Genomic DNA, 70,061 nt, shown 5'->3' on the forward strand with positions numbered 1-70,061 from the left:
TTCTGAATATCTATGCAAGTTGTGAACCCCTACACCTAATCAGAGCATCATGATAATCTATAAAAGTGAAGGAAAGTATAAATACTAAATCATAAAATATAAGTATTTAAAATTCCTGTAAAAGCAATTTAAATAATAAAGGCATACCAATAAACCAAATGCATTTGTATGTTTGAGATGTCTGTTATCCAGAATTATGAAATAATTATGCCCCTCAATCCAGTGTGCCGCTTAAGGGCCCGTTTGGGGCGACTTATTCGGTGCGGTGGTGTTTTGAAAATACATCGGGTCTGTTTGGGTAAACTGTGTTTTGGCAGCTTATTCGTTTTCAAAACGCAAAAAACAATATTTTCACACCTCACCTATTTAGGTGCGGTGGGAGCTTATTGACAACGATATGGTTTTTCCAAAAAAAATAAAAATTTGTAATGGTCACCGTACCTAACTTATCAGCAGATTATTCAATAAGCTACAGCTGCCCCAAACACACCTTTAATCTTGCTCCTGTGAGTCAAGAAGATGATGGTTGTGTGTAGAAGATGATTCCAATGAAATACTATTCTCTCTCTATCGAGATCTTCTCTAGATACAAATTCTTCAGCACGTTTCCACAAACTAATTTTTTTTCATATCTATAAGAATCATTAATACAAGATACATGTAAGAAAACATAATTAGTGTATTGTCAATGTTCAACTAACACGGAAAAACTATAATTCTAATTCTTAATACATGCTATGATAATTAAAAATTTATAAAACAAATAAAATGTGCTAGAAATATTCAAAATCATAAACCGAGTATTAATAATTCATCAATTTTTCTTGTTTGAAGCAAAGAGAGAAAATGCAAATAATATTTTCAAGATAAAAATTACATAAAGCTTTATTGGAAGTAAAAAATATGAGAGCAATATTTCAAAATACAAATCTTCGTAATTAAGATTTGGAATTATTATGTTTTGAACTTTATTATATAATATAATGAATACCTACATAAAATCACACAATTAAACATGACATAAAGTTTAAAAGTTTACTAAAGTTCAAATTGATCTCTCTTCGTCCGGGTAGTGTTTGTGTTCACACAAACTCATTCGAGCAAGACAACCTTAAATAAGCTGGAGCAATTAATGTCAATAATATCATTCACTCATCCGTAGTAATTGAAGTCACCGACTTTTTTGATATTCACAACATCGTAATTTTGATTTCTCTCATTGTCATTATAAGATTTGATATAAAACTTAATATCATATACGTAAATGTCAATATAACTTTTTAAGGATCACTTACAAATGTCATAGTTTCATCAGTTAACAAAGAATCATTTGACCTTTTATTATCTTTAAATAATCACCACAGAAAAATGCCCACTTAACATTCGACATTTTCAACGCTAGTTGGGAATTTTTTCAATGCTAAGCCCAATTAGTTTCAAAATAATTTTGACGCTAAAATGGGTGTTGCTAATTGCTTTTGAGTCGACATTTGCATCAAATTTTTATTTGTGTTTGCATTTACATCAAAAACTTTCATCACTAAAAATTTACGGCGAAAAAACGGTCGACGTCAGCTCAATGACACCTTTGTGTCGAACCTAGCCGATGCTAATTAGGGTCGACATAGGTGAACGTTAATTAGCGTAGGCTAGGTTCGACGCTAATGCATCGAATTAGTGTTACCATGTATTGTATATATCTATAGCAGTCATTAGCATTGGAATATTCCGATGCAAACCTATAAACAATATATATATATATATATTATATATATATATATATATATATATATACATACAACAATACGTTTATATTTGCACACTTTTGCACAAAACAAACACACGTAACATAATATGACATTTATATATCATCATAGCTGATAGAAAATCTCCAACATATCTAAATAATGATAAACTGGTCAAAATTGAAAGTTTGATCACACATAAATGAAAAAAAATATATAATCGACCCCTCTGTCGGGAGAACATCATCAAACACATAATTAAAATCATAATCTTCCTCCTCTTTATCATCTTGCCCTAAATTAACACTAATATATCGCTTGTTCCGATGATTAAAATTCTCTGTTTGACATGCTAAACTTTTTGCAATTATTAACAAACGTTCACGCACCTGTCGGAGCTCTTCATTAAGCATCATGACCCACTTGACAAACTGCTCATGCTGAGCCGATAATGATCTAGAGCCACCGACAACTGCACACGAACGCTCGGCCTCAAATGCTATCCCATTTGCTCCGAGGTCGTATACGCTCCCCTTTTTCTTCCCTGTCGCATGTGTCCACAACACAAAATCGAGCTGAGAAGTGGGAAACTGGCCACCACTGTTGCTAGCAGACTGCGAGGTCTAGCTAGTCATCTCTCTTTGTCTCTCCCAGAGTTGCTCATACTTCTTTTGCACAAAAAAAATTCAAATATTAATTGACATTTTAAATATTAATTTACATTTTAAATATTAATTGACATTTTAACAGCCCCTTGCCCCAAAAATAGGAAATTAATTTTTTAACTTACATTGACAGGTCGAGAGTGGTCTGATACCCACTGCTGTGTGCCCGAGTGTCGATGTGTGAGGACAATAAACTATGCAATGGATGACTCTCTGTCAAAATTCTAGGTACGGGTGTAAACGAACCGAACACGAACGAACAGAGCTCGTGTTCGTGTTTGGTTCGTTTGAAATTATGTGTGTTTGAAATAAGTTCGTGTTTGAAATTGTTCATGAAGTATTGTTCGTGTTCGGTTTGATTTGTTTGAAATGTGTTTGAAATGTTCAAATTGTTCGAATTGTTCTAAATCTTACGGATTTGTTTGTATTGATCGAATTGTTTAAAATCTTTCTAAAGCTTAAAGCTGTATGAAATTAATGCAAAAACATATATGAATCACAACACATGCATAATAGCTAGGGCTGTCAAAACAGCTCGTGTTCAGCTCGTTAAGAAGCTCGTGTTTGGCTCATTCGCTAAGTTAATGAGTCGAACACAAACAACACAAATAACACAAACAAATATTTGTTTGTTAGTGTTCGGCTCGTGTTGGCTCGAAATACTACTAATCAATTTTATATATATCTTTGATGAGTAGTATTTTTAAGAAAATTTAATTGACTACAAGATAACAAAGATTTATAATCAATTAAAAGTATTAATGAAGAAAATGGAATAAAAATTATTAAATTAGATTCAAATAATGTTTTAAAACTTGTCCAATCCCTAACATCTTATGGCTACGTGATTAGTTGTTAAAACGACTCTTTGTTTGTGAATAACTCATGTTCGGGTCGCTAAGCAAACGAGCCGAACTAGAACACACTTTTTGAGCTCGAAATATAAACGAGCCGAACACGAGCTGAGCCAAGAGCTAAGCCTAGGCTCGCTCATGTTCGACTCATTTACACCCCTAATAATAGCCAAAGCACGGCTCACAATAAAACTATAATATCACATCTCATCAATAAAAAATTCAGATATAGAGGCAATATGCGTGATTTCACACCCCAAAACTTTAAAAACTAGGTTTCACTCAAAGAAACTAAATAAATCTAAAAGAAATATAAAAAAATTTAAGCTAAGAGACGAATCTGAAGATGAATATGAAATTACAAGATTTAATATAAGCTAAAAGGCGAATCTGAAGATCAAATTATAATTTATAGGATTTATTTTTTAAAAATATGATAAATTTTTAGAGTATATAATTATTTTTAAAATATGATAATTTTTTATTTATAATTATTTAAACTATTTTATATTTCGAACAATAACGATTCGAACAATATCAAACAGATGAATGTCCATTTTTGGTTTGTTTATAAACTGAACGAAAATAAATTGTTTTTGTTCGTTTCATTTGCATATTAAACGAATCGAACACGAACTATCTGATGAGTCGAACACGAACTATTCGCGAACAACGAGCTTTTTTAACAGCCGTAGTCCTTGGCATGTATACATAATCAGCTAAATATAAAAATCACATAATTACATAAATATGTAAGCTTCTGAATTTTGAAATATATTTACCAGTCTCCGATAGTGCTTAGTGTGGAGGATCGAACCTCCAATGTGGAGTGCAGTCCCTCTGGCTCCCTCCATCGTCCAGTTCTACTGAGTTGACCATCTCTTCCTCTGTCATTTTGGAGAGGCCCATGCTTGGTTTAACGTAGCCCAAACTTCCTCACCAACCCATGAGGGCCTCTACCCCATCTTACGAGCTTTAGTGAACATATTCCCTAGCCTATGCCCGACACGAACCTTAAAAAGTTGTCGTATCTGTTGATGATTTTCCGACAACCGATAGAATAACCTCTACATATTAAAAACTATGTAAGCTTGCGAAGCATAAAAAGGTAGAAAATAGCTATCTATTTCAAATTAAAATATAATACCTCGAACTCCCTAAAATACATATTCCGAGTCGCAATCGGGATCTGTTTCCATGAGAAATATGGCTGATCACTCCTGCTTCAGATGATCTTTGTGACATGCATCACAGACAGTCTAAAGGGGTATAACCATCAATTGAAATAATAGTTAAATTATAAAATTGAATGAAAATTGAAATTATTTTATTGTAAAAAAGTTTTACTTAAGAGTCATTCTCTTGCACAATATAGACTTTGTCGGTGTTGTCAACCATCTCAAGTGTTAGAGTCGAGAGGTCTCACTCATCGAATAAGGAATCTATGTGAAAGTATTGTGCAGGATGAAGGGCAACATAATGGGTGATCATAATGTTTGCGAGAGTGTCGTACTTGTCAGCATTGCTGACGACCTTCTTCAACCTTCAATATGTATTCCCCAAACCTACGACTTATAATTACTGACTATTGAATCCGAACCTGTCTTTTTGTGAGCACACTTTGAGAGTCGAGATCGAAAGAGGCAAGAGAAAGAGAAAAAGAAAAAGAGAGGGTGTGCACGATAACTTCCTTAGGAGAAGGCCAGAGAGCGTCCCTCTATTCTTCTTGAGACAGCCTAGTTAAAGAAGTATAATCAACACAATTAAAGAATGTGAATACTGTTATGGTAACTATCCTTAATTGAATTATTTCGTATAATTTGAATTCATGACCATCATAGAATTGATAAAGAATAACGGTTTACAATAACTTATGAGTTTAAGTAAGTGATGTTGGCCGGCGAGTGACCAATCGTATTGATCGGTTGTTTAGATTCTGCTTATGTCAAGAGTGTGTAATTTGTTGATTTGAATACGGTCATCCATTTTGTCAAGAGGTTCGGTCGATAGGCTCTGCGAGACCTATTGTTTCGATCAGTCGGTCGACCGATTGTTCAATTTGTTTGGTCAAGTGAGTCGTGGCTCACATGTTGTTTGACTCAAATCTTACAAGACCCCTGTCTTTTCTCCCTGGTTAATTCGTCGCCTCGGCTGGATATCCCCATTTGCAAGGTCTGGAGTGGCCTTGTTGCTGCCTATGTAGATATCCGATGAGACTCACTTTCAGGATGATTTGTGCCTCACCATCGGCAAACCTTGATGCTACCGAGTGTGGAACCATCTCCTGAGCTTTGGCCTATCCGAGGTTTAGAGATGTGGCTTCTCATGCTTAATGTTGAATTGTCTGTCGATCGCTTACCTCGGAGGGCAGCTTTGTATGATTGGTCATTCGTTCTCTCTGAGATTCATGCGGGAAGTTTTGGTGTATACACTGACACTTTGCTGACAAACCTAAACAGTTGAAATAAACTTTAATGAGATATTTATGGTACTCGGTTAGTTATTTCTGACGGTCTTGGCTATTGGAAAAGTGTTGCAAAAAAGTTTAGCAGAGCCATCAGTATTCATTGGTAAAAATTAACAGTCTGTTTTGTCGAAAAACTAGAGCATACAACACAAATGTATTGTGGAGTCGGTTTGTAATTGTAAGTCATCGAAAATGACGATCGTAAATTACAATATGTCATCAATTTACCGCTGCTAAGATGACTGACGTGTAATACTTGTCGAAAATAACGATAGTGTGTTGACTAATATCAGTAAACCGTCAAAAATCTGTACCATAAGAAAATAATAATATGCTTCTTCAGCACTACAATTTTTATACTTACAATCCTAACACTATAATTTCTACACATTGCAATATACTAATCAAAGTAGTTATTAATCTAATATCACAATATTAGTTAACATAGAAACCATAAATAGAAATCAAATAAAACTACTGCATTAAACAAACTAAACTGTACATTTGTACATAAAAATAATATTTGTTTCCATAAATTATTCTAAATAACCAAAAAAAATAAAAAGAAAACAAAAGCCCCTACAACTCATTTGTCCTCTCATCATCGTTCTCATCTGACTCATCCTCATTTGGACTCTTTACTCTTTGTCGTGCATGAAGCAGCACGCTTCAAAATCAACGGTCATCTTCAATTCATCTCCGATCTTATTTGTGCTAGCTGGGTGGAGATCTGGGTAACAACCTAGGCAAGAAATCTGACCTCAACTTCAGTAGTAAGTGTGAAAACCTACTTACGAAGCTCCTCCTTCTGAGCAGTAAAGGTCAATGTACCAGATGAACTAGAGAGATTAGCGTCGTAGGTCGATGCCTAAAAACCTAAACTGTAGACCCCACCTTTTTTCCCTCCAGCAGTCTTCCTCCACACTTCGAAGTCTGGCTATCAAGATCTGTGATTGTAATACCACTAAAAGTCTAGGATCAGATCTCCTTCATCCTCTAAAAGGTCTCCTACCAAAAAAAAAAAAAAAAAGATTAATGAATGTTAGAGGCTAGGAAAACACTAATAGTTATTTGAATTGTAAATTTTTTATCTTTTGGATTACATGGATCGATTGAGATCAGTTGTCCATGTAACTCTAGCTCGACTGCTGCTTATGAGTGCACACAAGTAACTTGACAATGGATAGGCCCCATCCCAACACTATAGGCTGTTAGAGTAACGTAAAGTTAGCATACAATTAATATAAAATAAAATTTAATGCTTAAATTAATTCTTACCAGTAACATCTTATGCTCTGTTTGTAGCACAACCCCACTAGTGTGCTTGGAGGCCCCCATGACTCTGCAATCAGAGCACTAACTCAGTTTCATCTACTCCTAGTATTCAAGAGGCAAACACATTCTCGCCAAGGCAGAACAGAGGCTGACACATCTTCCGTATGTCCCCAAATATCACGAAGGGGGTCGTTCCCCTAGCACTCAAATTTGCTCCGATTGTGGGCCTCCTCCTCGAGTGACCAGGACCACTGTTTCTACAATACGAAATAAAAAAAAAAAAAGTTAGGTTGACAAATAAAATTATATAACTGAAGATAAATGCTTTCGGTACATACCTTGAACTTTTCAAACCACATATCCTGAACTAGGATCGGAGCCTCATTCCATGATAAGTATGGATCATCAAGCTTGCTTCGAATAATGTCTTGGATAAAATGGATGGCATGTGCTGGGGGAGAAAAACTAAACGCAGCATATCATTAATAATCTATTAAATAAAAAAATAAAGGACTACTTTAAATATCTAGAAAAAACTCATGTATGCCCCACTGCTCGCAGCCTGCAGCTGAAAAGTGATGTATGTGGTTTTTGTACCCAACGGTGCATCAAGAGAAACTGGTGGCAGTGCAGGTGTGGTCTCATTCAGCTCTCGACTCGGGGTGGGTCTGACTCTAGCTCATATAATATACAAGCTCAGATTTAAGTTGTTTGAGCTAGAACTCATGGTTAATAAGTTTAACTTGTGAGCACATTTAACGACATAAAACAAATAAAAAAGAAATAAGCTTTTATGAGCACATTAACAAAGCATTATGATGAAAATTGAACTTCAAAGTTATTTGATTTTTCATTTTGGAAGTATACTCATGATCTTTTTGTATTTGCATATCCAACACATAAACTTCAATATTTACATACATGCCTTTACCTATGTAAGAAAATGTGTCTTTCACTTTTAAAAGTTATATTAATGATTTTTTTTTTTATTTGATATGTTAGATTTGGGTGTCAAGAATATAAAAATTAAGTTTTGGGTAAATACATAGAAAATGGGAGGCATATATGTAAATGTTCTGTTTTTTATTCTTTGCCCCCATCCAATTATATACTACTAATGTATCCTCCAAAGTATCCGAGACATTGCTATTTACAAATTTAGCACTCATCGTTGTTCGCGAACAGCCCGTGTTCGGCTCGTTAAGAAGCTCGTGTTTGGCTCATTCGCTAAGTTAACGAGCCGAACACGAACAACACGAACAAATATTTGTTCGTTCGTGTTCGGCTCCTTTTGCCTCGAAATACTACTAATCAATTTTATATATATCTTTGATGAGTAGTATTTTTTAAAAAAATTTAATTGACTACAAGGCTACAAAGATTTATAATCAATTAAAAGTATTAATGAAGAAGATAGAATAAAATTATTAAATTAGATTCAAATGATGTTTTAAATATTGTCACAATCCTTAACATCTTATGACTACATGATTAGAGTTGTTAAAACGACTCTTTGTTTGTGAATGACTCGTGTTCGGCTCGCTAAGCAAACGCGCCGAACTTGAACACACTTTTTGAGGTCGAAATATAAATGAGTCGAACCCGAGCTGAGCCCAGGCTCGCTCATGTTTGACTCGTTTACACCCCTAATAATAGCCAAAGCACGGCTCATAATAAAATCATAATATCACATCTCATCAATAAAAAAATCAGATATAGAGGTAATATGCTTGATTTCACACCCCAAAAACCTTAAAAACTAGGTTTCACTCAAAGAAATTAAATAAATCTAAAACAAATATAAAAAAATTTAAGCTAAGAGACGAACCTGAAGATGAATATGAAATTACAAGATTTAATATACGTTAAGAGGCAAATCTAAAGATCATATTATAATTTATAAGATTTATTTTTAAAAAACATGATAAATTTTTAGAGTATATAATTATTTTTAAAATATGATAAATTTTTATATATAATTATTTAAATTAGTTTATATTTCGAACAATAATGATTCGAACAAGATCAAACAAATGAATGTTTGTTTTTGGTTCGTTTATAAACCGAACGAAAAAAAAATTGTTTGTGTTCGTTTCATTTGCTTATTAAACGAATCAAACACGAACTATATGACGAGTCGAACACGAACTGTTCGCGAACAATGAGCTTTTTTAACAGCCCTAGTCCTTGGCATATATACATAATCAGCTAAATATAAAAATCACATAATTACATAAATTTGTAAGCTTCTAAATTTTGATATATATTTACCAGTCTCCGGTAGTGCTTAGTGTGGAGGATCGAACCTCCAATATGGAGTGCAATCCCTCTGGCTCCCTCCATCGTCCAGTTTTACTGAGTTGACTATCTCTTCCTCTGTCATTTTGGAGAGGCCCATGCTTGGTTTAACGTAGCCCAAGCTTCCTCACCAACACATGAGGGCCTCTGCCCCTTCTTACGAGCTTTAGTGAACATATTCCCTAGCCTATGCCCAACACGAACCTTCAAAATTTGTCGTATATGTTGATGATTTTCCGACAACCAATAGAATAACCTCTACAAATTAAAAATTATGTAAGTTCGAGAAGCATAAAAAGGTAGAAATAGCTATCTATTTCAAATTAAAATATAATACATCGAACTCCCTAAAATACATATTCTGAGTCGCAATCGGGATCTGCTTCCATGAGAAATATGGCTGATCACACCTGCTTCAGATGATCTTTGTGACATGCATCACAGGAAGTCTAAAGGGGTATAACCATCAATTGAAATAATAGTTAAATTATAAAATTGAATGAAAATTGAAATTACTTTATTGTAAAAAAGTTTTACTTAAGAGTCACTCTCTGGCACAATATAGACTTTGTCGGTGTTGTCAACCATCTCAAATGTTAGAGTCGAGGGGTCTGACTCATCGAATTAGGAATCTATGTGAAAGTATTGTGCAGGATGAAGGGCAACATAATGGGTGATCGGAGTGTCTACGAGAGTGTCGTACTTGTCAACACTGCCGACGACTTTCTTCAACCTTAAATATGTATTCCCCAAACCTACGACTTATAATTACTGACTGTTGAATCTGATGACTATTGAATCCGAACCTGTCTTTTTGTGAGCACACTTTGAGAGTCGAGATCGAAAGAGGCAAGAGAAAGAGAAAAAGAAAAGGAGAGGGTGTGCACGATAACTTCCTCAGGAGAAGGCCAGAGAGTGTCCCTCTATTCTTCTTGAGACAGCCTATTTAAAGAAGTATAATCAACACAATTAAAGAATGTGGAAACTGTTATGTTAACTATCCTTAAAAGAATTATTGTGTATAATTTGAATTCATGACCATCATAGAATTGATTAAGAATAACGGTTTATAATGACTTATGAGTTTAAGTAAGTGATATGACCGACGGGTGACCAATCATATCAATCGGTTTTGTAGATTCTGCCAATGTCGAAAGGGCGTAATTTGTTGGTCTAAATACGGTCATCCGTTTTGTCAAGACGTTGGTCGACAGGCTTTGTTAGACCTATTGTTTCGATCGGTCGGTCGATCGATTGTTCAATTTGTTTGGTCAAGTGAGTCGTGGCTCACATGTTGTTTGGATCAAATCTTACAGGACCCCTTTCTTTTCTCCGTTGTCAGTTCGTCACCTCGGTTGGATATCCCCATTTGCAAGGTCTGGAGCGGCCTTGTTGCTGCCTATGCTAGATATCCGATGAGACTCACTATCAGGATGATTTGTGCCTCACCATCGGCAAATCTTGATGCTACCAAGTGGGGAACCATCTCCGGAGCTTTGGTCTATCCGAGGTTTAGATACGTGGCTTCTCATGCTTAGTGTTGAATTGTCTGTCGATCGCTTACGTCGGGGGGCAGCTTTGTATGCTTCGTCATTCGTTCTCTCTGAGATTCATGCGGGAAGTTCTTGTGTATACACTGACACTTAGTTGGCAAACCTAAACAGTCGAAATAAACTTTAGTGAGATATCGATGGTACCCCGCTAGTTATTTCTGACGGTCTTGGCTATTGGAAAAGTGTTGCAAAAAAGTTTAGCAGAGCCATCAGTATTCATTGGTAAAAATTAACAGTCTGTTTTGTCGAAAAACTAGAGCATACAACACAAATGTATTGTGGAGTCGGTTTGTAATTGTAAGTCATCGAAAATGACGATCGTAAATTACAATATGTCATCAATTTACCGCTGCTAAGATGACTGACGTGAGATGACTGACGTGTAATGCTTGTTGAAAATTACGATAGTGCGTTGACTACTATCAGTAAATCGTAAAAAATTTGTAGCATAAAAAAAAAATAATATGCTTTTTCAGCACTACAATTTTTATACTTACAATCCTAACACTATAATTTCTACACATTGCAATATACTAATCAAAGTAGTTATTAATCTAATATCACAATATTAGTTAACATAGAAACCATAAATAGAAATCAAATAAAACTACTGCATTAAACAAACTAAACTGTACATTTGTACATAAAAATAATATTTGTTTCCATAAATTATTCTAAATAACCAAAAAAAAAAGAAAAAGAAAACAAAAGCCCCTACACCTCATTTGTCCTCTCATCATCGTTCTCGTCCAACTCATCCTCATTTGGACTCTTTACTCTTTCTCGTGCATGAAGCAGTATCGCTTCAAAATCAACCGTCATCTTCAACTCATCTCCGATCATATTTGTGCTAGTTGGGTGGAGACCAGGGTAGCAACCTAGGCAAGAAATCTGACTTCAACTTCATTAGTAAGCGTTAAAACCTACTTACGAAGCTCCTCCTTCTGAGCAGTAAAGGTCAATGTACCAGATGAACTGGAGAGATTAGCGTCGTAGGTCGATGCCTAAAAACCTAAACTGTAGACCCGATTCTTTTTCTTCCCTCCAACAGCCTCCCTCCACACTTTGAAGTCGGGCTATCACGATCTGTGATTCTAATACCACTAGAACTCTATGATCAGATCTCCTTCATCCTCTAAAAGGTCTCCTACAAAAAAAATAAGATTAATGGATGTTAGAGGCTAGGAAAACACTAATAGTTATTTGAATTGTAAACTTTTTATCTTTTGAATTACATGGATCGCTTCAGATCCGTTGTCCATGTAACTCTAGCTCGACTGCTGCTTATGAGTGCGCGCAAGTAACTTGACAACGGATAGGTCCCGTCCCAACACTATAGGTTGTTAGAGTAACGTAAAGTTAGCATACAATTAATGTAAAATAAAATTTAATGCATAAATTAATTCTTACCAGTAACATCTTATACTCTGTATGTAGCACAACCCCACTAGTGTGCTTGGAGGCCCCCATTACTCTGCAATCAGAGCAGTAACTCAGTTTCATCTACTCCTTCTAGTATTCAAGAGGCAAACACATTCTCACCAAGGCAGAAGAGAGGCCGACACATCTTCCGTATGTCCCCAAATATCACGAAGGGGGTCGTTCCCCTAGCACTCGAATTTGCACCGATTGTGGGCCTCCTCCTCAAGTGACCAAAACCACTGTTTCTGCAATACAAAATAAAAAAAAAAGTTAGATTGACAAATAAAATTATATAACTGAAGATAAATGCTTTCGGTACATACCTTGAACTCCTCAAACCACATATCCTGAACTAGGATCGGAGCCTTATTCAATGATAAGTATGGATCATCAAGCTTGCTTCGAATAATGTCTTGGATAAAATGGATGGCATGTGCTGGGGGAGAAAAACTAAACACAACATATTATTAATAAACTATTAAATAAAAAAATAAAGGACTACTTTAAATATCTAGAAAAAACTTATGTATGCCCCACTGCTCGCAGCCTGCAGCTGAAAAGTGATGTATGTGGTTTTTGTACCCAACGGTGCATCAAGAGAAACTGGTGGCAGTGCAGGTGTGGTCTCATTCAGCTCTCGACTCGGGGTGGGTCTGACTCTAGCTCATATAATATACAAGCTCAGATTTAAGTTGTTTGAGCTAGAACTCATGGTTAATAAGTTTAACTTGTGAGCACATTTAACGACATAAAACAAATAAAAAAGAAATAAGCTTTTATGAGCACATTAACAAAGCATTATAATGAAAATTGAACTTCAAAGTTATTTGATTTTTCTTTTTGGAAGTATACACATACTCTTTTTGTATTTACATATCCAACACATAAACTTCAATATTTACATACATGCCTTTACCTATGTAAGAAAATGTGTGTTTCACTTTTAAAAGTTACATTAATGATTTTTTTTTTATTTGATATGTTAGATTTGGGTGTTAAGAATATAAAAATTAAGTTTTGGGTAAATACATAGAAAATGGGAGGCATATATGTAAATGTTCTGTTTTTTATTCTTTGCCCCCATCCAATTATATAATACTTAATGTATCCTCCAAAGTATCCGAGACATTGCTATTTACAAATTTAGCACTCTCGTTCTTAAAATTCTCACTTAGATATCAAAATTCATAATAAAACACCAACATAAAAAATTCATTTTTATTAGTTTCTAAATGATTTGATCGTGACAATTATCTATACATCAGCTCAGTAGTTCAAAAATAGCACATGATTGCTCGATTTTTCAAACCCTAAAATTTAAATTTCATATTTTTTAAATCACATAAATTGAAATTGCGGAAAAAAACTAATGATTCAATTTACATAAAAACTTAGATGAAGGATTGAATCGAAATTAACTTTGATTTGATGCACCGTAGCGAAAATTCCAAGAATCAATGTTTGCGATCGGAGATGTGATGAGAAGAAATGAACGAATCTTCACCTCGGTTTGCTATTTAAAGACTTTCCGATGAATTAACTACGCTGCATAAGCCGTTGGTTACCATGATAAGTCCATCAGTTTTTAACACAAAAAATTGACGATGTGTTTTAGCTATAATTTGCAATAAACCGACAGATCTAAACTGTCGGTTTGTCTTCATAAACCATAAGAAAATATTGTTTACTAAATAACTATGACATTAGGAGTCAGAAAATCGTTAGAAATTGTGCGTCACGAATACCATAGAAATTTAGCTCGATATTTCGTACTAAGAAAAAGTGATTGGTCATTCCACCGGTATTAGTTGTTTTCCTGGCAATGTCGAGTGGTAAATAATCTTCCAACCATTTACATGAGAAAAGTCTAGAATCAACATCAAATTAGTCCCTAGGTTGAAATGGTTATCCTTTTAAAAATTATGAAATTAAATTGATACTTTTATAGCTCTAGGACAAAAATGACATTTGACAATTATTTCTATGAAGTTATCAAATAAAAAAATTGTGTTAGAGTACTTCTTTAAAGTAAATTTTAAAATGATTTAATTTTATTTTAAGATAAATTAAATACGAAAAAATATTACATAATGCTTTCTTTTCTTGTAGGGGCCAAGAAGGGAAAAATATTACATCAGGACTCTTAACGTAGAGCTATGTTAGGAGTCCGCTGATATGCGGATACGTGGCTTCAAGGAAATGCTCGCGGTTTCCTTTGTTATTCCGCAATATTCAGATGTTATTGCTGTGGTTTTGATATATTATTGTGTTATTATAATACCGAAAATATTCTCAGAACACAATAAAACATGAACACCACCACAATAACACCTGAATAATGTGAAATAACACGGAAGGAATACTCCTCTGAGCTAAAGCGATTTTTTTAAAAATTTTTCTGTCACATCCACGTGACGTCATTTCATTGGACTCCAAACGTAGTTTTATGTTATAAGTCCTGATGTAATGTTTTTCTGGCCAGGAAGTCGTTCATTGTAATACTGGTATCACCCAATAACACTTATTCTAATTTTGAAAAAAAAAAAATACAAGATTATCGTTATTAAGATCTTATTAAATACTAATCTAATTGTATACCAAATCAATTTTGAAAAAGAATAGTGTTATTTTTATATTCAAACGTGACTGCAAGTTACTTTTCTTTGAAAATAATGAGCAATAAATTCCAAAATAACGCAATTTTATGACTCCCGAGAAAATTTTTCTGCTTTGAAAGGGTTGTTCGGTAAGAGATCTAATAAATTTGAATTAATCACTCTAATTTCTGTAAATATTACTTTAAAATAACAATACTGAATAATTTATTTATTTAAATTAGATTATATTCCTTTTCGGCAAATCGAACCGCTTAAAGTTTCAGAACCAAACAAATTCATTCATAAATTGCTTTCAAAATAAATAAATAAGTAAATATTTTGATATTTTTATTATAATTTAAACTAAATAAACCGGGTCCACGAACAAACTAATCCATTCGTAAATTGCCGTCAAAATAAATGAATAAGTAAATATAAAATTATAAGTTTATTCTATTAAAGTTTAATTGATTGGACTAAAAAAAAGATTTTTTTTAAACAGTTTACCAATTTCATTTAATTAATGACTTTTAATATTCATCTTTTTTATAGTTTACTCCCTGCTTTACATGCTTTCGCTAAACACCTCCACCATCTCTGTTCATTGTGAGTGAAAGAGAGGCTCGGGTTCTTCTTTCTCAAACCTACAGAAGCGGATGCTTAACATGATTGAGGGAGAAGAGGAGGGGTTTGGGACCACAGAGAGAGAAAGAAGAGAAGGCGTAAAGATGGCTCCTTTAATCTCAAAGAAATCTCCACGAAACTGTTTCTGGATAACTCCGAGAAGACAATCAAAAACGCTCTCAAGATCTGATCTTTCATCACACACAACATCTCTCTCTCTATCTTCTCCTTAGTTGTTGATATTGGATCGATGATGAGTGGGCTGACAGAAGAGAGTGAGCACACAGCGTTGAAGACTGCATCGACGAATGGAGTTCTTGTTGCGTGCTCACGTCTCTATCTGTCAGCCAGCCTAATTACAGGCCACTTTAATCGAATCTCTATATGGCTTTCTTTCCTCGCTTCTTTCCTCTTTAGGTTCGCTTTTCTCCTTTCGCTCTTTATCCGTCGCTGCAACGGAAGGCAAAACTGGGAAGAGAGAGAGAGAGGAGAGCTTCCGTGCAGAGCATTTGGTTACAAAATGTCAAGTTCCTCATCCAGGTGGCAGATCAGATCTCTCACGCTTCAGACACGTCTACTCCGGCTCGGATTTTCACAAAGGTTCCTCTTTTTTGAAATTTTGTTTGAATTAGTGTGAAAATTAATGATAAAGTTTGAATTTTTATATGAAAGATTGAAAATTTTGTTGGCGTGGGGAAGTAAGAGATCAGCCGGCGTGGTTTTTGAGGTGGTGGTGAAAGGACGTATGGTTTATTCTGCTAAAAAAAATGAAATTTTAGGGCTCGGAGAGCGAGAAGATGAGATTGGGAAGCGTACGCCTCCTCTGCTCATCCGTGCTATCTGGCTTAACGGACCCTACTGTTGACCGGTCCTTGTTCCCTCCTCCTTTTCTGAGTTTTCTCTTCCTTTTCATCTCCTCCTGCTGTTCTTCTTCGGTGTATGTATTTATTTATAAGATCTGAATTGTTAGTACAGACTCTTGAAAGGCAGGATCTTTGTCTTCCTCAATGAGGTTTCATGACAAAAACCCTAATTTTCTCTCTCTCTTTCTCCTTGCTCTTACTCTTGATCTTTTTTTCATTGCTTTTTATTTGCAGCAATGGCTTTCTGATGAGGAGAGGAAGAGTAAATGGCATCTCAGAAGAGATCCGCAGGTTCGATCTTCAATCAAATTTACATTTTTTTACTGTTTTCATGGTTTGGAGCTACAGTACAATATTCCATGAAGCTTTCCTCTTGTTACCTTATTGAAAATGAGTTCTTTTTTTCTCCATTCTTCTTCTTCTTCTTCTTCTTCTTCTTCTTCTTCTTCTTCATTATCATCATCTTCGCCAACTTATCATGCCTAAGGGGAAGTCTTGAAAGCTTTCGTATCAATGTTCGACAGTATAATGCAATGGGATTTAACGAATGGCCATGTGTGTGTTTTATTTATTTTATTAGAATTTTCATTGATTCTTATGGAGTGAGTTTTTGAGCTGGCAAAGCCCCTTTTTTTCAGTAATTACTGATTTTAATCTTATTAATGAGATTATTATTGTGCTTATAACACTCTCATTTATGCGCTGAATACATTTGATGCATCCTTAAGTTTTCTAATATAATTTTCTTATTTGGGTTTAATTTATTTAAACACAAATGCCAACCATATGAATGAGGCTGAACTCACACTTTCCTAATACTAAGGCGCATTATTGAGCCTATCTGTGTTTGACTTCCATGTAATCAGTAATATTATTTAGGTGCAATTATGTTGTTCTTGTCATGATCAGTAGTGCAATTAATTATATGTTTTATTCTCATAATTATTGGAAAAGGTTTGCATAAATATTGCTTTAGTTTTTATATCATGTTAACTTTTATTTTATTTTATTTTGTTTTAATAATTGTCCATTGTGAGATAACATTTTGGGCAGCATTAGCCAGCTTTGTAATGATATTTATTTAGGATATACATTATTAAGAGTGGCAACACCACTGACACACTTCTGATTCATGGCTGCAACATTTGTTGTTGTTGTTTTGGTATTTTTGTTATAATGAGCTTTTGACAAGGAGACTTGTTAAGTGTAAAAAGTAAAAAAATAAAATAAAATCTGATTTTTTTCTGCCTAAAATATCTTTTGTAAAAGCACAAAAGTTGTAGAATTGCACATGTAATTTGGTTAATTACATTATTGAAAAATCAATCTTCTTGTGTTTTTTGAACATCAACTCTAGAAGAAATTCCTATTTTGCTCTCTTGAAGGAGTTGGAGAATGAGAGGGGAGAGCATGTTCCAATGATAAACTTAGCTATTACAAACCAGTAATACAATAGTTTTTACTTCAAAAATAGTTGTATTTGACAGCAACATTGATTTGGTTTAGATAGTGATTTACCTTAAGAGAGGCTTTGAATATAATTAAAGGATAAAAACATATATAGCATATTATGTTTTCTCTAACAAATCCATAGAAATGTTTATGTGCTATTTCAATGAGTTCTTAAGAGTCCAATTTGGCCACAATTTTAGGATGTTGAGGAACATGCTATAGCATATATGGTTGTTCTAGGACAAGAAACATGTTAAGGAAATCATTAGTAGAATTCTTTTAGGCTTTGCTTGGATTTTAAGGTAGTGAAGAAAAATGATATTCAATTAGTTTGTATTTTAATTATTTTACCTCAAGCCATGACTTTGAGTTCTTCAACCTTGTTTTTCACTCCATTGATCACCCAAATTGGAAAAGCCTCAAAACAAATTAAAAATATGTAGGTTATGTTACAAATCTTTATTAATGATGATCAATTGTATTTAATTGCAATTTTTTGGGCATGCGATTTGAATCTATTGCTTCAACTTGAGATAGTGCTAATTCCAGCTGACTATTTTAAAATAAGAAAGAGTTGTGCTAATGACAAAAAAACACTTTGTTGGGATATGATTTGAACTTCTTGTGTCAACTAATCATAAATATATTCATGTTGTATAAAAACAACTCAAATTAGATAATAGTATAGATGGAGATGCTCCTTGAAGGATTTATTAGGATTTACTTTTAGTGTTTCTATTTGTTAATAAATTCTTAGGTTTTACTTTTAGTTAACCATCAAAAGAAAGATAACAAATGAATAAAATTATATTAAAATTATTCTTAATGAGGGATTTTTTTTCTATTGAATCAAATAAAAAATGGGGATTTTACATATATTCTTCACAACTCTTTTTTATTTATATAGCTAATAACCAAACTTTCATTATTTCATGCATAGTAGTCAAATCTTTAACATCACATCAAGAATATCATGATTGCTAACTTTTAAAAGTGAAATACACATTTTCCATGCATGCATATATGACACAAAATTTTTACTAATATAAATTCTTCATGTGTGTATACATGACACCAAATTGTTATAAATGTATATTTGAAAGTTTAGACGTTAGATATGTAAATACATACACAAGAATTTTTTATTAAGCATTTAAATTTCTATAATAATTTTTTAAGTTTTGCTTGTTCAAAATATCTCTCATAAATAGGGTTACTAAATGGGTCTGTCCAAATTGATTCCCATGCAACTTAGTTATGAATTTTATATTGCATTATACATTTTCTCTATTTGTCTTTCTTCACTAGAAGAAAATGCCCTATTATCAATAAAAATATTTACTTAATATAGTTAATTCTCATTGAAAATAATATTAGTGAGCGAGTTTATAATAGATTTATGACTATCCCATGTTGCAAAATTTATTTTTTAAAATATTTAACAAATTTTTCTTTTTTACTTACACAATTGCTATAAAAATACAATTTGCTACATTACTTACATAAGCTTTTTTTTTTTAATAATAGTGATCAGTAAAGTGATAGTTTTCCTAAATATTGTTCTCTATGGAATTTTTGTCGGTAGTTATGATTTTTAATGAAATTTTTGTAATGAATTTTGTGCAACAGCTAAATTTGATATTGTGTGATAAGAAATTTATTGATGGTTTGTTAGTAACCTATAATAAAAAATTATGTGTGGCATATGATACTACTATTTCTATCAAATTCTATGCAGAGAGTAATTTTGTATTTGTCACCACATATGACATGATACTTTTATGCTTTTGGAAATAAAATTTTTATTAAATATCAAAAAAATATAAAAGAGGCCGCAAACCCGAACTAAACCCAAAATACAATAAATTCCAAAGAAAACCTAAGGGATCACACCACCACAAAAAAAGAGGCAACTACAATCCTAGATTACCATTAAGTAATCCCAAAGCAGTAAGACACCTACTATTAAGAGAAAAAGATTTCAGAAAGTTAGAACAGAGTCATATAGTATCCAAAATAGAGAATGTGAGATAGGGCTCCAAACAATAAAAAAAATTAGAATTTGAACATGTGTTGTGCACAAAGAATGACATCCAAACTTCAGAAGATTCGGACATATCAACTTCAGAGAGTGTTTCACACTGTTTGGGATATATTTCTATATAATAAACGAAAAATAAATTAATAAATAAAAAAAATAAATTCTAACTTGTTGTGTTTGTTCAAACGACGTGTTTCGACGGTTTCTTTAAGTATCAGATGATCTCATTTGAACTAAAGGGAGGAAATTGAAAGCATGAATGCAAGACGAGGTGAAGAAGAAGAAGAAGAAGAAGAAGGAGGAGGAGAATCGACATCTCCAACAGGTTACTCTTACTTGAGCAAACCTTCTTTGAATGATTGTGAACTCAAAACAGTGTGTCTTGATCGACACAAAAAAAAGCTCTCGAGCCCTAGCGTGCTCGTCGAAGGATGGAGATTAAGCACGAGATCATTGAATGAATCTATCAAAGCTCAAGAAGGTTGAAGTCTATGAATGTAAAGAAGATGGGAATTAGGGCATAAACAAGTACGACGTCGACTAACCGCATACCCCTTTTTATAGGCGAATGATTTTGACTTTCTGAGAAGATGGATGCGAACAAGACGTAGGGCTTAATGTTGATCTCACACAAGAGTTTTGCAACTACGGTGTTGAACACGAGAGGTGTTTGACTGGGTAAGCAGGGAAGCAATGACCCCACACTAGCTTGAGAAGCAAGCTTCGAGCTTTAACCCGTGAATGCATACGACTTGGGGATGAGATGAGTATTTCATGCCAGATCGGAACAAAACACGAGCAGAAGTTGAACAAGCATTTAGCAATGACAAGCTGAAACAATTTTCAGGAGCTAGTAAAGGTATATCCTTTAATTTAGAATGAATAAGATATTGAATAAAGTTTGTTAGAAATCATAGATATTGATTAAAGATGTAGCATTGATAATCAAATTGAAATGAAATGAATACTTACAATAAAAAATTCTAACTAACAATTAAAATAACATAGTTAATTAATAGATTAATTTAACCTAATTAAATAATATGTTCAATTTTTTTTTATATTATAGGCAATTAACTATTGGACACTAATTAAGGTTGTTTGGACGATAAAAGTAAGCCAACTGAATGAGGTGAGTACTTTTACTTCTAAATTATGATAATAATATTATTTTTCTTCTAAATCGTTTGCACTAGAATGACATTGGTCAAGATATTACAAGGAGAATTTGACTATTCTATCATATTATTCAAATTGATTATATAGAAATGAATGTGAATGATTTCAATAGTTATATTTATTTATTACATAAGTATATTATGAAAGAATGATATTAGATGATATTTAAAATACAAATAAAATGATTTATATTATTTTTGCATGTGCATGTTTGACTATGATGGAGTTTACCCCTTTACGATCTTAGCAACAGAATGTACTCGTGCACGTAAATATAAATATATATTGATATTGATGTGTCTTAGTTAGTACAATTTTATATGGTGCTCATGTGACATTTGTATATAGACTAAAAAATATTGATTTGTAAATGATATACTAAGACAGTTAATATTCAAAATCACCTTGAATGATCATATTTGATAGCACAAACTATCAAATGCTCTTATTTTTTTCACAAAGTTTAATTGACATGTACCTTTTTCTTTTTCATTGAATTACTTTAATTTAAGAGTATTAATATTCATTTACTTTTGGTTAGTTCACTAGTATTTTAAATAAACTTTTTGGGTATAAATGTTTGATTAAAAAGTTAACAATAGAAGATGAAAGTTTATAGAATACGTAGATAATCTGACCTGAGGTAAATTTATAATTGTTTTAATTTATTTTTTTATCCATAATGATTCTTTCATTTATTAAATATTAGTTATAGAAAATGAATATATAAAATTTAATTTCCACCGTCTTACCGTCTATATCTGCCTTGGTAAATTCCAATCCCCAGACTAGGTCTCAACAAAAGTAGTATTGTAGAAATGTTTAGGATGAAATAATGGAATTTTGAAAGAGTCAATAAGATAATTAACGTAAAACCCTATTGTGATTTAAGAAATTTCTAATAAATTATATAATCATAATTAATGTAATGTTATTTAAATTTTGAAAATTATAAGGTGGACATATTGTAATTATAAAATAATAATAATAAATAAAGAAGGATATTCAGTCTAGCTGCGTTGGCTCGATCAGAGTATTTGGAGAGTTTCTTTACGCATAAGATATATCATTTGAATTAGAGGGAGGAAATAGAAAGCATTGTGAGAGATGAGACGAGGCGAAGAAGAAGAGGAAGATGGAAAAACGGTATCTCCAACATGGGGTTCGTGCAAACCTTCGAGCTTCTGTGAACTCTGGAAATAACGAGCAGCTTATTTAACATAATATTTAAAATAAAATAATTTAACTAACAATTAAAATAACTTAATTAATTTAAATATTAATTAAACATAATTAACTAATATTCTTTTTTTTTGTATTATATATAGCTAACTCTTGGAGAAATCAAAGTTGTTTGAAGAATTAAGCCAAGTTAGGTGAATGAGGTGAGTACTTTATTATGATAATTATATTGTATTTCTTTTTAATCGTTTGCATTAGAGTGACATTAGTTAAAATGTTTTGGTACTGCAAGTATTATTTTGTTTTGTTATATGAATGGATCATCTAGAGATGAATGTGAGTGATTTACATAGTTGTACTTATTACATGTGCATATTATAAAAGAAAGATATTAGATGATTTTTAGAATATAAATGAAATGATTTATAATATGCTACCTGCATGTGCATGTTTTGTTACGATGGAGTTCACTTTTTTTTTTATTAGAGAGGGACGTTAAGGTACCTGGTAACATAATTGAAAAATGATATTGTTATTAATGTGTCTTAATTTGTTTTATTTTAGACAGTACTTCTGCGCGGATGTTTACATATTAAAAAAAATGATATGCAAATGATACAATAAGACGGTTAATGTTTAGTCATGTTGAATGATCATATTAGATAGCACAAATTATTAAAGGCTCTCATATTTTTTTATATAGTTTAACTGACATATATATTGTCTTTTTTTCATTTAACTACTGGAGTTAAGCAATAACATTATTAACTGGTTTTGATTAGCTCACTATTATTTTAAATTAATATTTCAAGTTTAACTATTTGATTAATAGATGAACAATATAAGAGACAATATTTATAGAAAACGCTGACTACCTAATGACATGAGATAAATTTAGAACTACTTTAATTTATTTTTTCTTATCTATATTGTCTCTTTCAGTTGTTAAACATTAGTTATAGAAAATGAATGTAAAAGAGCTTAATTTTCACCATCTGTACCCACCTTGGATAATTCCTATTCTCGAGCTGAGCCGGGATATTTTACACTAAACTAAAGAAGGCGATTAACATATTGAACAAACCATTATGATAGAAATACTCTTTGTGAGAAAGCAAACTTGTGGATGATATTAAGAACTTATCTGTCAACTGGAAAGAAGCAGTGGAAAGATTGAAAATTAAGTCCATCCAAGCACCCTAATTACCAAGCATTTGTGAGGAAAAGTAAATCAAGTGATCGTAGTTGGAATTTTAAATGCATAATTCCATTTGGAATCAAAATAAATCTCTGAATGGACTTTATACACTCGAATTTTCACTGGTCATCATAAAACAAGGTAAACGAAAGAACATGTCCTTGAGATTATGGATGTTTCCCATGGTTAGCACTAGAACTCGGGCATAAAAATAGAATTATTTCCATATACTTATATTTAAAACATAAACATGATCATCGCGATTAATAGAAAGGATAAGGACATTGAAATGTGAATTCCTCCATATAAAGTAGGGAATTAAGTAGCACATATAAAAATGGGTGCCACAATTCATCTTTAATCAAATCATATCGATCTGATGGTTGGTCCAGAGAAGTCCCAGCCATACCCAATTAAAAAAAGACACACTTGCTCTAGTAAGTCATGAGACTTGACTAATTCACATGTTCCAAGTAGCAAAAGTATAGACAAGAAGATCAAAGGATGACCCACATAGCGATAAGATAAGAAAGCGACATCACTCAAGACAAAGAAATTAAAAAAAAATGAAGATAACAACAAGTAAATGCAAATAGCACAAAATATTATCTTTAATATCCATTAAAAAGACACAAAGAAGTCCGTATTGCTTGCAATAAAAAAGATTAAAAAAACTTAAGAAGTCAAAAATATAGAGAGGGATTATAACACATGAAGAATTAAATAACCTATTACAGAAATATAGAGAGAAACATAACACTTTACACTTAAACAAATGTAGCAGATGAAACAAAGAAGATGAGTAAACTTGGATTGCTTCCACTCTCAAATAAACACCTTGAGATGAGCTAACCATGAAGGGAAATAAGGGTTTCATCATAGTCTTTCATGCCACGTTCCTAAAGACAGCCACCACATATTGAAACAACAAGTTATGCAAACTACATTTAGAATGCCATAAAAAAGAGATGAAACTACATCCTGATGAAGCAACCCAAAGCTCACAGAAAATTAAATTTGTCCAGCATAGGTAAATTGAGATTATCCAAATAAACCATACCTTTTAAATTTTTTAGGGATATTAGAAGTACAAAACTTCATGAAATTTGGCAAAGTATCTTTCATTTTAGGCAAAAAATTCTGACAAGCATTACCTTTCCATAAATGCGAGACACGCAACATGATTATGAAAAAAAATTTATTTCAAATGTAAGACAGTGTTTTTGCGATGGTTGTATACATATTAAAAAAATTTCATTTTTAAATGATACAGTAAGACACATTTAATGTTTAGATAGTACAAACCATCAAATGTTCTTATATTATTTTATATAAAATTTAAGTGATATGCATATTATCTTTTTAATTGATTTACTATAATTTAGGAGTATGTGTATTCTTTGATTTTGATTAGCTCATTGTTATTTAAATTAACATTTTTTATTTAACTTTTTGATTAAAAGATATATTATAGAATATGAAATGTCTAAAGAAAACTTAGACAACCTGACCTGAGATAAATTTATTACTGCTTTAGTTTAATTTTTTTTATCTATAGTGACTAATTTCTTTATTAAATGTTAGTTATAAAAAATGAATATAGAAAAATTAATTTTCATAGTCTGATCATCTGTACCCATCTTGATTAATTTCAAGCAACAGGCCAAGTCATGACAAAAGTGATAACAAAGAAAGACTTGTGATTAAATAATGGAACCTATTGATATAGCTAATAGGATAACTAATGTAAAACCCTAATATGAAATTTAAGAAATTTCTAATAAATTATATAATCATAATCACAATAATCATAATCACATTTTGAGGAAAATTTTTTATAAGGTAGATATATAATATTAATTGTAAAAGAAATTAAGAAAGAAAAGAATTCTAATTGGTTTTGTTGGTTCAAATAAAACATTTCAACGGTTTCTTTAAGTGTCAAATATCTCATCTGAACAGGAGGGAGGAAATAGAATGCGTGAACAAGAAATGAAGCGAAGAAGATGAAGAAGAAGATGAGAAGAAGGAGAAAACGACATCTACAATAGGTGGCTCACACAAGTCTTTCTCGAGCATCTTTGAACCTTAGAAATAACAAGCGGCTCAATCAACACAAACAAAAACTCTCAAGCCCTAGTGTGTGAACCTAAGGAGGGAGATTGAGTATGGGATCATGCCAATAATTGCAAGTTAAAGCATCAAATGAACTAATTGAAGCCGAAGACGAGCAAAGTCTACAGAGGTATAGATGACAAGGACTTTGTTGGGCAAAATGATAATGAAGACTTATCGAAAACCCTTTTCATAGCTGAGTGACCTTGATTTTATGAGGAAATGGAGGTGGAGAAGACATAGGGCTTAGCACTAATCACACAAAAGGGATTTGCAGCACCATCATTGAATTGACAGAGCAGAGCGAATGAGCCTTGTGCTTGAACTGAACATGCAAGGTATTTGATTAGGCAAACAGGAGATCAGCCATCCCACACTTGAGTAGTAGACTTTGACCTTTAACTCCAGAAAACATACGACTCGATGATGTGATGAGTATGTTATTCTAGAATCAGAGTATAGCATCAGTAGGAGTCGAATATGTGTTTATTAATGGAAAGCTAAAACAATTTTAGGAGCTAGAGAAGGCATTTAGTTTAACTTAGATAACATATTAATTGGATAATGAATAAAAGTTTATTGCAAATCATAGATATTGATTAAAGTTGTAGCATAGTCAAATTGAAACGACATAAATGCTTAAATTAAGTTTGGTTCTAGTAATATAGGGCTCTAATAGAGTCCTAATTATCAATCACACGAGAAAAATTGTTAACTAGAAAGCCTTAAAGAAAACTTCTTGTCTACTGTAATTAGACTTAGGCCGAAATTAAGTTTGGTTTAAAGTGAACTAATGATGTCACTAAACTACTACTTAGAATTGAACCGTACGCATGTTTGTCGGCCATTTTTAACTTCGTGATTTGAAAAAGTGATGATTTTGTGATGTTTAAAATAATTTAAATATGAATACAACCCTTTATTTTATTTTTAAAAGTAAAATTTTAATTTTTAAAATAGTTGAGACCAAACGAGTCTCACATTTTAAATAGTTTAGATGATTAAATACAATATTGCAAGTAATACACTTATCCCAAAGAAATAAATATATCACTTGTAATAAGGATTCAATCACCTAGACTAAAGAGTTTGTGACATTCATTTTGGTCTGCGAAATATTTTATAAAAAGGTCAACAAGTTCCCTTACCTAACATAAATATCTGGGTTTCAGGTTCCCTACAGAGATTACATGGCTGGGGGTCACTTAAGAAAACTCTTGATTAAGATCAGGTGGTTTTGCCTTCAAGATTTTAAAGTTTAGGTTTTCACGATTGGACATGGGAAAATCAAATGGGAATGACTCAAAATAGGAACAATTATTTTAGGAATCCAAAGGGAAAAAAACAAGGGATATCACAAATCCGGGGAAAACCGCGGTGAACTCTCAACTATCCTATTGTTTGGCTTTATGCCTTTGAAATGATGTAATTTAACATTTCAATCCTGCAAATTATTTATGATTTAGGACTTATGTTGACACAATATCAGATTGTGCAAATAGCCTAAAAAGATTGGAGGATTACACCGTAACGCATAGTAACCTCGGAATCCTAAAGTGTTTGGACTTATAATTGCACAACAGAGTTGTGTAAAAAGCCTAAAGGGTGATCCTATGGGTTGTTATTTAAACTAAATGAAGTGATAGGTGATGTGAAGATGTTTATGGGATGTGTTTTGATATTTTGTTGTTGCAGATCCACCTTGAAGTTGTTCCTCGTCGTGCTGCCCATGATGTTCGCTCCAAGCCCTTCATAGTAGCACCTCCTGGTTTAGTTTTAGTTTTAAAGATGCACCTAACCACTAGGTTTTCCCAAACTAAGACATAGTGTGTATCAAAATAACTAAACATGTAATATAAAAGAAAATAACAGTATAGTGTACAGTAGAAAGAAAATACAGTATAACATGCTAGGAAAATGCTTACAGTATAACATGCTAGGAAAATAGTATAACAGGCTATGAGAACAATATAACCTGTTGTGAAGTAAAATATTATAATATAAATTAAACCTGTACACTTGGGAGGTTCGTTGCTTTTTTAAGTTTAGCTATTATGCGTTGTGTAAAAAGAGAAAGTATAACCTAAAAAAAGCTTAAGAAAAACAGGTAAATCGTAGGAAAAAGACAAACAAATAAAATAAAATGCAATATCACAAAACAAACAAATAAAATAAAATGCAATATCACATATAAAAGACCAAGAATAGAAGATTTATATGTGATATTGGGAATGCTCTCAATTGCCAGAAAGATCTGAGTGTAAGACTCAAGCTCAAATCCCGGAACATTGGGTTTCAGTTTTGGTCATGTTAAGGCAAGAATTTCATTATTTGATTTAGTTAAATCAGTCATGAATCACAATTTAGTGCACCCTCGTGTCTAGTGTCCTAATTATCTCATGAATTGGGGTCAGATGTCTGGCTTCTTAGGATTATTTGAACATTAGAAGGATGAACTCTTTCAAGGTGTGCTCCTAAGATCTAGGAAGCCTACATTTTAATTTGGGTCTGAAGTGTTCTAAAGTTTCTAATTTCAATTAAGTGTCCTTCAACTAACCCCCGAATATCTTTAGATCAAGCTTAGCTCGCTATCAGACTCCTAAAACTTAAGGGGCAAACCTATAGTTTTGGCAAAAGGTTTGTGAAGTGTGCTTCAATTCTAATTAGAGCAATTGGATTTAAATTTATTCAAAGCTTAAGGGACTTAAGTGCAGGTCTACTAATCTTTCAATCCATGTCTCTAATTGTTATCTAAACTCTCACTTTCTTCTAACCCCCAAATATTCTTCCAATTTACGATTTTATCTTTCTTATGTAAACGGAATGGTGAATAATTTGTTATCATATCTTCTCCTTAGATTTTATCATCTCAAAGAACCGAATTTCATTTTTAATCTTCTCTCCCTTTCTCTTTCCCTCTTTCCCTCATATATTCTTAAGACCATGAATCATTTCTTAAATCGAAAATTCTCATTTTTAACTTGATTGTTAAAAAAAGAAAATAAAACAAAAAAAAGGGAGACCAATCCATTTTTAAAACCAAGTCAAATCAGTAAAGCTTAAAACAGAATTGGGAATGCACTCGTCTAAAAACGTTTAAAACTAGTTAAAAAAATGAATCAATCTCAAACAGGGATTTAAAAGCCTCAAAAGGTAACTTAAATCTTAAAATCTTATTAAATAAGGTCTCTAGATCCCTGAATCAATCCAAGAAGGATTTCATGTTCTCACGTTTCATAAATGGATTATTCTGAGAAGGGTAACCTTTTCAAATAGCAATCTTATGAATTCACAAACCCCATATGAATTCAATTTATATCAAATTCATAATTTATTAAAATAATCTTTCAAGAAAACTTCATATGTCATAAAACAAGAAAGACTAATCCATAAAGAATAGCCCTTCTCTTTATTTTTTATCTCCAAAAAGCTATGTCAATACCAATTCCAACTTTAATCACAAGCTCTTTTCCCTTTTCTTTTACATCTCCCTAGAATGAAATTATTTTTGTAAATATCCATGACCAAGGCAATAGAAATCACAACCAAGCTCCAATTCCAGCTGACGGGTATAAGCCAAAAGAGAGGAGGACTCACAGATAAAGCAACAAGAAGAGGAGAGACCCAAAAGCAGCATAAACCCACGGGTAAGGGCCAAAAAGAGAGACCCAAAGGCGGCATAGACTCACGGGTAAGGACCAAAAAGAGAGACCCAAAGGCAGCATAGACTCACGGATAAGGGCCAAAAAGAGAGGCCCAAAGGCAGCATAGAATCACGGGTAAGGGCCAAAAAGAGAGATCCAAAGGCAGCAGCACCAAGAAATGCGCAAGGCCAGAGACAACAGCCAACCTTACCAAATTAGCCTCAAAGAAAAAGAGGAGAACCCCATGGGTATTACCATTATATTATTATACATAAAAGAATGAATGGACAAGCGTCCACAAATTATCCAAATCAAGCCCAAAAAAAGTGTCAAACCGAGCTCAAAGGATAGACCAATTAGTAAGCCAACATAAATCAACAGAGAAGAACCCAAACCGAGCCTAGCAAAAGGGCAACCTGAACCCAGCACAAAGGGGCAAACCAAATCTAAGAAATGATCCAAACAGTAAAGGATTCCAGCTAACATAAATCATCAAAAGGAGCCCAAACCGAGCCCAAGAAAAGGGGACAGCCGAGCCCAGCACAAGGGGCAAACCGATCCAGCCAGAGGGAGCAAAACAGAGAAGTATTCCAAGCATAAATTTGATTTCAAAAAGAGCTCAAACCAAGCCCACCAAATGGGCTAAAAATTAACATAAAACTTTCAACTTAATTCAGCCTAGAAGAAAGCTAAAACTGAGCCCAGCAAAAAGGGCAAAATCAAGCAGCATAGAGGCTAACCCGAGCTCAGTAAAGAGGCAAAACAAGTGAAAGCATTTCAAGTCAACATTTAATCCAAAAAGAAGCTAAATTCGACCTCAATAAATGAGCTAAAACAGGGTCATAAAAATCAGATTCCATAAAGTCACAACCGAGCCCAAGAAAAGGGCAAACTGAGTCCAATACATGGGGCTAAACTGGAAGATGTTTCCAATTCAATCCCGAAGAGAAAAAATCAAGGCCAAGACCACCAAATGGGCCAAAGGAGAACATATTTTTCAGCATTTATTGTAAGCATGAATATTAATAATAAAAGTTTCGATAATTTCATCCCAACAAGTATTCGAACAAGGGGGGTAGCAAGGGGAACATAAAATGAGCCCCAAACATATTTTTTTTAACTCATGAAATGATTTCCAACATGTATTCCAGCAAGGGGCAGCAAGAGAAGCAAGAGTGAGCCCCCAAATACATTTTTCCATCTCATAAAACAATTTCCAACATGTCCAACATGCATTCTAGCCAATAGAAGCTAGAGTGAGCCTCCGAATATATTTTTCCATCTCATAAAACAATTTCCAGCATGCATTCTAGCAAGGGGCAGCAATAGAAGCAGACTACTCAAAATGTAGTTCTAGACTACTCTAACCATGCCTTCAAATGTTTCAAGTAGAGGTAAAGTAGAGGTGATCCATATATACATGCTTCATTTCTCACCACCCTAAGCAAATATTCATGCTTAAACTTCAAAATAAGCTTCCATACTTTATGTCATCCGAAATAATGCAAAATAGAGGAGGATAAAAATACCTCTTTTTTTATGCAAACTTAAAGCAAAGAGAAAATAAGGTAGATTCGAGAAAACCACTCCAACAATATCCTACAAATACTTCCACGATTTCCAGCTCACGGTTTGACAAATCCAAGCCTTGAGACCCTCGAACAACAGAGGGGAAGATCTCCTCTCGAACAGGAACACAGAAAGAGCCAACTTTCTTAACAACGAAGAATAGAGACCGAAAACACCAAGTTCTTCCAAAATCTCCCCCCTCTCAAAAGAAACTCTCTTTTTCTTCCTTTTTTTTAGTCAAGGAGAAAGACAGAAGAAGCACACCCTTCCAATCTCTCTTAAAAATTTCAACAACCCAACACAGTAGACTAGGAAAACGTTTTATAGGCAGAGAAGAGAAGAGGAGAAGCCACCAACCACTATTCCATGGCCTAATAGAACAAGAGGGACGGAATCGACACAATAAAGAGGAGAGCGTACAGCCTCGAGGAGGAGAAGCGTCAACCAGCTCATCTCCTTGCGATTGGAGAGCCGAAAAGCCAAAGGGAAGCTCGAGGAGCTGAGCCGCGAGCAAGAACGGCAAGGAGAGCCACGTGGATCCATCGTGGATCTAGGGCACACAGAGGAGAGGGAGTCGAGTCAGAGGGTTTAAGCAAGGGTAGAGGTGTAAATAGGATTTAGGTTTAATATAATTATAATTTAAGGATATTTATATAAAACAAAATATTTAATATTTTGAAAAATAAAAACTTAATTTGTGTTTTATCCATGCATCAAAACATAACAAAATTGGTAGCATTTTTTAAGTAATTCTGACGTTCCGGGCGCGCTGGCGTGGTCCGTTTCACCGTCCGAGGTTATTTTGATGAATTCATTGATTTGCATGCCAATTTTCTCGTGTCGAAAATATAGCAATATGGATGTCTTTTCCTACCAAAATTGGTATCCCGGACACGTTGGCGCAGTCCATTTTTGTCGTCGGAGCTCATCCGGAGTAATTTGTATTTTCACCCGTCCTTTAGGTTCAATTGAAGACCGTCTTCGTGCAATTTAGTGGATTTTGTGCATTTGATGTAAGTATATGATGATAAAGTAATGAGGAGGTTTCCCTAAGGCTTGAAGTCCTACTGGAAACTTTTTCATGAGTCTTCACATAATAGTTATTAACATGCTCGTACATAAGACGATGTTTTTGGGCCATAAATGTTAGACATCACTGGAAAAATAGGAAGTGTTTTGGAATTTCTAAAATGGTTGGTCTCAATTCTAGTTTTCTAAGATGGCAATAGGAATTTCTAAAGCTAGGTCCTAGGAAAATGTAATGACCTCAAAAATGAGGTCAACAAATTAGACTTAAGGCCGAAATTAAGTTCTAGTCTACTGTAACTTAGACTTAGGCCGAAATTAAGTTTGGTTTTAAGTGAACTAATGATGTCACTAAACTACTACTTAGAATTAAACCGTACACATGTTGCTAATCCATTACAAAAGAAATGATGTATGAAAACTACTCAAATTTCATGGAGAAAACTACTACTCAACATATTATATTAAAAACACAACAAATTTCCAAATAAAACTTTAATACAAAGAAATAAAGTACAAGAACTTATCTCCTTTCATGAGAAATGAAGAAAATATCCTCCAAACAGTGTTCTCCTTGCAATATCACAATAATTCCTTACACCTCTCACACAATTCTAAGTAAAATAGGAAAATCAAAGGAAAATCTCTCACTTCTTGCACTCTAACACTTAGATGAATTTCCCAAAGGCCTCACTTATTGTTTGCAATACCTCACCCTTAAAAATCCATCTTGTCGTGCTTAAAATCGGGATAACTACACTTGGCAGTTCTGGCGCCTAGGCGTCAATGACTCTATTTGCTCCGCAGAATGAAGTAGTGTCTGGGCGTCAGGATACAACGCTTAGGTGTCGGTCTCTATGTATGTTGGCGCTTAGGCGCCAGGATTTGACGTTTAGTTGTCATATCAGGAATCTTCTCCTTAGCCCAATTTGTTTTATTCCGCTTAGTTTGCGATCCGATTTGATCTGGTTTTCTCCTGTTATACTTGCATCCAAAAATATGAAAATACATTCCATTAAAGTGTAATATCATAAAATATGTGTATTAAACATGAAAGTAAATTTAGCATATTTAGAACATATCTAAAGTCCCCAAACTTCATTGTTACTTATCCTAAAGTAAGTTTTCTATTTTGTAAACCAAATGCTTTAACTTATGATAGTGGTTTTCATTAAAGATACCTATAGTTTTACCCTATAATTGTGATAGTGTAACTTTAGAAAAATTTTCAGTAACTCAGGCTATAACTAGGGTATAAAAATATTTAGTAATTAAGCTAAGAATTCTGATTTTAAATTCATTTCAAAAAAATTTGTAATTTCTTAGACTTAGATTTCCTAGAAGAATTAAAAGATAAAATTATATGAGTACTCTATTAATAAAGATTTGACTAATACATTTAAAATTGATAATAAGATTATAAGTGTAATTAGGTTTCTTTCATCAAGATAATTCAAGTGAAGTCAATTTTCAATTAGTCATCTTCTCCCCACATTTAATATATATTTTCTCTTTTTTTTTTCTTTCAGGATCTTTTTATCCCTTACTCTTTTATGTGAGGATTATTATATTTAGATAATCTTTAATGATTTTGAATTTCACTATCATTTTCTTAAAATTAAAAATTTTGTATGTTTCTTTACTTGATAATGTGTATTAGTTTTAAAAATGATTTTTTATAAAGTCTCAATACTTTTTTAAGAGTAAATCTAAGGTTCATAGTATTTCAAAATTATAATTTTTTCTACTATAAATAGTAAAAACATATCCCTATTCGCTTATACCAAATATCTTAACTCTAGAACTACCCCTTATTAAAAAAAAAAAAATTACTTAAGTTTACTATAATAACATCACACATCATAAGTCATTTCAAAATATTATTTAAAAGCAGTCTACCGAGGACAAATGAAGTCTAGTTTTTAAAAGTTTTTCTACCTCCCCGAAACTTAAATTTTTAGTAATTTAAAACATATAATATAGAAATGCAGGCAGGAAGAAAATTTTTCTAAATTAGTTTCTATCAAAACTTTTAAACATGAAAGTATACATGTATAAACATCAAAGGCAAGTATGTAGCAGTAAGTAAATCTTAATTAAACATGTTATACCATGAAAAATTGCTAAGTAAAAGACCACTCTATCACACTAGCAGACATATATATGAACTACAACATAAAGGAAACAATAATGCAGTAAAAACAAAAAGTAGATCTTACCCAGAGAAGAAAAAATCCAACGTTTTTAGGTAAAAAATCCTTATGAATCGCAATGTAAGAAGATAAGAAGGTACTATAATTAGTACTAACCTAGTTTTTCCAAATTCCTACAGGGTTAGCTTGATTGTTTCCCCATTGGTAGTTTCCGCCACTATAATTACTATTCCAGTTGAAGTTAGGGTGGATCTTCCAACCTGAGTTATATAGTTAGAATACGGGTTATTTGGTCTATTGTTAAAAGCATTTAAAGTCTCCAATGATGATGAATGTGAATCAATCATTTGTCCTAATGAATTTTTCTCAATCACGGGAGGTGTTTGAGACAAGTTGATTATGAATTAGTCTAGCTTCCTAGATATTGCTGCAACTTGAAAAGCCAGATTTTAAATCACACTGTGTCGTGAACATTGACCACTTTTCTAAGGTTTATTCTTTCAGAGGTCATTGAAAGTTGTTAGTATCTATCTCTTCGATTAAAGAATATCTTTCATCACATAGTTTTGACATCAATGAACCACTATTAGCAACGTCAATGACAGATCTCAAGGATACTACTAATCCATTATAATATGTTTGATTAATTAACCAGTCATGCAAAACATGATATGGATACTTCCTCAGAGGTTCTTTAAATCATTCTCATGCTTCGTAGATTGATTCATCTTAATACTGGAAAATGAGATAATATCGACTCTAATTTTTGCAGTTTTTGAAGTCGGAAATTACTTTTTAGTTAGAAATTTCTGAGCTAAGTCACCCCAAGTTCTGATAGATTCAGGTGTTAAAAAGTACAACCACATCTTAGCTTTATTTCTCTAGAAAAAGGGAAAAACTTAAGTTTAACAGCGTCGTTTGAGATATGATTATACTTAATTGTGGCGCACAGTTCTAGAAAACTTGCTAAATGTAAATTAGGATCTTCAGATGAATTCCCGCAAACTAGTTATTCTATATCATTTGAATGATAGCAGATATCAATTCAAATGTGTTAGCTTCTACGATTGGGATTTGTATACTAAGATAAATTCTATTTGTCGTAGGATTAGCATAATCCCTTAATGGTTTTTGTACGTGATGAGGTTCATTTTCAACAGTTTGATTATCTAAGTTCTTATGTGAAGTGTTTGTCATTTCTTCTGTTTGTTGTTAAGATCCTTTTTATTTTCTTATTTCTCTAATTATTTTTTCGAATTCGAAATCGTAAGGCATTAGTTGTAATATTCTTGCACTACACATACACACTTAAAATGTTCAATAAGTAAATAATGTTTAATAGGTTCCACTAAAGACACTATATTAATAATTTTAATTATACTAAAATGTTTAACACATAAAACACTCAAAAATATATATTTAATTTTTAGTATTTTTAAATTATTTTTTAACACAAGCATAAAAAAAATACAATAAGATTTTCCAAATCTAAGTTGAATAGGTTCAACTAAACTTTTTTTAAGTCAAAATTAACTGTAAAGTTCTCCACAAGTAAGCACTATACGCACTAGGTTTTTGTTTACAAAAGTGTACATATCGTTCAAGCAATATAAGGCTCTAATGGAGTCCCGATTATCGATCCTACGAGGAAAAATGTTAACTAGCAAGCCTTAGGAAAAGTTCTAATCTACTGTAATTAGACTTAGCCCGGAATTAAATTTGATTTAAAGTGAACTAATGATGTCACTAAACTTATACTAAATTTCTAAGTTAACTATGTAACTAAGTAAACTAAGGTAAGTTCAAATTAAACACTAGGTTAAAGTAAGGTGAAACTTCAAGATAATTAGAGGTTCCCTTCTTTGTAATGAAACTAGTAGCCAGTGTAGGTTCAATCAAACTAGAATCCCTATTTAGAAATTTGTGACAAATAGGAGCAGCATCTACAATCTTTACCATTTCCAAGTGTATAAAGATATTTGGATAACCCAGTGTTAAAACCTCAAATCCGTGGTTATGCTGGGCATGTTCTAATTTGTCATCTTGGATTACCCACTAGTGCCTTCAATTTGGCTAACCTAGCCTTAAGTTCTTAAACTCTGGATCAAATTGATTAAGATGTTAGTCTGTCACCATAAAATCATCAATTTTTACCCAATAAAATCCTCTCTTTATCTATTTGCACTCACCCCAGGACTACTTTTCTTTTATCCTAAAGATAAGTGTGGTAATCGCTAGCATAGCTCTCCTGGGTCATTATGTTTGCACAATGTATTTTAACCTTTAAATTGGCCAAATTTCATAAGTAAATGAAGCATGAAGTAATTTACCATCACAATGAATAAAGTTACATGATTCTACTTTGAATTGAACCCTACAAAGGAAAGGAAATAAGAAAAAAACTTAGATTTCATTGAGAAAGCTACAATACTCAACATATTATGTTAAAGCACAACAAATTTCTAAGTAATACTTTAATACAAAAGAATTAAGTACAAGAACTCGTCTCCTTTCCTGAGAAATGAAGAAAAGATCCTCCAAACAGTGTTTTCCATGCAATTTGACAATAATTTCTTACTCCTATCACGCAATTCTAAGTAAAAATAGGAAAATTGAAGTAAAATCTCTCACTTCTTCCCTCAATTCTCTGCACTCTAACTCTTGGACGAATTCCCCAAAAGCCTCATTTTTTGTCTGCAATGCCTCTCCCTTGAAAAATCCATCTTTTCATGTTTAAAGCCGTAGGATAACTACTCTTGGCAGTTCTCATGCCTAGGTGCCCAACTGTGGCGCCTAGGCGCTAATGGCTCTATTTGTTCCTCAGAATGAGCTGGTGCCTGGGCGCTCGGATACAACGCTTAGGCGCCGGCTTTTTTGTATATTGTCGCTTAGGCGCCATATCAAGAATCTTCTCCTTAGCCCAATCTGCTCCGTTTCGCTCACATTTCGATCCAATTCGATCTAGTTTCTTCTCCTATCATACCACCATCCAAAGGCATGAAAATAATTTTCATTAAAGTGCAATATCAGAAAAATGAGTATTAAACATGAAATTAAATTTAGCATATGTAAAACATGTCACAATTTTCGATCATCATAAGAAGCTGGAGAAGAGGGGTGTAGTGTGGGGATTTTCGTCCTACTTTTGCGTCGTCGTCTAGTCATATCGATCTATCTTTGTATTCTATTCTGAAATAACTCTGACCTTGTATTGGGTGAGTTATTTTGTTGGTTTATTTCTAGAGCTTAATCAATTACCAATTCAAGAGTTTCTTAGTCTGGTCGGTTCAAAGATAGCCTAACTATACCCAATTTAAAAAAAGAGGGGATTTACATATATATATAGCACTCTAAACGCTCATAATTACATATTTCACACATAAACCGTTATATTTACATGAAAAGCACTCCGAACCTTTGTAACAACCAGCACCCGATTTCTCCGTCTTCTTTCCACATATAAACACTCAAAAATGTTTGGATCTCACAATTACTTCTGTTCCCCGAATCAAAACTCATGCTCATTCCTTCAGTACTGATAACTGCGGGGAACAATTCAGAGCAGTTAATTACTTTTGTTGAGGAATTGCAGGCTTTCATTGAATCTTTCATTTGTTTTATCTGCAAGAAATTGTTGAGTTGCGACATGTGCGAAGAAGTTGGCTGTCGCAATTCAGAGAAGTTCTTCTACGATGTTTTCCTTGCAGCCACAGTTACTTTGCACTTCACTCTCTCCTTTATATTTCCATTAATAGTGATAGCATATTGGTTGATGTATAAGAGAATGGGATTATTATTTTCATACATGTCAGTAATATAAGACAACATGCACTGCAGCTCTGTGAGCAAACTCTTTACACCATGGTCTTGAGAAAGTGCATGAAGTCAAATAGTGTGCGATATTTGCTCTAGAAATTCCATTTGAAACTCTTTTGATTACATAGATTCATATATATTTTATAAAAATATATCTTATATAAATAATATTAAAACTAACAGACTTATGCCTTCTAAAACATACAACCAGGTATGATGCATTTCCTTATTAGAAGGTTCTTTTCATGCAAATTTCAAAGGGTGCAACTTTACTGGGGTTGATAGTATTAATTTAATTGAGAGGCCATGGTAAATCAACTGAATTGATAACAAGTAATTGGTGTTAAAATTTGAATTATATCAAAACACTTGTTGATATGGTTAATTTTTTAATGTTTTTTTATAGAACTTTTAAATGCAAGAATTCTCCAATATCATCAAATTTTCCTATTATGTGTATGGTCATATTTTGTTACATTTTAAATGGGTTCAATATTCATTCAACCAAATCATGTCAATCTCAAAATACAATTAAAATCAAATTTAAAATTAGAGTGATACTCAAAGTATTTGAAAAGTTGAACTATAGTTAATAAATAGATGCAATCATAATCATAAGTGTAGATTGTAAAGAAAAATGAACACCGATATTTTATATGGATCGACACTTAAATGAACCAGTCACATGCCTTATTTTCCACCTTATTAGGATTTCATACCAATTCCCTCCTCCTCGTGTACCAACAAATAAACTATCACAAGCATATTCTCTTTTCCCAAAAAGTTCAACCCAACTTGTTAACAAGTAACCTAAAATGCCTTCCAAGATTAAGGAAATCTAATTCGAATTGATAAGCGTAGAAAAAAAATCAAAATTGGTTTTTTTACAATGTTTTGGTGATGAAAGATAAAACACAAAAATGAAAATTTTGCAGTACATCCATCTTTAAGGCTCTCACCAAATGTTTGCTCTTAAGTTTTTTTTGAAGCATTTTAGACATGAAAGTGTTTTGTCCAAAAACCTCATTATTTATAGATAATCTCAGTCAAATATTAAAAATTTTATTTCACAAATTTAATAATTTTATAAAAAATTATTGGTTGTTTGCCATAAACATCATATGTATGATCGTTGCATTAAACGTTATAATTTATATTGTCATCATGAACCTTATTTGCCCCTATCTATTCATTTATCAACTTATATAACTTATAAATTGTTTTCAATGATCTCCTATAATAATCTGATTTAATGTGCAATGAAGAATGTTGATGATTTTGATTAAGTTTTACTTGGATGAATATTAATTTCATAGTAACTTCCCAAGTGAAACTTCATCAATTGGAGACCAATTTGTGTGCTTTACTCATCAAATGATAAATGTGAGGATGTCAACTTCTAATAAATCCTATCATGATGTTCATCTTAGTCAACAAATATATTATATAAGAGTTGTGGTTTGTGCTTCGCTTGAACATCTAGTGTTCTATTAAGAGAATAGTTGAAATTGATCTATATTTATGGCTATTAAATGCTTGCTCTTAAATTTTACAAAGAAAAGTTAAAAATAATGAGTTAAGAATGTTGTTTTTAAATGTGTGCTTCGCACGCGACTCGACGTATAGGCATGCGTTCAGTTTCGCATTGCTGTAGCGTGGCTATTGCGCGCGAACAGTGTGTTTCAAGCAAGAAAACGAGGCATTCCATGCAAATGCAAAAGCATTCGACATCGTAGTATGAATTTGATGCAGTGCACGCATTTGACACGCTCTAAGAAGCCAAGATCAAGTTCAATTTTGCAAGTATCACACTATCATTGCTGAGCTTTAGTTTGGATTCACATTTACTCAAAATTTTACTTTATTTTTTATCTATATCTTTTTTTTTAAACGATACAGGATGGTTTCCTAATATTTTAATTATATTTTCTTTTTTTTATTTTACAATATCTAATATTTTAACTTTATATATTAATAATAAAATTATTCAGACATTAGAAATTACTATACTGCAACCACATTTTTTACTCTTTATACCCAATATATTAGTTATATGTATTTTAGCTAATTAAAGCATCGATTCACTTTGCCCATTATGCTTTTAAAGCCAAACTAATCTTTATTGGGGTTTGAAAACAGTGGTTAAGAATTGACTGCTTGAAAGAAATTTGCAATAGGATTCTCAAATTTCAAAGACACTTGAAATGCTTTATCTAAAAGCCAAGAATTAGGTTTAAATTTCTCTCTATTCACTATAAACAAGCCCCAAAATTTCAATTACAAGATCTTAATAAGTTTATTAAAAGAAACTTTGGTGAATCATATAAATAATTTGGATTCTATGTATAATTAGTTTATTCTAAAGAAAGTTTTAGTTCATTTTATTGATTGAATGTATGAATGTTTATGGCTAGTCGTTTAAGAAATAGTCAAATAGTTTACTTTCTATGCTATAACAAGCTTAAACATGGAAGGTCTCTGTACGATGTCCGGACAAAATAGTTAGATATTTCAATTATTTTGGGAGAACATATTTATGGCTAATCGTATAAGAAATAGTCAAATAATTTACTTTCTATGCTATAAAAGGCTTAAACATGGAAGATCTTTGAAGGATATTTGGACTATATAGTTAGATGTTTAAGAAATAGTCAAATTATTTACTTTTTTTTCCATAAAAGGCTTAAACATGAAAGGTCTTTGAAGGGTGCTCGGACAAAATAGTTAGATATTTCATTTATTTTGGGTGAGTATTTTCTCAATGTAATGGGTGGGCAAGTTTTCTTTTGGTGGTGGTTCATTGACTATTATGGATGAGCAAGTTTCCATACTTAGGGGTGTATGAATTGCCACTCTACTTATCTATTTGTGGATATCCTTTAATTTCAAATAATCAGAGTGAATCAGAACATAGTAAAAAAATTGTAGAAGTCAAAAATCTATACGATACAAAAAATATTACGTCTGGATGTTGTGTGTCCGTTTGTCCAATTATGATGGTGTGACCACCTGTAATTAGACGTCCGGACATAATATTTTATCTTATAACAAACCAATCATACTACCAAATCATTAAGTTCAGCTATTACACCTATTTGCTTTACTTCTCAATATTTAATTATTACCAAATGAATAAAATGTTTTCTTAGTTAATTATATTTAAAATTGGCTTTTTTTTTAATTGATAATACAAACACTTCTATTCTGTATGTCTTATTCTTGTTTTGCAGCACAGCAATTAAAAAAGAGTTGCATGTGCTTATGAAAAGCTAGGGGTATTTACATACATACCACATGATTCCCATGTATGTACATACGTAGCACTTTTATCTTTACTGTTACATAAAAAATATTACTATTTTTGAAAGAGAAATATACATTTTCATGCATAATTTTATACCACCAAAGAGCTATAAATGTAAAAAACCAAACTTTAGGTGTTATATATATGAAAATACATAAGAATTGCATGGTGTTTATGTACATTTCCCTATAAATTAAGACAATTTTTAAAATTTATTGGTTTTTTTTTTTATATGACAGCAGTTACAGGTTTGCCTCTACAGCTGCAGACAAGGCGAATATGTTCTACTAAATTATATTAAAGTGTGTTGTGAGGAGCTCATTTTCAAATCAAAAACTTGAATATATAAATCATGGACAATCATTTGATATCTCCATGTAATATTTTCTTAAACCCTAGTTGGAAATTGAAGATATGTTTGGGATAGCTGATGGCTTTTAAAAAGTGGCTATAAAAATGTCGAAGGATGTTATAAATTTTCTCTTTTTTAAAAAATGTAGGATAACAGGTTCCTTACAAGTTTGCAAAATGCCACCACATCAAATAAGCTGCCCCAAACAGACCCTATAATGGTGGTCTTAAAAGCAAAACAGAAAGAAAGTGTTGAACAAATCCAAAACCAATATTCTCCCATCCTTTAATAATCTATTTTTTGTGTAAAATGTATAACTTTTATGTGCTTTTTGATTAGTTAAATCCTATGAAATAAGCATTATTTTTTCTCAATTCCCAAGTAAAATCTTAACTCCCACTTTCTTCTCTTGCAGGACAGCTGAGTCGAGAAGATAATAGGCACAATTCAAAACCGTCATCTCATGATGGGAAACTACACCCTCGACCACTATGTCACTGGAGCACACAAATCTTAACTCACACTACGACACTGTTCGCACACATATGACTAACTATGTCATCGTAACTCGCAAGGCACCGACTCCACCCTCTTCGACTGCTTCGACGGCACTTTTACATACGAAAGTCTTCCTCATTAACCTTCACAGCCATACCTGTTGTTTCATGTATGTTAGAAATTTAGGAATGCAATTTACCTCAGCAATGAGCACACATATGCTTTGCTTTGTTTCTTCCAGAAGAAGTTGAGGAGATTGTTAAGCCTCTCATGAAGGAATTGCTCACCTTCCTGCTTTGGAAAACAGCTATGGCATTGTAGAGGAATTATGTTATTTTCTTGTAAAGGACAATATTCATTCAAATGGGATGAATGAGAGCAAGGAAGTATAAAGTTACCGTTGATGATAGGAATCTGTACTTTTATGGATTTGAAAAATTAGAAGCGGGAAATAGCTTGTAGTGCTGATGCATGGATTCTGTACTAATTAATATTTTTTTAATTACTAATTAATGTACAAGAAAAGAAATTAATATGATATTGCATGAGCGAATGAAACATTATTTTGTGACTTTATTTCTGGAACTTGTTCAGAGTAGAGTTTGAATAGATTATAGAAGGAATAGACCAAAAAAGATGTAAATTGAATAGTATTCATTTATGTATATGTGGAATAGTTATAGATTTGTTTTGAATATATCATTTGGTATATGAGTACATATTGTGTATGTGGTTGTGATTTATTAAGGTAATTATTGCTAAGGACAATAAGGGACAACCACTTCTCGTATTGTTTGTTATGTGTATATATGTTGTTAGGGTCGCCCTACTTAATGTACTCAAAAAAAGAAATAAATATGATGTTGCATGAGAGATATAATATTATTTTGCTGGAACCCGTACAGAATAGATGTTTAAATAGATTATAGAAAAAATAGACTAGAAAGATAACGATGTAAATTGAATAGTATTCATTTATGTATATGTGGAATAGTTATAGATATGTTGTATATGTATCATTTGTTATATGGGAATATATTGTGATGTGTGGTTGTGATGTATTGAGGTAATTATTGCTAAAAGCACAAGGAGAGTGAGGGACCACTTCTCTTATTATTTGTTATGTGTGTTTATGTTGTTAGGGGCCCTACATAATACACCAAAAAAGAATTAAATAGGATATTGCATGAGCGAATGAGGCATTTGTTTATTTCTGGGAACTTGTTCAGAATAGAAGTTTGAATGCATTAAAGAAGGAATAGACCATAAAAGATAAAGATGTAGATTGAATAGTGTTCATTTATGTATATGTAGAATAGTTATTGATTTGTAGTATATATATCATTTGGTATATGGGAATATATTGTAATGTATGGTTATACTTTATTGAGGTAGTTATTGCTAAGGACAGAAGGACAGTAGGGGATGATTGCTTCTCGTATTGTTTGTTATGTGTATAAATGTTGTTTGCACACCCCCTTACCCCTCCCCCTCCGTTCAAACTTAGGATTCAAGAAGATAAATCTTAAGTTTATCCCTTAACTTGCAAAATATGGATGTAGATAGGCGTTGTAGTGAGTGTATCTATTATTTGATCTTGTGTGGTCAAATGACAGGGTAGAAGGGTTTTCAGCACAATGTGGTCCTGCATGAAATGGAAGATAGTATTGTAGGCTATAGTGATTGTGGAGGTGTTGTGGGAGCCAAGGGTAGTTTGAGATTTTGTATGAGACAATGAAGCAACACGATCTCTGTGGTTGTGGTTGGCTAGTTGCTAGCATGCGTGCGGTATTCAACTTATGTTGAGGGCCAAACATCAGTCTTTTGTGTCAAAACTCTCTAGAGAATGGGTATGTGCCTAATGAGAAAGCAGTAATCAATGATGGACCTCCAATCAATGTCGTTGATCGCCACACAAATTCATTGATGGCCAAGGAAGGTGGAGATAGGACCCACTTCTAGACTAAAATGATAATGAAATTTTTGGATGAATTGTTGGATGAAACTAGTATTATCTCCTTAAGGATAGATGTGTTGATAGGTAGAGGTGTATATGAGTAATAAGAGGTCGTTGAGCAGAGAATAAAGCTTGTTCTATGATATATCCAAAGAAAGTGGGGAATCACAGCCTTGGAGCATGCTTAAGTTCATAGATGATTTTCATTCGACATATGTAATTGAGGTGGTGTGTCTAGAAATTCTAGAGATTATGTCATGTAAAATATATTGTCTAGGCTTGTGCCATGAAGAACGACAATGGAAACATCGATCTGTTTTACTTGCCAGTCAAATTGGAGAGTCACCATGAGAAAATCATGAATTATAGGCATCGTGGAAACTAGACCGAATGTTTCCTCATAATTTGTCATTCGTGTGGATACCCCTAAGTGACCAAACAAGATTTGTGATGAGCTTTGGATCCATTGGGGTGAATTTAGTTTTGAATGTCCATTTGCACCCCAAGATGGATTGATTTGGTGGGGGTTTAACAAGATCTCAGATTCCTTATTGTTAAGTTCCGTAAACACATTGGACATAGCCTATCTCCGTCGAATGTCTTTAAAAGATTGAGTGAAGTTTGTTGGGTAGGTGATTAGATGATAAGTGAGATTTAAGTTGTTTCTACATTTAGGTTTCTGTCTAAGAATAGTCGGTCATAAGGTGAAATGTATGAGAGGGTGGTGCATGTTGTGTGGGTAATAGGAGAGAGAAGAGTTTTGTGAGGTTGGTAAGAGATTAGACGTGGAGGTATTTGTGTTAGGTTGGATTGGGGATGGCAATTGGTGAGATGGTTAAGTTGACGAATGTGCAAGTTGAAGGGTGGTATCAGAAGTTGGAACCAAAATTAAGGGAGGGATGGGTGATGTTTGTTTCTTGTGGTGATTTTTTGTAATGAGAAATATGGATATTGATTTTTGTGAAATACAGCATGTCTAAAAATGATTAATTTGTTTGCAGAAAGATCAAGGAAGTAGTATCCTTTAACCATTGCAGAATAATGGAGAAACACATGGTGGGTTGACGCAGTGCTAGTTTGTATAGCGAGGTTGGTTCTTGCTAGAGAAAACAAGAGTATCCAAATATACATAAATGAGTGTTGTTAGCTAGTTTTAGATTTTTGTAACAAGTAGGAAGTTTTAATTTCAATAGTTTTAAAGGGTGGTCGGTTGATGATGTAGACTATGGTGGATATAAGGCATAGAGCCCTAGGGATAATGGGAGATATGCATCACACTATAGTGTGCAAGTGGTATCTACGAGGTGGTGGTGCATGCGTCGCTAACACTATTTTGTTCAGGCTTATATCGGCAGGCAAAGTTATGTATTATACCATGAGAGTGAAGGTATATGTTGAATTAATTTGAGGTGTATTCTCATCCTTCATCAGATCATAGAGATTTGATGCTGCTAAGGAATTGATTGATAATTAATTTATGATTTGAAATGAACTTATGTAGTTTTTGATTTAGTAACCACTACAAAACCAACTGTATCTAGAATGGACATCAATGAAAATGACAAACTATTTATAGCCATTAGATGAGGGAATCAGGCCAAGGCCCCATAGATCTAAGTGTACTAAAGCAAACAATTGCTTGGACAAATTAGATGAAATAGGAAAAAAGTAATTTATGGCTTTTAGAAACCCTACATGCATTGAAGAAGAAGCATAAGGTGAAATATGAAGGGTTGGGTTTTGTTGAGATATGGTTGTGACTACTAAACTGTGTCAATATTCCAGTCTTTGGTGTCATAAGTTAATTGAAACTATAGTGAATTGTAATAATTAAATTTGTGGCTTTGGATAAAGACTACTCTGACTGAATTGTGGTATTTTTTTTGATGTTTGATCCTTGATTTTAAAACAATTAGAAATAAAGTGAATTGAGCAAGTTATCATTAGTTAAGTATTGGACAAAAAGAAGGTTGTGTGATAAGGAGGGTACATGAAGTAGTCTAAATAAAAGAAGCTTACAAGATGGGATAGGTATGCCACGACCACTTTGGGATAGGAAGTGAATTTCAATCACCAATGATAAGTTATTCAGGACCATGATATTTTGTTGGCTACTAAAGTTGAGAGTAATCATAAATGAGGGGGGAGGTTGCACTTGTATGAAAAAGCCAATATTTTGTTGTGGGGGAGGAGTTGGCAGTGAGTGCTAAGGTGTTGTTTGACGTTGTTGAAGTGTATGAGTTGATAAGTTATTCAGGACCATGATATTTTGTTGGCTACTAAAGTTGAGAGTAATCATAAATGAGAGGGGAGGTTGCACTTGTATGAAAAAGCCAATATTTTGTTGTGGGGGAGGAGTTGGCAGTGAGTGCTGAGGTGTTGTTTGACGTTGTTGAAGTGTATGAGTTGATATGATGCCAACAAACTAGTTCAGACTCACATTGTTTGCCACCGATTTGGAAAATATGTGAGGATTTGGAATTTTTGTCGTTGTTGTTATGCTTTGAATGGCGTTGAGATTGACAGTGTGTTTCACAGTCATAATTGATTTAGTTTTGCAACCAAAGTCGGATAATAAGGCAAAGAAGGCGGTTGTTTGAATTTTTTTTTTTTTTTTGTAGGTTTATTTCTTCATTATAAAGAAAAGAGTATAAATCATCAAGATAAATTGGCTCTAGTCTAGTCGTGGTAGCAGTTTTGAATGATTGGTAACTAGAGAAAAGGTCATTGAGAATGTAGAGAATAATATCTTTAGTATCCAACTTGTATCATGTTCCTACCAACTGATCTATAAGGGATTTGAGTGGGTAATGTATTAGGTTATTGTGTAATTCTTTATTGTGATGGTGTAGTTCACTTTTGAGTTATATCACCTTGGAGCTGTGGGTTTATTGAAATCTTTTGATGAGGGTATTTCAGATGGCAACATTTGATTCTATAGATAAAACATGAGGTGGTATGGTTGGAAAAATGGTGGAATAGAGGCAGTTGACAAATTTTGGTCTATGAGTTTCTGTAGGATGTGATCTTAGTTGGGGGAAGGTGAGGCAGTGGCTCTTCGGATAAATTGGATAGGATAGAACCTTGAAATTCATTGATTGTAAATAGCTTGGGAGCTCCATATATGGTAGTTGTATGTTGTGAGGGCTTGTGTTTGCCTAGATTTTGATGTGGGCATGAAAAATTTTAGGGAGGGAGAACGATGATTCACCTTGGCAAGATTGAGACAAGTTGTCTACTGAGTAAGAATAAGGAGAAGTATGTAAGATTGTAGAGCATAAAAGCAATTACTATTGTAGGATCTCTAATAAGATGGGAGGGGTAATTAATCCTATTGGCTTGTGCATATGTGAAATCTCAAGCCCTAGATCAAAATGTCCTCACACAATTAGCATGAAATCTCAAGGCAGTTTCTTATATACAATCCAATCTACCTCTTGAAAGTTTGACCCTCAAAGCTATCTCAACTCAACAAAAATAGTTTGCAGGGCCTTGAAATTTTTCAGAGTCCACGGAGACAATAAATAAAAATAAAATAAAAGCATTACCATCACAACTTATATAACTATCAAAAAAACTCATCATTCATGAAAAGCTCACATTTGGCTTGATAAAAAAAACATGTGTCTTAATCATTCATCAAACGAATCGATCATTATAAGATAGATATTTTGAACTCAATATTTTAACAAGGCAAGCATGAATAGACTCGTTCGATTTGGTTCAGCTTATGTGACTCCAAATAAATAAATAAGAAAAAAATAAATTATTCATCGTAAAATTTAAGTTAGATATTTCTAATTTAATCCTAAATTTTCAGATATAATAAATATTTATGATTTTTTATATTATTTAGTCTTGTTGAGAACTTCAACTTTGAGATCCTGAATTCAAGATTTTGCATCTTACACTATTTGTGTGTTTGCAATTAAATTTGCTTAAATTTTCTCCAAAAATATGAAAATGTTGTTATTCAAACACACATTAACTTTTTAAATTATTTTTTTATAAAAAAAAAAAATAGTCTGAAAGCAATATCAAGCAAACCTGAACCCTCTGAACATCAAATTTATACCTCAACACTTCATTTTAGATTCTAGTACTTCGAAGTCATTCGAATTCTAATAATTCAAAAAAGAAAAGAGTTAGAAATTCCATAGCGAACGAAGTCGATCCAAAATGAAGTAGTAAAATTACTAGTACTAAAAGGAATACTACTTTATTTTTCTTTCTTTTTAACTTGACTTAATTGAACTTCCTTTAAATTACTTCAATATGAATAGAATTTCATTATTGAAACATTGAAATTTTCAATGGAAATTCACATTGAACGGTCAATCATTAAAAATTTCATTGGTCAATGTTAAATATTCATACAAAGAGAAATGTGGGAGAGATGAAGAAGATGCAAGATCTCGCGCATTGGAACCCATGGTTGTGGACCCGAATCCGGGCCCATTCCTCGAAAGACGTTTTTATAGGATTCCTGTCTACAACAATTTTCACTTCGGGTTCCAGCGAACGAATATTCATCAAGTCCTCCTCTTTTTCTAATAATTTTTGAGAATCTACAATAATTAAAAAAAAAGAATTCAATGCAAAAAAAAACAAAAAAAGAAGCATGTTGACTCTATCAATAGAGTTAGAAAAGATCAAATCTTTGATGATTCCATCATACATGATGGAATTTCGAAAACTTCTGGATAAGTATCCTACATCTGAACTGAATCCTTTCTGGTTAAAGAATCTCTTTCTAGTTGTTCTGGAACAATTAAGAGATTCTCTGGAAGAAATACGAGATTCTGCTTCTGGTGGCACCTCAGGGCGTTAGACAGCCCAAAGGGCACATACGCCGTTCTGACCATATTGCACTATGTATCCATTTCATAACACAAGAAAAGCCTCTCTTTTTTGGTTAAAGTAAAACTTTCCCATAATTTAAAAATAAAACAACAAAACAAACTAAGACATTAATTCAAGTGTTCGGCTGACATTTACAGAATTTACAGTGCAAAATTCAGCAGATTCTTCTCACTTCAGCAAGTGCAGGAAACAATTTCTTAAAATGAATAATACTTTTGATTTGCTGTCAAACCAGAATGCTCTCAACTTAGCAGAAAACCACTTCAATCTCTCCAGTTTACACTTAATAACAAAATTGTGTTGGCCTGGTTTAAAATCTAAAAAAAAAATTTAACATTTCAGAGGATTCACCATCACTTCATGCATAACAGGACCACATTTTTTTTAATGTCGAGAAAGGGTTAGTATTCCAGAAACAACAACAGCTCTCGCATTCTACCTATTTGCTCTCTAAATTCATTGCTATGATGTCTAAAACAATATCTTCTTTCCGTTCTTCTCCGCAACTCGAGCTCTCACTGCAACCTCGAGGTTTTAGGTTGGCAGCTTCGCCGCATTCGTCGAACCTGAAGCAGCCGACGACGTGATCATTGGTCAACCCTGCCGTCTGCATGAACGAATATATGACTGTGGGCCCCACTCCACGAAAACCCCTCCTCACAAGGTCCTTGCTGATTGAATCTGCCTTGGGGGTCTTCACGGGGATCTGACGAGGGTAACGGAATCGGCTCACTATTGGTCTGTGGCTCACAAAGCTCCAACAGTACTCATTGAATGATCCAAACTCCTCTATAATCTTCACCAATCCAACAAAGCAATGGTGATGAGAGGTGAGATAAAAGAATAGGCTGATAAAGATATGGACCAGACATGATAAAGGAGCTGTTGAAAATGAGGATTCGCGCAAAATGTTATGATTATATGGCCTACTCAGCAGGTTCAGAGAGTGCATTTTAGGTGAAGTAATAAATTAGTAATTATTATTATGATTGGGGCATTTACATGCATACCACCCAATTCCTATGTATTTACATATCTAACACCTAAATTTTAGTTTTTACATTTATACCACCCAAAGGATTCATATCATGTCAAAAACACCACCATTTTAACTTTTAAAAAGTGAAATACACTGCTTCATGCTTAGATAAAGTGGTGTGTATGTTAAAAAATGAAGTTTAGATGTTAGATACGTAAATACATAAGAAATGAGTGGTATGTGTGTAATTCTTCCTAAAAATTGTGATGAAGAGCCATCTGTGCATGCTTTTTTATTTTGCTCATTCACATACTAAAACCTTAAAAGATATATAGACTTTCCTTAGCTAATGCTTCAAGAATATTTTATATAAATATATAATTTTTTTTAAAAAAAGGGGGGGTCATTTACATACAACCCCTCTATTCCTATGCATAACTTTATATTTTACATTTATACCATTCAAATTGCTCATATCACATCAAAAATACCGCCATTGTAACTTTTAATAAGTGGAATACACCTTCTCGTGCATAGGAAAAGTGGCATGTATATAAAAATTGTAAGTGTTAGATATATAAATACATAGGAATTGAGTGGTATGTATGTAAATCTTCCATTATTATTACCTGGAGTTCATTAAATTTAGATTCCTTTTTCACATGGCAGACAATGATTGCTAAGCTGCAGTCATCAACTAGGAGGTTTGGGCCAACTGATGGCTGGCAAAACATTGACGTATATAGAATGAATGGATATGGGTTGAAGAACTAAAACATTCAAGCTTCAAAATTGTTTTTCCAACGTCAAAAGTGTCAAAATGATTCCCTGACTCTTTGTAGGTAGGGCTGTTAATGATCCAATTTCGAGCTGATCTTAGGTCAACTCAAAATCAACTCGAAAAAAATTCAATTCAAAATTTTGACTTGGAGCTCAGCACTTTTATTTCGATCCGAACCAATATTCGAATCAATCTTCGAGCGATTACTGATCTTCGAGCTAAATTCAATAAGATGTGGTGAAAAAAAGGATTCATGTAGCCAACTCCCGCTTAGTGGGATAAAGCTTAGTTTTTGTGGTTGTTGTTGTTATTGTAACGATCTCCGAGCTAAATTCACTAAATTCACAACTCTAACATCATGGGGTTGTTAACGAAATGGTTTCGAGTCAAGTTGGGGTCTGTTCGAAAAAATTTTGATCCAAATCTTTGGCTCGTAGCTCGGCTTGTTTATTTTGATCTGATCTCGATACGAGTCAAAATTTGAATCAATTTCCGAGCAATTAATGATGCTCGACAGCCTCACTTGTAGGGGATCATTTTAGTCTCAAATTCTATAAAGTTTCAATTTAGTCCCCTCACTCCTTTTACTTTTAGCTGAAACAATCTCCATAGAGGACTATTTCAGCCCAACTTAAAAAGAATTTAGAGACTAATTTGTCACTTCTATAGACTTTTAGACTAAAATGACCTCGTGTAATCAGTGAGTGTTATTTTTACAGAATTACTCTCTATGAGAAAAAAATGCTGCTGCAAAAGGCTTAGAAAGAGAAAAATGATGAAGATATGTGAACGAACCTTGACGATTAGTTGTCCGTTTTCGACAACAGCTCGAAGTTTTGCCTCTGAAAGAAGGGAGCTCGCGATGCTTCCTGGGGAGATTAGCTTCTTCTTATTCATTTTTGAAATCAGCACAGGATCAAAGTTCATGAAGACTTCCCTGTATCAGTTGGTTCAGAAGAAGTTATTCCAACATATAGATTCAGCATAACTTATCTATGGGGCATTTACATACATATCACTTATGTGTGGATAAGATGGCATATATGTAAAACTTGAAGTTTAGGTGTTAGATATGTAAATATATAGGAATTTAGTGGTATGCATGTAAATATATAGGATTGAATGATACCTGAATATTTGCCTTCTGTTAAGGATTTCTGGCCAAGTAAGTTCGGCTAAAGCACCTGACAGTACAAGCAATTCAAATAGTTTCCTGTAGAATTTTTATATCATCAGGGATTGAAATTCTTGAGTTTCTCTGAACAGACAGAATTCAAGTTATTGAGGAAATATACTTATCATCATGGACAGGAACACCCCACTCTTCATCATGAAAGATCACATAAGATGAATCTGCCAAAACAGATTAAATCAACATCATATTCAAGTTTTTATACATGATTGCATCAATTCTGCATATTCTGAAATAGGAAAATTTACATTTACCACTCAATTCCTATGTATTTACATATCTAACACCAAAGCTTCAATTTTTACAAGCATGCCACCTTATCTATGTATGAAAAGCTGTATTTCACATTTTAAAAGTTAAAATAATGCTATTTTTTTATGTGATATGAAGGATTGGGAGGTATACATGTAAAAAGTACAATTTAGGTGTTAGAAATATAAATACATAAGAATTAAGTTGAATGTATGTAAATGACCCTTCAAATAACAAGATTCTCAACATGCAAGTACCTACCTACCACTTGAAAACAGAGTTTTTCAAAATGAAGCACAAGCATATCAATAGAGTGGGAAAGATGATGAAAAGATCCAAGGGGTCATCTTCTAATATCTCCCAAACTTCCGCCTTCATGAATTGTATTAAAAAATATAGAATTTTTATTGCTAGCCTGTTACGTTAGTCCTTGGGGAAATTTAATCTTTTATTAATCTAAGGGCAATTTAGTCTTTTATCAACTATTATGGTGAACTATAAATAGGGTCAATATGTTTACTGTTAGGTGATACATGAGATTGTAACTTGAGTCTTAGGATTAATTTATTTAGGGTTGGGAGAGATTTACTACCTCTCAAATTGTAAGACTTGGGAGAAATCGCATAACTCTCGAATTGTAGGTATCTATCATTTATGTGTTTTGTTGTTGTGTTATTGAAGAAGGAAATATGTTTTGCCCTAATTTCTGTTACAAATGAAACCAACGATGGGATCACATTAAAAAAAAGTTTTGGAGTCATATATGCACCAATAGAAGCCAAGAAAATAGATGATTTGAAGAAGAAATTGGAGAAAGAAGTGAATCAAATCAAATTCGGGATAGCAAAAAAGGTTCTCAACCAAAGACTAAAAAATTTCATCCATTGACAACCAATTCTGTCAAATTTTTGAGAAAAATAGGATGAATCTCGAATAGGCTCGATTGCCTTTTACATTTGCTTTCATTCCATTAAATAACAATCTTACAATCAATTTTAGGTACAAAATAAAGTGCATAATCTATTTTAGGTAACTTAATAATACATACTCCTAATCTAAATATTCAGCTAAAAGAGAAATAAATCTAAATAAAGATGGAAATAAAGATGTTTTTAATTATAAAAAACTCCTAATTTAATTGTCTGATTTCCGTCCTTCCGGATTGACATCCTGATTTCCGTCCTTCCGGATTGACATCCCCCTCAAATTGATGGTGACTGATCAGGAAGCATCAATTTGCTAACAAGAAACTGATAACACTATCGGGACAAAAAATTCTCAAGTCGTGAGTGTCGAAACCTGAAAATGCTGAAGCCCAAAGTGTCGAAGCCTAAAAATGCCGAAGCCTAAAAATGCTGAAGCCTGAGAATGCCGAAGCCCGAGAGGGCCGAAGCCCGAGAGGGCCAAGCCCGAGATTGCCGAAGCCCAAAAAGTGGAAGCCCGAGAGGCCGAAGCCCGAGAGGCCGAAGCCCGAGATTGCCGAAGCCCAAAAAGTGTAGAAACCCGAGAAGCCGAGCCTAAGAGTGTCGAAGCCCAAGAGTGTTGAAGCCTAAGATCAATGGTTTGCTGAAGCCGAAGCCGAGGCCATCGATTTAAGGAGTGTCGAAGCCAAAACTTAAGCGGACGACGCGAAGCGTAAGAGGCAGTCGAAGATGCCACAGAAGCAGCGATGTCTAGTGAAGAAAATCCAAATCAAACGAATAATAATACAAACATAACAGTTTTTTTTTTAACTCAAGAATCCTTGTATTCCACAACAAATGGATTTTGCACTTCAGAATAAGTTATATCTCCTTCAAAACATAATTCTTTTTTTTCCGCCTTGTTCTTCATGAGAAGAGCAGCAAACATTTCATAAAGAGTCCTAAAGGTGTGAAGAAGTATTTGAGAATAATGTATAATCCAAGAGGAACAATAGTGACATAATCATAGAATCAACCAGCAGACTGTGTGACCAAATGTCATAATCCCATTCCTTCTTCTGAAACTTGTGTGTCAGGTTCGTGACGAAAGTCCCTATTGAAGCTACTGCAAATGTTAAAGTTGGGCATATCCAAAACGGCCCATACAAATCTGGGTTGTTGCCCGTCATCTCTGTAAAGCTCACCTTAAATGGGAAAAGTGACTCTTTAATCCTAACCAACCCATCTGAAGTATCAACATCGAAGTAGGGCTTGTAAGCAAACACCATGAACTTTCGCATCAACTCTGTCTGCGTATCGTCGGAAATCCCATCATTTGGTTTCGAGAACGTGTCATCTACATCGCTCGGTGGCTTGAAAATGCCTGTAATCCTGCCCTTCGCTTCGGACGGCATAAAGTATTTAGGTTAGACTATGTGAACTTAGAGACGTGGTCCGGGCCGGAAACCGCCGGTACATATCCGGAGACTTTCTAGTTATCAATGGTTGTGTCATCACTGCCGGACATCATCTTCACTGTGTCGCGGGTGGTTCGAGCCTCTCTGTTTCTTCCTCTCCCTTTACTTTTCCGGTGCGCAAAAGATGAAAACGAAGCAAACGAGCCTGCCATAGAGGAAGTCGACGGGAGGATCGCCTGCGTGCGACGGTACAAAGTATGAAGCAGACGACAGCGAGATCCTCTGCGACTCTATGTGCGATGGAGGAAGCAGAGCTAGACAAAGAGCAGACGACAGCGTTTTTTTTTTTCTTCTAAAGGAAAAGTTTTTCCCTTCCCGTCCCGCAAGAATGCCGGCAGGAAGGGAGCCTTGACAATTCTCCAACGACTATCAGTTAGGACAAAAGCTTGGCTCTGATACCATGTCAAAGTTTTGAGAAAAATATGATGAATCTTGAATAAGCTCGATTGTCTTTTCCTTTTGTTTTCATTCAATTAAATAGCAATCTTAGAATCTATTTTAGGTACAAAATAAAGTGCATAATCTATTTTAGGTAACTTTACATATTCCTAATCTAAATATTCAGCTAAAAGAGAAATAAATCAGAATAAAGATATTGGAAATCAGGATGCTTATAATTATAAAAAACACCTAATTTAGTTGCATGAAATTCATCCTTCCTGATTGACAAATTCAAGAGTTTGGACGAGATGACGAGGAGACTTATCAAGATTCAATCTAAGACCCTGTTAGTAGTTCAATTTGCAAACCCTAACTAAATATTGACAAAAGAATCATTGGCTAAATTGAAAGGGAAAGAAATCAGATGAGAGGAACACGAGGAGGAAATCATGCACAATCAAGAACCCCTCCCAGGGTTTCGATGTGGGGTGAATCAGATATTTCCAATGGAGGTGGTTGAGCCGAAACATAGGGAAGAAGTTATGCAAGGAGTATGGAGGAGCATGAAGAATGAAGGAGAGAAGTGGAACGGGATATAGCTATGATCGAAGAGGTAAAAGGGGGAAAACACTAGAGGGAGAGGAAGTTGGGGTGGAGATGCTAGGGTTAGAAAGTTAAAGATTTTGATTTTCGAGGGAGAAGATGTGAATGGGTGGGTGTACCGCGTGAAGTGATGTTTCACAATGAATGAGTGAAATGAGGAGAAAAACTTAACGACGGTAGGATTATGTTTGAAGGGGAAAGCCATAACATGATTTTAGTGGAGGGATCCGATCATTGAAGGAATTTAAGAATTGCTTGTTGAAATGTTTTCAAGCAATTCGGGAAAGAGATCTGCATTAAGGAATTCTTTGCATTGACACGAGAAGCGACTATTATGAAGTATAAGAAGAGATTCGAGCTATTGTCGGGACGTCTTAGGAGGGTTTTTGAAGTAGTATTTGAGAGAAATTTGATGAAATGACTAAAGCCCAATATATGGTAGTACTTCATACGCTAAGACCGCAAGGCTTGGGAGAAACTATGGAACTAGCACAGTTGGTTGAAAATAGAAACGTAATGGAACGAGCAAATAGAAGAAGCCATATGGAGCGTCATACTAAACTGCTCCAACCACAACGATAACAAAAGCTTATACAGTAGAAGTCCATTAGGAGGCTCTGGAAGACAAGAATAATGGGTCAGAACAGGAGGCAACACTCAAGTATTTTACAGAGACAAAGATTCAGGAGAAGCGAGCAAAAGGGTTATGTTCTCGGTGTGATGAGTTTGCCCCGGGACACCGTTGTAATGATCAGACCTTACAAGTTCTCACAGTATGTGATGAAAAGAAAGGAGATGCAAAAACAAAGAAGGTTGTAGTTGAGGAGGGGAAGGAACACCTTCACTTTTTTTCAGCTTGAGGACAAGGTGTCTTTTTGAGAGGGAGCATTGTTACGTTGGTACTTAATGACAATTTAGTCTTTTATCAGTTACTATTGTGCTCTATAAATAGGGTTAATATATTTAGGGTTAGGTGGTGCATGAGATTGTCTTGAGTCTTAAGGTAAGGGTTTGGGAGAGATTATCTACCCCTTTAATTATAGAATTTGGGAGATATGGCCTACCTCTCAAATTGTAGGTGTTTATCCATTATGTGTTGTGTTGTTTTTGTTATTGAAGAAATAAATTTGTTTTGCCAGAATTTATATGTGAAAATCTGATGTCTGACCACAGCATAACGTTATACCAACTTGATTCCTACAATAATAACTGCCTACACTGTCCTTCAATTTTGACAATTATTCCCTTCCAGTTCATGCATTTTAACAAAATGTATTTGCGGTGTAGATGCATATTGCATGCAAGTCCTTGACAATTCATAATTTTCAACTAAAAGACAGAACTCAAACTGTATTATAAAGTACATGAAAATTCACCACCAGTTATAGGACCCATGAGTACCATCATTATTCACAATAATAAACAAAAAAAAAGCATTTTTACTTCAAAGAATGAAAGAAAAAATCATGGATGAACATGTAGCAACTTATTCAGAATTCAAAAAAAGAACTTTTAAACCTGTAGTGCAGAGTTAAACAAAAACACTAAACTATAAGATTCCAAGCAAACAATGTCTTAGATCTAATTGGCTGCCAAGCCCAAACACCGTCTTTTTGTTTGCCTTAAAAAGATAGTAAATTAATGGAAGTCAAGGCATGGCCTTGTTTAACTTGAAGCAATGTGACAATTCTACTTTGTAGTAAATCCTTCAGCTTGCAAACTTTATTAGAAGTTAATTAGTGCTAAAGAAAATGAACAGGAATGATGCATTCATTCATCATTTCAACACACAATGCAGAAATGAATGATGGGAGAACAAACCAGTGTTAGGTGTTACCCAAGCACACCTCTTCTTCATCTGCATGATCTCCGTAGCTTCTATCACAGCACCATCACCCACAATCTTCTCAGGTTTCGGAACACCCTGTCTTCCCTTAGAGGTAAAACTCCTCCGGCCAAATAATCCCGTCGACGCACGACTGCAGAAGGAATCAGTAGATGCGTCCGAAGAGCAAGAAGCATCCATCGATAAATTAGCTTGCAACAGCAGTTTCTGCCTCCTCAGAACCGCGACAGGACTCGTTGGCAGCGATGATGGCTGAGTCTCCCTTTCCATTGCTAAGTCTTTCTTCTCCTCCTTTAACTCCGACTGAGTTTTCTCCGTCCCCCTCGGCAGGTTCGAAGCCTGCTTCCGGTACATTGTCGTTAACCTCGTTTTATTTCCAGCTGGCCCTAGAATCGGCCGGGAGTCTGATTCCGTCACATTCATAGAACGGAGCTTTGGAGCCCCAGACATGGAGGTAAAAGAAACACCTACTACAATCCCCCAGATCTCAAACTCAAAAACTTACAGAAACGCACTGGATAATAAACCCATTACCTCCATTCCTCCTCCTGATCAACTCCTCCATAGAAAGCACAGATTAACACAATAAAGTCCCCAAAGATGTCAACTTTAGGGTTCGTGACAAACAATTTCGACAGAAAGGCTATAGATTCAGTACAGAAGTACCGAAACCCAGAAGCAACACAATTCCCAAGATCTTCATCGCGGAATGTTCGGTGAACCGTGAGGCATTAGGAAAACAAACACAAGTAAACACCATGATCAGTTGATCTCTTCCCTGCAAGACAGAAAGAGCTAAATGCTAGAAGAGAAGAAGACTATCGGATCGAAAACTGGGGCTTGACGCTCTCTATATAGAGTGCTAGTGAGCTGGAATCGAGCGAAATGGTTGGAAGGAGCGGAGAGAGAAACGAGGAGAAAATGTGGGAGAGGGAACCGAAATTGTTGCTGGAAATGGGGGCATGGAATGTACTGTAAGCTTCACTGAAGAAAAAGTTCACTGTGACCGGGAGATGCCGGTGGAAAATGATGACCTGCGGCCTGTACCCAGTGGCCATCGGCCTCTCAATGCCCGTTACCTGCCAGACTTCCCTCTTACATGATCGAACTGATTATAATTATCTAATAATTTTATTTTACAATTAAATATTATTTAAAACATTAAAAAAAATTAGGCCTGATCTGGAAAACGGTAATATTTTACTATTTGGCCCATGTAAACAGTAACTAAGATTAATGATAGTGAGGTGTCAGAGTTATTATATAGGTCTGTATATCCTAGGTCTTAGGAGTCATCTAAGCCTATATGAATTCAATTATTGTTAAAAATTAATAATAATGCATTTCTTCAATAATTTAATTTTTTTAGGGCATTTACTTACATACCACCCAATTGTTGTGTATTTACAATCCAACATCTAAATTTTATTTTTTTTCATTTATATCACCCAAATTTTGTAAAAAATTATTATGTGCACGTGCATTCAGTGCACAACAGTGTTATATGCATGTACTCAGCCTATTTTATTCCAAGTAATTGAAAATTTTCATATTTTAAAAGCATGATCATCATTTCATGCAAATTTTTTATGTATGTTGAATTAAATGAATATTTATAACATAGCATATCTATTAATGCAACAAATTTACAAGTTAATTAGAACATGGAGAACCACATAAAAAATGGTGCCACTGGTATCAATTTTTTGCATCACTTCATCCTATAGCTACCAAAGTTGGCTGTCGGCTCCCACCGCATCCAATTCACACCCATTGTTAACATTTATTCACTTTCACAAATTTAGAAAAATAATGGCAACAATTCCTTTCTCTCATAAGCCTATTTTCTATTGATCCATGTAAAATGTTGCTTTGTCCCACCTCCTCATTTTAAATATTTATGATAAACCAATAACTCTGTCGTCAAACCGTCTTTAAACCAAATTTCAAATCAATTAATATTCGACCTCATCATTATTCACATTTCCAAAATCTAAATTAAAAAAAAAATAGTCAAAAAATATTAAATTTTGGTATAATTTGTCTCAGTCATAAATTGTTTATGTCCCCAATCTTATCCTTAGGGAAAAAAAATTTAATAAATAGTATATTTACATTGATTATTTTCTTTACATATGATTGGTGAACTTTTTTTATGAATTATTATGTACCACATTGTACTCCAAATTAGATAAATATGTTGGATTCTTAACATGAATGAATGAGCCCAACATTTTTCTTCTATTTTGCACCTCTTATGATGATTGCGAGTTTCTCATTATGCCTTCTCTTTTAACCAATCCTCCAAAATGAATGCAATGTTAAATTTCATATTCAGTTTTGCAAGCCATATGTTCAAACCAATCAACAAGTTACATGGCTTTGTCTTCTACCGCTTGCTCTTTGTTAGAAACACTTTGGATGCATACCAAAGCTTTGAACGTTTTATGAATATATAAATGCACCACTAAAAATTCTTTCATTCTATGGAAAGGCCAAGTTATTTTACCTATAGATTTCAATTAAAAAAGCTTCATAAAGAACAAAATTTATTCTACACCCATGGCAAGACATGAAGGTTTTTAATGTCCTCTTTCATAAATTGTTCAATAATTTTATTGGCACAAATTGAACGATCAAATTAAAATGTTTGTTAAAACATGTGTCTATAAACATGCAAAATCATAGCTCCCTAAATTCGTAGAATTATTAAATTCGTTGAATGTCCCAAATGCAAAATGGGAATACATTCATAAATTTTCTCAATAATCTTTCGAACTCTAATGATAGAACCTTTATTTTCAATAGCAGATTGATTATCAAAATATGATAATCTTTTGCTTTTATTGTTGAATTCCCCCCCTAATTTATTATTATTATGAAAAAGAGTTCGCTTCTAATAACAAATCTTAGCATTGAATATAATTTTTTGTAACAGAGAAACTTTTATAATTGGTGACTATTTTTTCATGGGCCAACATAACTCTTTATCAAAATAAACCTTACTTGAAATAATTTATGGATGTCTAGAACCTACATTAGTTATGGATATCATCTACACTTCCTTTATGGAAATCATAAAAATAACCTTATTAATTGTAACAAAATTTTATAACAACTTTGTCTCAATCTATGTGTCACATTTAAGCAAATGAAATAGCTTGCTAATAAAAAAACAACATGAAGTAGTTTTTCAAATAGGAGATTACATCCTTGTTCGATTTCAACCTTATCAACAAGTCTTTTTTACTCGCTAACAATTATTCATACTAACCAAATGCTACTTTGGGCTTTTTGGGATGCTTCGACATAATGGAAGTGTAGTCCATAAATTGGATTTACTATCAACTGCATACATTCATCCAATTTTTATGTTTCATTTTTAAAGCCTCATCATAAAACATCTTATTTTACCAATGATTTGTTTACTTTCAGATCTTAGAGGAACATTTGATCGTCCAACCACTAGCAATCATGCCAATAATATTACATACAACCAATAGAAAAGCCAATCTCTTAGATATTGGTTCATTAAGATCTACAACTTGAAGATGCTTTTCGGTTTCATATCCAAACTATAAATGCTTCCAAAATATGACATTAACGATAAAGTCAATTTCAAATGATGTACAAATGATACATGTTAAAGTCCAAAATCACAAAGTTTTTTATTTAATTTTGCACATTTAGGTCAATTTTTTTAATTTACTTCTTTATGCTTGCAAATTTTTATTAAGACTGGCTGTTTTATTTACTTTTAGCTTTTGTCTTATAGATAAAAAATACTAATTTTATCTTAACTTTTTAAGGAATAAAACTATCAACTCTTTTCCCTTTGTTTCTATCTTTTTTTTTTTTGCAATTGCTTGTCGCTAAGCAACAGATCAAATTTTTAGAGAAATACTTTTCATGAAATACACTCCTAGAATTTAGTATTTCTACAGATATATGCATATATAAGAAAGAACAATAATGAGTGATAATGGGTCATTTTTATTATTGGGTAAAAGGAATTTCCTTATTTGAAAGATTTGAACTTAAGATTTTTGTATATTTAATCTAATGTCAGTACTAAATTTAATTTTCTCTCATAAATTCTGACATTTTTTTTGTATAATGCAATGTTTGACTGATGTCTTTAATTTGTAAGGAATAACTCGGTAATGATTGTGATTCTTTTTTATATTAAATGGTGATGATTTCATCTTTCTTTCTTTGGCTATAAACTTTCAATGAGATCCCTTTATGAATCAATTAAACATCAATAATATGGAAGAATATACTTCCATATATATTTTATTAAATCTTCAGAGGTTTACAATTTATGGTTTCAAAAATGTTGAGAATAAGAAAAATGGAAGTTCCTAGAAATTCAATATATTTTATTGATACTTCTTTCTAAATTACATTTCATTTTTTTTATTTTAATTACTCAAGATAATCGGTGAATCATTCTTTCCCTTTCTCTTTTATGATATGATTATTTGTTAATTATTTGACTACTATCAAATCATGATGCAACACTCTCCTTACAAACATGCCTTCCTCCTCTATGTTGGACTTTGGCCATTAATATTTGAAAACAATCTAATAATAGATTTCACAATCTCTTTCACTTTTCACCTATGTTTATTATCATCAAACTTATTTGTTATTCTAGTGCTACAATCTACAAATGAGCAAAAATAAAACTATGCCACAAGATATTAGCAAACATTACAATTTCATTTAGTACTAAAAGAAGTTGGTTTCTACTCTTTTGATATTTGTGTTTCTCTTAAGTTTTTATTTCAATTTTCATATTCAATTCATTTATTATTTTACATAATTTGGGCCATGTTTTTTTTACTATTACATTACTATTGCATTTATGTTCATGATATGAAATTCTCTTAACATTTTTGCAAATAAAAAATCTTGTTTATTTCTATTTGGACTTTATATTACTCTTTATTATGTGCTTTATGAGCTTTTTTTTTCTTATGTTTGAAGAAATATATGATCGATTTAGGGCAGTTCTCCCACATCACTATTTTTTAGACCCCTATCACATATGCATTTGGCTACTTTTTATTTATTATTTTATTAAAATTTATGTGGTGGGAAGCTATTTTTTTAATAACCATAAATGTTAAAGTATATTTGCTAAACTAAAACTATTTTTAAAATTTTCAATAAATAAATTATTTATAATATTGACTATAATTTAAAAATAAAATTAATTTTCCCACAATATATTTACAATAACTTTTTATAAAAATTACAGTCTCTCCAAACGGACTCTTAAATGCATAACGAGCATACGACATGGAGATACACTTCGAACTAAACCCTACGCCAGAGCTTATCTTTTTTTATTTTATTCAATGAACATGTTTATTTATTTATTTTTAATCATCTCAAATAATGGTCAATGAATATTACATCTAAATCAAGTATTTGTCTTTTATTGATTATTATTAAAATATATATAATATTTATTTATTTTAATTAATCTTTCTCTTGAGCTACGTGGAATGATAGGTATACATTTGTTTTATTCTTTTAATATATTAATGTAATTGTACCGTTATCTAGTGAAAGTAAATAAAATTTTAAAAATTAAAATTAAGGTTGTGAAATTTTAAATTAAATTTATTTAATTTACATTATCTATAATAAATAGATTGAAATGGGGACAGAAGAAAATACGTTAAATTTTGTTTATAGACACCAAATAAGAAAATAAATAAACATATAATGGAACAAAAAATAAGACACTATCCATTAAGTATTCACAAAATAAAATTAATTGCGGGTGAATCTTATTTGTGATATATAAGCTAACAGATCGTTTCGCTAACGGTTTGATTTTGGGCTGAGCTGAGATTAGCTTAAAATTGGCTCGAATAAAATAAGTGTGGCTCAAAAAAAAATATGTGTGACTCGTTATATTTGATGTTCAGCCAGCGCGGCATGAAATTAAATTGGGTTCAATCCAGCTCGAAATCGAAACGAGTTATCTCAAATTGAGTTATTTAGATTTGTATTAGATTGAAATCGACTTGATCAGACTCAAAATCAAAACGAGCTGGCTCAATTTTAATTATTTGGATCAATTCTAGCTTAAAATCTGCTCATGGCAAATATAGAATGGGTTCCAAAAGGATGTTTATATCATGAATAAACAATTACATCTTTTATTTTATTATTGTAATATTTGAGTGAATACATTCATATTATAATTAAGGATTGGAAATAAACACTCACTTCTATGAAGAATTTACATAAACAAATTTAAATTGCATTTCTTCCGTTTTAGTACATGAATAAATGCTATTTAATTTCAATTAAGGTTAAAGAGGAAAAAATGGAAACTAAAAGAAAAGGTTCCATTGCAAATTTTCATATTAAATTCATAATTTATGAGGGAGAGAAATTTGAGAAACTTAATTGGCACCAGTAAGTGCAATTAAATAAAGATTTAAAATAAAGAATAAAAAAAGCTTTGCATTCATACCACATGATTTTTTAGTCATACCACATGATTTTTTATGCAAATACATATCTAATGGGTATATTTGATACTTATTGATGCGTAACAGAAAATTCGCGACGGTATAGTAATTATTTATCAACGAGATTGTGACGTTGGCAGGGAAGATTAACATGCCAATAAGTATATTTTGATACTTATTGGTATGTGCTAAAAAATTCATAATAGTTTTGTAATCATTCAACATGTTAGTGTTGTAGGAAAGTTTAACACACACACACGTATAATGTAAATAACAAATAGAGATCTAAAAAATTTTAGGTTGAAAACTCAAAAAAGGAAAATTCACGGGGCATAGCTTGGTCAACAAGATCCACTATAAGCTTGCGAGTATAGGTATAAACATTGTCCCACATACGGGAAATTGTTAGGTATGGCTCATATACCAGTAAATTTGGAGTATTTAGAAATGGAGAGGTGTGTCTCTTTGATTAGTGGGTTGGGGGGAGCGATGACTTGTTTGTAAATTTATCTATGAGTTTTATCTATAAATAGATGTGTAACATTATGGGCATGCAACTCATCTTAAATAGTAAATTCGCCGCTTTACTCCAGAGAACGTAGACATCTTTGTCGAACCTCATTAAATCTCTGTGTTATTCTAGTTTTGTGTTGATTTATATTTTTCTTCGCCCTAATTTCTCAACAATTGGTATCAGAGAGAGGTTCTAGGACAGGGAACAAAATTATTGGCTCAAGGAAAAGGAATAAGATTTTAGAAAGAAGTTTGACCGTTAGGTCTTCGACGAGAAGATGGATTGGTGACGAGTTTCGCGCGATTAATTCGTGGAGGAAGGAGTTCAGGGCTTGGATCACAAAAAAGGCGAATCGCGGCGTCTTCCGCGGCAAGAGATCGTGACGTAGAAGGTCGATCGTGGACGGTAGAGGGCGCTTCTACTACAGGAGGAAATTGGGCGATTGATCGATTCCGATTTCGGCAGTTTTGTGGCAGGAAAACGAAGGCTTCAAGCGGGATCACAGCACCTTTGATTGTGAGAAAGTAGACGACATTTGTGATTGGTTCGGGAGAAAGAGTTTTGCGGTGTTCATCGTTCGCAACAGGCTCATTTGGGCGTTCGATTCATAAAGGATTTGCGACGAGGAGTTTGCGAGTTCGGTTTCACGGTCGTGATTCGTCACGACAGTTAACGCGTGCAGGAAAGAGTTTCCGAGTTTGCGAATTGCGAGAAGAATTTTCCGCTGGAGTTCGTTCGGCAGTTTGCGGCTTCTGAAAAAAGAGTTTGTAAAAGGCACACTGGCTCACAGGAACGAACATGTGCGAAACAGTTCAGATAAAGGGTTGTGGTAGTTCAGCGAGTTCTGCTTCTGGAGTTAAAAGCAGAGTCGCGGGTTCGCGCGACACGTAGAGGCGACTTTCACGCTTATGGTTCGTAGAAGAAATTGCGACATGTGGAGTTCAAGGAATTCTGGTAGTTTGGGGTTTGGAGCAAGAACAGAGACGAGCGAATCGCGGTATTCGCGAATTCGGCAACAAGTTCGATTCAGCCCAGGCGAGTTGCAGAAGAAATTCCGGATCGAGGCTTCAGAAGAAGAGGCAGTCGAGAGTTCGCCGATTTCATAGAGGAGAGGAGTTCGATGGTGTTCAGTCAATTGAGTTCGCAAATTTGTCGCAGGAGGAGTTGCGACAGGTGGAGTACGCGAATTTCACGGATTGTTCGCAGGTTTGTCACAGAAGAAATATTGACAGGTGAAGTTTGGCTGATGTTCGCAGTATTTCAACCAAATTTTTGTGCGAACAAGAAAGGTGCTTCATGTGAAAATTTTGATTCACAAATCATAGGAAATTACGAAAAATTTTCTGCAATTGACAAAGGAAATTTCAGGGAATTTCGGATTGTGACAAACAATAGTGAAAGATTTGTTGACACAACAATGAATTTTGAAGTCATTGCGAACTATGAAACCTGATGATAATATCTATAAATTGTTGGGGAGTATAGTTGTAGGTGAAGTTCACTCTGTCGAATCATATGATGAAAATGCAGCAGGAAAGTTGACCAAGCTAGGTATTTTCAACAAGTTCTTGCTTTACGTAAACTTGTTAAATGTTTGCAGCTGCTAGTTGGCATGGTTGCCCCAACCCACTTCAATGTAAGAAACTCTATAATGTATTTCTCCTAAGGAGCTGAATATTTGTATGGTGGAATTTTTTCTCCGAAGGGGCTGGTTATTCGCAAGGTGGAGATTTTCTCCTAAGGTGTTGAATATTTGCCAAGGTGGAGAATTGTTAGGTATGACTCATATATCAGGAAATTTGGAGTATCTTGAAATGGAGATGTGTGTCACCTGTAATGAAAATGTGTCTTTTGGTGTGAAGAGGTGTGCCTCTTGGATTAGTGGGTTGGGGGGGGGGGGGGGGGGGGGAGGGCGGGTTTGCATGTAACTCTTCTGAAATACTAAATTCGCCGCTCTGCTCCCAATGACATAGACATCTTTGTCGAACCTCGTTAAATCTCTGTGTTATTTTTCTGGATTTGCGTTGTTTCACCCTAAATTTCACAACAGAAAATGGTATAAAGTTCTTCTAAGTACATTATTCATACGTAGAATGATTCCTTATACAATGGTTGAGAGTTGTTGCCACTTTGAGTTGTTGTCGAAACTTTGAAGCATTATCTTCGGGGGTACATCGTTGCTCGATATCTATGGCATTGCACTGTTTTATATGGTCATCACTCTTCACGAGACTTCATTGCAAAGTAAATTGTCACTCCATAAGGTTCACCAATGACGATGAGCATAGAATGCCCAACGGCCGTCAACGACAGGCAATGAGCGGTGGTCGGCGACGACAACAATGATCGTCAAGTCATTAGTCTAGAACAAGTCTGAAAGTTTGCTCCTTCTCCTCCTAATCCAGCTCTAGTTCTAGCTTGAAGTCTTGGTCTCATTTCATGAAGGAAGTAAGACTCTATTGATGAATTCTATGATTGACATTCTCTGTAAACAATGCATAAATTTGGACCACGCCGTTTGATGACCCAAAATGATTCCCTCGATCAAATGATATTTTGTGGTTATTTAAGTGCTTTAATGATGTCAGAAATTAGTGATCTATAGTTCATTGGTTTCAATTCATTTAGATGCACGATTTGACTATAAACTTGTCGAATTTGAAATCTATTTGATTCTCCAATTAACTACCCAAAGCTTCCAAAAGTGGTTTTATTACTTGGTTCAGACTTGATTTGACTCAGTTTCAATTAATTTTGGTGTCATTGAGTTCGTCTCGTCTCGTCAGACAGTTCGATTGTATGTTTATTGAATTTTTTAGTTTCTAGTTGATTTTTAATTTGAGTTTTAAAGTTTATTGCTGAAAAAATATATCGAGATTTGTGTCATGATTTCAGATTCAAATTAAATGATAAAAATTTATCGATGCAGTATCACTCATACTTAACTTATAAGTCATAAAATGATAGTGTTATAAATTTATGCATAAAAAGATGTATTTTATATTTAAATAATTAGTAATTATGATAATTTTTACGTGATGTTAAATGTTTGAGTTTTATTTCTGTAAATATGTAATTTTATTTATTATTATTTTTATCGTTATATTTTCATATTGTTGATCCCTTCTTGTTTGAGGTATTTACTTAGATACCACCCAATTATTATCTATTTACATATCCATCATTTAAATGTTATTTTTTACATTTATATAACTGAAATCTTTCATATTATATATAAAAGATATTACTAATTTAACCTATCAAAAGTGAAATGCACATTTTCTTGCAAGGTTGTGTAAATATTGAAGTTTAGGCACTAGATATGTAAATACACTGGCATTAAGTGGTATGCTTGCAAATCTTCTTTCTTTTTTTCATTATTTTATATGAGTCTCAGCATTTCCTTCATTTGTTAGAATTTTAAGAGTTATTATACAGTGATTTTTTTGGGGGGGAATTTTATGGATATTTATAAAACCAGCACTATTTACATTTATATTTATCTTATTTATTCTATTATTTTTAATATAAAGTGATGTCAAAGAAGTGGTTTAGGCATGCCAAATAGCAATGACCACTAAGTAATTAGGTCTAATGAAAAACTCTTTTATGAACATCATGCCAAATGTGCATAAGAGTTAACTTGGACTAAACATGACGACATAAGCTTGTGAGTCATGAGTGTGTTGGGCGCTTGTATGTATTGAGGACATGCGAGCGGATGTGTTTTGGCAATGACATCCATGTTGTGAAAAACGATGACAATGAAACAAAAAATTGGAACGAGAAAAAATTGCACGCAGAAAAAACACCAGAGCGACACACGGATTTACGGGGTTCGACAAATTTGCCTACGTTCACGGAGCTGCTGAGGATTTTATTTCTTCAAGGAATTACACCGTCGAGCGCCTCGACGTTTACAAGAAAATCTCTATTTTCTTCTCTCCATTCCTCTCTCTCTCTTCCTCTCTTTCTTTTAGCTCTCAAGAGGACTTGGCTTGGCCTTTGCTTGACTTGCAGTTCCTTTAAACCAAAAGAGACTATTTATGGAAACCATGAGAGCGATAGGTGGGAGGTAGGTCTGCGGTAGGTGGGAGGTAGGTCTGCGGTATGTGGGTGTGGTAGGTGGGAGGTAGGTTTGCGGTAGGTGGGAGGTAGGTCTGCGGTGAGATACTTAATTAAGAAGTTAATTAAATTCGGTGGATCGGGTCTCCACATTACCCAACAATTCTCCCACTTGGAGACTGAGACACTGAATGTATCACCTACTAGCTGCATTATCTACTAACTATACCGATCTTTTTCTCAAACATGCTATCCTCCATCTCTGCAACTCGAAGCCCCTGTCTTCATGCCAGAAGACCAGCTAAAGTTGAGCACAACTTCAACTTCTCATGAGTAACACCTTCAGTTGACATATCACCGTCAACGTAGCCTCGTACCACCAAGCTCTTTCCTGGGTTACTCTTGTATCTGCTTACAACTCCCACTGCATGAGCAATATTCTGCCCCTGCTGAAATCCCTTTTCAACAAGTCCAGCCGTGTACCTCTTACTGACATCAAGTGCAACCTTTACCCGGTATACCCACTTGCTGTGCAATGTCTTCTTTCTTGGTGAGACATTCATGGAATGCACGTTAAGAGACTTTAAATCTTATGAAAAAAGTAAGATTTACTTAATATTTTGGGGCATGTACATACATGCCACGCACAATTCTGATGTATTTACATATTTAACAAATAAACATTCATATTCACATATATATCGATAAAATTTTTAACATCACATCAAAAATTTTCTCATTATCATCTTTTAAAAAATAAAATAAAATTTCATCATAATTTTTTTTAAGAATAAAATAAATAATCATATTTACATAAAAAATAACATCATGTTCATTTATGTAAAAATCTTTGGCAATTGTAAATTCACAAGATTATGTGATTCGTATGCAAAATTTTCTAATATTTTTTGAGTGCTGAAGGTGCTGTAGTAACCTTGAGCATAATTACACACGTAGCACTAGAAACACTACCAATTATTATTTACAAAATATTGCATATAAATTATATTTTTGAACTATAAAATCGATTTATTTATGGTTGCTATCATCAAAACATTGAAAATATGATAAAATTGAAAAATATGAGTTGTGATTTTATTAAGAATTTTAATTTTTTAGTGTAATTTAAAAAATGTTATATTTGTAAATAATAATGTCTCTGCTGCTATGTATGTTATTGTGCCGACTTTTACGAGCGTGCTCTTGACAGTCCTATAAGAATCGAGACGGCTGCCGTCTCTCTCCGTCTCCCGTTCTCGAAAGCTCTGAGCATCGTCGGAAAGTTGCAATGGCAAGCGGAGGAGAAGGCCGCGCCACTCTCGGTCTAACGAAGCCCGTTGCAATCGAAGTTCCTCAGGTCAAATTTTATTTTATTTTTTCTCCTCTTTATTCTGTCAGGCATGGAGTGTGTGACTGTGTTGATGAATCCAAGCTGCTTGATGAATAATACGGAAGTTGTTTTCGCGAGGATTGGCTTCTGTTGGATTTTACTACGGTGTATTTGTTTGCGACTGGTTGCTTATTTATGGGACGTTTTTTTTTTCTGAGGTTATGGTTTGCTGGCGGCGCTGATGCGTTGATTTGCCCTACGAAATTGGTCAACTTGTCATTCTTATTTGTTTTTTTGATCTGTTTGAATGATTATGGAGTGGCTTTTTATTTGCATTCATCTTTTCATTGTGATTCTGTTGTGAGATATGTACTTCCTGACATAGAAATGAGACGAAAAAGAACACAAGCAAACACAGATCGTTTACGTGGTTCGATCCAACTGGATCTACGTCCACGGGAGGGAATCAATCAAATATTTCACTAAGGCAAAAGAAATGGAGAATACATAGCTTATACATAGAGATGAG

General features: G+C 33.5%; 3 protein-coding genes and 1 pseudogene across 6 annotated transcripts in view; 2 read left to right on the forward strand and 2 right to left on the reverse strand.

Moving 5' to 3' along the window:
- Positions 1-15,458: 15,458 nt before the first annotated feature.
- Positions 15,459-42,344, forward strand: LOC110029225. Of its 4 annotated transcripts, none has more exons than XR_002294505.1 (4): positions 15,459-16,100; positions 16,173-16,512; positions 16,598-16,654; positions 41,810-42,344. XR_002294505.1 is itself a non-coding variant. In XM_020731410.1 (3 exons), the coding sequence occupies exons 1-3, from the start codon at positions 15,751-15,753 to the stop codon at positions 41,829-41,831; spliced, it is 429 nt and encodes a 142-aa protein (XP_020587069.1). In that variant the 5' UTR covers positions 15,459-15,750; the 3' UTR covers positions 41,832-42,344. The 4 variants fall into 4 exon arrangements, 1 of the variants encoding a protein (XP_020587069.1); XR_002294506.1 differs by having other exon boundaries at positions 16,280-16,512; XM_020731410.1 differs by lacking the exon at positions 16,173-16,512.
- Positions 42,345-48,712: 6,368 nt separating this feature from the next.
- Positions 48,713-58,181, reverse strand: LOC110029248. Its single transcript, XM_020731448.1, has 6 exons — positions 57,661-58,181; positions 57,102-57,593; positions 51,768-51,825; positions 51,602-51,685; positions 51,268-51,409; positions 48,713-49,508 (listed from the first exon to the last, which is right to left on the reverse strand). Exons 1-6 carry the CDS (start codon positions 57,689-57,691, stop codon positions 49,152-49,154), a joined length of 1,164 nt encoding a protein of 387 aa, XP_020587107.1. The 5' UTR covers positions 57,692-58,181; the 3' UTR covers positions 48,713-49,151.
- Positions 53,195-54,349, reverse strand: LOC110029141 (annotated as a pseudogene).
- An 11,223-nt stretch (positions 58,182-69,404) lies between the features above and the next one.
- The window catches only part of LOC110029172 (leucine aminopeptidase 2, chloroplastic-like), a 41,714-nt gene continuing 41,057 nt past the window's right edge, over positions 69,405-70,061 (forward strand). Inside the window, exon 1 of the mRNA XM_020731342.1 lies at positions 69,405-69,559. Coding sequence (XP_020587001.1) covers positions 69,491-69,559 — 69 coding nt within the window. The 5' untranslated portion in view covers positions 69,405-69,490. The remainder of the gene's footprint in view (positions 69,560-70,061) is intronic.

The sequence above is a fragment of the Phalaenopsis equestris genome, unplaced genomic scaffold (assembly GCF_001263595.1).
Source record: "Phalaenopsis equestris unplaced genomic scaffold, ASM126359v1 Scaffold000552, whole genome shotgun sequence".
NCBI lineage: Eukaryota > Viridiplantae > Streptophyta > Magnoliopsida > Asparagales > Orchidaceae > Phalaenopsis > Phalaenopsis equestris.

What these genes read in the sequence shown, in the direction of transcription:
- LOC110029225 (XM_020731410.1), top strand. Translation starts at nt 15,751, where the DNA reads ATGATGAGTGGGCTGACAGAAGAGAGTGAGCACACAGCGTTGAAGACT. An exon ending in CGGCTCGGATTTTCACAAAG is followed by an intron (nt 16,101 to 16,597) that starts GTTCCTCTTTTT and finishes TTTTATTTGCAG; the next exon opens with CAATGGCTTTCTGATGAGGA. An exon ending in ATCTCAGAAGAGATCCGCAG is followed by an intron (nt 16,655 to 41,809) that starts GTTCGATCTTCA and finishes CTTCTCTTGCAG; the next exon opens with GACAGCTGAGTCGAGAAGAT.
- LOC110029248 (XM_020731448.1), bottom strand. Translation starts at nt 57,691, where the DNA reads ATGGAGGAGTTGATCAGGAGGAGGAATGGAG. An exon ending in TTGGGTAACACCTAACACTG is followed by an intron (nt 51,826 to 57,101) that starts GTTTGTTCTCCC and finishes CTGTTTTGGCAG; the next exon opens with ATTCATCTTATGTGATCTTT. An exon ending in AACAGAAGGCAAATATTCAG is followed by an intron (nt 51,410 to 51,601) that starts GTATCATTCAAT and finishes CAACTGATACAG; the next exon opens with GGAAGTCTTCATGAACTTTG.